The 72,089-nt window shown below is 39.5% G+C and overlaps 2 protein-coding genes across 4 annotated transcripts in view; both read left to right on the top strand.

Moving 5' to 3' along the window:
* The first annotated feature begins 28,891 nt into the window (after positions 1-28,891).
* LOC111861284 (protein SCAI) lies at positions 28,892-50,780 on the top strand. Of its 2 annotated transcripts, none has more exons than XM_023845719.2 (15): positions 28,892-28,990; positions 30,602-30,697; positions 30,850-30,936; positions 32,631-32,729; positions 34,463-34,559; positions 35,215-35,372; positions 36,754-36,847; positions 37,273-37,392; positions 39,877-40,033; positions 42,588-42,674; positions 42,768-42,858; positions 42,942-43,096; positions 45,649-45,819; positions 47,083-47,183; positions 47,779-50,780. In XM_023845719.2, the coding sequence occupies exons 1-15, from the start codon at positions 28,893-28,895 to the stop codon at positions 47,920-47,922; spliced, it is 1,755 nt and encodes a 584-aa protein (XP_023701487.1). In that variant the 5' UTR covers position 28,892; the 3' UTR covers positions 47,923-50,780. The 2 variants fall into 2 exon arrangements, with proteins under 2 accessions (XP_023701487.1, XP_023701486.1); XM_023845718.2 differs by having other exon boundaries at positions 39,853-40,033.
* A 5,226-nt stretch (positions 50,781-56,006) lies between these two features.
* The window catches only part of LOC111861285, a 22,960-nt gene continuing 6,877 nt past the window's right edge, over positions 56,007-72,089 (top strand). Inside the window, exons 1-2 of one of the 2 annotated variants that reach the window (XM_023845721.2) lie at positions 56,007-56,243; positions 59,981-60,119. In XM_023845721.2, coding sequence (XP_023701489.1) covers positions 56,222-56,243; positions 59,981-60,119 — 161 coding nt within the window. In that variant the 5' untranslated portion in view covers positions 56,007-56,221. Of the gene's footprint in view, positions 56,244-59,980; positions 60,120-63,166; positions 63,489-72,089 lie in introns of those variants that run through there. The other variant, XM_023845720.2, reaches the window with a different exon arrangement.

Below are 72,089 nucleotides of genomic sequence, written 5' to 3'. Positions count from 1 at the left end.
TCTGGCTCCTACCTCTTGACCTGCCCGGCATGGGTGGCCCTACCAGTAGCTACGCTACCGCCGGCATAGCTCTCAGGGTCTCAGGAGCTCTCAAACCCCACCACCACGATAAGGCGGAGATACCATTGGTGGGGATATATGCATATATATAATTATATAACAGCCATTTCGTTATTAACATTTGTACCCTACATCTCTCTTACCTTATTTTTGGAGCGTTCGCAACGAAAATTTGCAAAACTATAACAGACTTTCTGCATAAAAAGTTTCACTAAAATATCAAAGGTCATTACTCAAATGTAAAGTTACGTTAGGCCCTTAAGTACATTTTCCCCTACAATTAGTTAAAGTGAATGAAACTCTTATAAATACTCGTAAAATAGAAATACGGCCGTGCCATAGCTCAGGCGGTTAACTTCCCGGGTTCGAGCCCAGGTCAAGTCATGTGGGATTTGTGATGTAAAACACAAGTTTTCTCCGAGTACTTCGGTTTCCCCTACCAATTCTCATTCCGCCGACCGCTGCACACTCATCATCTATCATCCGGGGCTGATAAAATATGCCAGTTATGGGCCAACGTACCAAGTGGACTCAGTCTCACCCCACTTCAAGAAATTAAAAAAAAAGGATAGAAATACAGTTATCTGCCCCCATCAAGTTCTATAAAATGTGTCAAAATATTCATGTCATGCGTGTAGATATTCAATTTGTTGCTTAATTAAATGAACTGAAGTCAATGAACCTCGTACATGATAATATTCGTATGTGTTACGAATCACGTTTTGTCAAAAATATGTCAAAGGACGCATAAAATACAATATATGATATAGGTTCCTAGAAGCCCTTCAGTGAAGTGGTTGTCAAGATGATCCAAACTGAACCAGACTGAAAGGGTGTCGATAACACTTGGTGTAAGCTGTCGGCAATGCTGAGTCTGACCTATATTGGATAAATCATTCGGATACTGTCACACGAAGATCAAATGGATAGAAGGAAGGTCATAAAAAAACAATAAACTCCGTGGCTTAAGTCCGCAAGCGAACTATATCGACCGAGCGACTGACGCTTGTCGGCGAAGTTAGTGCCAACTTTTGAGGATAGAGGGTGTCACGTGGTTAGCGCAACGGATTCCCAGGGCAGTTAATTTCTGTTTTCTAGACCGAAGCCGCTATTTCCTTGAAATAGCTCCTCAGTTATTCTTACGAGGCTGAGTGGACCCCGTTCCATACCCACTAATTCTCAGAAAATCTTGTAGCGTCGGGAATCGAACCCGGACCTCTGGATCTGTAAGCAGGAACTCCGTTCATATTGACACAAAGAGGCGGGGTTCGTTTTTTTCGATACATACCAAATAAACTACACAAAACTGAAATATTATAATGCAAATTAATTCCTTCGTGATATTTCATAATGGTTACTGCACAAAGTCAACAATGTGTAACTGGAAGAAGGGGAGTTTCTAAGTTAATGATTATGATATTTAAATGAAGCAAATATAATTTGAGTGGCGCCCTACAATAATCACCGACACCATCAGCTGTCAGTAAGCCTTGTTTCCATGACGTGGAAAAGAGCAGCATGGAACAACATTTAAATACGTGATATATTTCCTCATTGTGGGGAGAGAGATCACGAGGCAAGGCTATAAAAACCCCCTTTTCCTACCCACCCCAATGAAAAGAAAAGGCGCCACCCGCGAAGAACAGGGAGGGTGGGAAAGAAGACAAATATGAATGGATGAAATGGAGGATGGAGAAAAAGAAAAGAAGGAAAGAAGAATATATTTGAATTCGGAGGTCCAAGGCTTGGCTGTTAGCTAGCTGGTCTCGCTTCCGGTTCTGAGTACTGCACAAAGCGACTTCCGGGCCCTGGGTTGCTGCTGCTACTACTGATGATGATGATGATGATGATGACTGTGAGGACGAACGACTAAACTGCCAGCAGGCGTATTCGCATTGTCCCTATCATATTCAGCAGCATCCACCGTGATGGCTCGAGCCCAGGTCGAGGGAAAAGGCAAGACAGCTTCACAACATGTCACATCCTCCGCGCTAACAAAACATTGGCGTCTGAACCTTCCGACCTTTGTGAACGGTGCCTACTGATTCCCAAGGCACAATTAAAGAAACTGCACTTGTTTGAATATGACTGAGTGATTAACTAGTCTTCTTCTGCCTTCCACGTATTAGACTAAAGCTTGTTCCAGCTTCACAGAAACAATCTGACTGGCTTCCTTGTATCGGTGTATCTGCTTTCTATGGAGCATTGGTTTTGAAATTCTGCCACTATAAATTCTTTTCTAGTGACTTACCTATTTCTGTTATTGTCTATTCCACTGATTATTCTGTATAGTAAATTAATAGTTAATTCTTTCAGTATTTTTTCGTTTTAAATTTTGTTTAATTTGGTGCACCCCCTGACACTTATTGAAATTTTTCAGTCAGCTTCTTACACTTTACCGACGTTTTTGTTGTTCTTAACCCAAACCTCACTTCCGCACAACTGAAATCGCTTTATGCCATTCAGATTCACTGGTTACTTAGCGAAACTGATTCAACTGCATAGGCTACATACCGTCAGAAGAGATGAGAATGCAATGTTGGTGTAGGTAGGGATTTAGAAGGAAAGGCAGAGGCCTCTCTGACGATTCTTTTGCCGATGTTCACCTGGAGAGTATAAAAGACACAAGAAACCTCACTGAAAATATTCGGTGTTTCCGTATCTTTCACAGAAATTATGTTGTTCGCTATCGTAAATAAAAATTTACGTATGCTTTTATATGTTAACGCATAATTGGGAAGCTGTACCGTCCATCCTTCTGTCTACCTGCAAAATTCCGAAATTACTGACCGGGGTTCAACTAAAATTTAATGATGGGGGTTCACATTTGAAGTTCCGGAACTCATTAATTTTAGTTCGTGATGGCGAAATATAAGTTCCAATTTATATGCAACTCCGCTAGATCTTTTTGAAGCTGCTTATCGTACAGGAAACTTGTGACTGCAATTAATCGTCTAATCAAATCTACGACTGTCAGTGCAAGCAGTTTTAAAATGGCGAATGTTTAATATAACGCAACAACAAAAAAATAATTTGTGCTCTATGACAGCTTTGCGACAAAACTGAATTGTGTTCCACCACTATTTTCGTTCCTTATCTCTCCATATTTGAAGAACCTTAATTGTAACTTGATGCAGCTTCTACTTCAATGATGTTGCAAGAAGTGTTACCACCTTTGTAGAAAAACCGATTTGTTTTAATATATTTTGTTAGCAATAAACGAACATGGGATTCTGTGATGTGTGCATATTCCCAATGAAAAATAACTCCTAACTGTGCATAATATAAATAGCTGATTTCCTAGTTCCATCTTTGACTTTATTCATAATCTTTCCAAAATTCATGTTTAATATTCGCTAGCTACAAATCCAGTGCCTCATAATTCATTTTAATTTTGCTGTATGAGTCTGAAACAGATGTTTCTTTATATGCAGCAAGGTCAGCATTGGATAAACATCAAAGCCAATAGGTACACTTTGAAAACACATGGAAGCATATTCAAATCTGAATAGCATATTAAAAAACACGTGGTATAGAGAAGCTTACGCTAAAAATTATTGCATTTAATTCTTTACAGCCAGGATAATTTTAAATTATCATGTTTCAGTCGACTTAGACAATCTATTGAATGCTTAAGTGCTATGATATTTCTTGTGATCAAACATTTCCAACAAAGTTTATAACAAAAAAATTAAGTCAAGATTCCCGAGAATCTCTCTCTTCATATGAAGATGGCCAGAAACAAATGACAGTAACAGAAGGGCTTTACCATAGAAGCAAACGCAGATCTGGAGACAAGTCTCGCAAACTGGGATACTGTGACGTCTTGTCAGCGAACTAACTTCGTATTCAGAAGGAACTTCACAGTGGGCTTACACTGAGCTTCGATAAAGACTTGGAGCCAGTCTTAACAAAAGCTGTTAAATCCTTAGTGCAAGAGAAAGATAACCGAACAGCAGTATCTACCAGGCCTATACGTCAAAATGAGCGAGTTCTAAGTAGGAAGTCTTTGTGTGGAATAGACGTTTCGTATCGATATCTCGAACAGCTTTTGTGACTAAACCACAGCCTCCTGCAATGTAATGTAAACTCGACTATCAAATATCAGTCGGCGATGCGAGACGGATAGAACGGGCACAATAACTAGATGTCAGGTCCGACAGCAAATCAATTCGTAAGTAAGATGAATTCATAATGACTACAGTTCCTCGGTAGCTATTCGACATGCCAGACTCGTCCCAATAATTCTGAATTAAACTTTAAAATTGTTAAGTTAAATAATTACACGACGGTGTATGAGAACAAATTGCTGAGGACATTTGAGTCATTAAAAGTGAACAGGTAAAAAAAAGGTAAAGCTATCCTTGTAACAGGCCATGGATGCCCATAGAGTTGTGAGACAATCGGCTCATAGATGGCGGTAAAGCGCCGGCTGCCCTTTACCTCCGAGGAAGATTCCTAGTACTCATCTCTGTTAGAGGCTAAGTCGACTTCAGGGCCATAGTGCGGCTGGAAGGATTAGGTCAACTGAAAAAATTCCACCTCATTGAGAACTGAACCCGCGACCTTCCGGCTTGTAGCACAGTAATTTATCCAACTACGTCACCACGTGCCCCCAAAAATGAAAAGGAAGGAGAAGGAAAATGGGCACTGAGGAGCTTCGTAATTTCTACTCTTTATTCTGAGTTAGTTAATTAGTTATAGTAATCTAATTAATGTGGATGAGATCGACGGCATAATTAACATGCAAACCCGACACATGAAACGTGTACACAGTATGGTCGGTAAACTCCATAGCAGAGACCACTTCGGGAACCTACTCGCAGACAGGAAGGGTAGTACTGAAATTAAACTGACTCGTGGTAGGAGCCAGTGTTGAGTTTTCATGAATAATCAATTAGACTTCGGGTTCCATAACATCGAGGAATTAACAGACCATAGATAACTTTCTACTTTCCATGAAATACCTAAGATCATGATGTCAGGTGATGTTAACCCTGGTGACTGGATCCACACTCGACGGCCCATTAGCATGATGCCTGTGTAACGTCTCGTTGTTGCTCATAATTACCTGCAGAAGAAGAAGAAGCAGTTTAAGCGCCTTAATTTAAGGAAAACCTCAAAACGCTGTGCGAAAGTCATTATCTTAGGATAAGTACCTCTCAATACATAAGTTAAGGTATAATTTGAAGACGGATATGCTCTAATTAAGAAAATAATGAATGCCTAAGCACCCAAATTACGTCTGTGATTTTAAATTCTGCAGTGTAAAGCACAATTTCCGGAAAGGTTTGTCAGTAATCAGTTCAAACACTTGGTCCAGTTCTTTGCTTCCCAGAACACTAGAGATTCATACACACTGTACAGACTGTATGTGGTAAGTCAGCTGTTTTTATCGGCGTTGAATCCATGGCGCTTCTTCTGAGGGAAGGACATAAATTACATATTGTCACGTGATGGAATATGACTATAGACAGGGTTTGATCTGGTAATTGGATTCATTGAACCCTTACAGAACGTAACTACAAGTAACTATAGCGCTATCGCTAATTCACACACTCTGCAGTTCACTACAGCACGTACTGAGATTTTTGTCTGCTTTGCCTTCATCAGTCGTTGTCTGGTAATGGCTTCCAAAGCTGTAGAGCCCTCAACTTCCGTGTTCACATCTTTACTTCTCCTGCTTTAACACCGCGGCAAGGACCGTACAGAAAACAAACGTTCTACTGTTGCGTCACGCAGCTGTCGCATGGACCGTGTAGAGAAAACTGTTTCCCAGTTAGTCCATTGGTGCGTGTTAAGAACCCGTTGCCTAGCAACGGGAGTTCTTTACAGACCCATTACTTAGCAACGGGTCTACATGTTACAATTTGTTAGAAAACTAAGCGCTCACAGAAATATTCTGTCCTTCAAAATAGGCCTATGACATGATCAATTACGATATTTCAGAACGAGAAATTGCATCATCTATGTGTCCACTAGTCGCCTAGTTTCGTTAAGAGCATGGTATTTAGAAGGCACAGATGTGATGAACATTCACCTAGAAAGCGGGAGAAAGAAATACATACCATAATTCTGATATGAGATCTTCTAGAAACCAACTATTTGATGGCGAAGAGGAAGACGGGAGAATTAATTTAAATTAGTATATTAGGGAGATAGGTTGTCAGAATGGGATGTAGATGAAACTGGCTCAGGATATCCTCCAACTGAGGACTTCAGTATCAGCGGCATTGAATCACATAGCTGTGCTACCAGACAGTCGGTTTAAGTAACTTGTGTAGTAAAAGAAACCATTCGCCGCTAACTGAATGCTGCGCTGTCTATTCTGGGGTTCGTGACCAGAGATTCATTAATCAATGTGTCACAAGGCACAACAAATAACCCCAACGCATCTATTGAAATCACTATGTTTTATGTTTACCGAAATTACAACGATTTAACCATCAATTGTGGCAAATAAGATATGCTTTCTTCAATTTTATGGGAGTTTTCCTGGTGAAACAATTTCTGGTCATATATATACGTAGTACTGCTCTTTAATGTATCTTATTTTCAAAATTACACTCTGTTAGCTTCAGATAAAAAAATGCTCAATAATCAGCACCCATTTTTGTGAATTTAAACCTCCTCATATATTTACATGTATACTTAATTTAAGTAACAATTCATCATATTAATAAAATCCAGACAGCTCAGTGAGTAACGTGACTGGATTCTGGTTGCATGGCCGGGTTTCGATGCCACCAGTTCGCCACTGACTCTGGGGTTCACCCAGCCTACTATCCAATGCATATCCGGGTCCCTTTCCACGATTGGAGGGTGAGGTTGATAATTTACCTCCATCTAATGTTAAGATTAAGAATGCATGGAGCTTTAACCCACATTCTATAAACACCTTCATGGTACAGTGCTTCAGCAAAGGATTAACATCGTCTTTGCCTTCATAACTTTAGAGGAATATTGGTTATTGCAATTCACGTTAGACACTTAGCGGGTCTCAGTTTCAAAGCAGTGGTCGGTTATTCCCACAGTATTTTCATAATTCTCATTAGGACTTCCTGGAAAAGACTGGGGTTAACAATATTCAATAGGCCATGGCATCAATTTACAATTATTCGATCATTCGTCAATACAAAACTTAATAGATCTATAAGAAACACAGCGTATTTAAACAAAGCCAGGATTTGCCCTCTACGAATCACAAGTAAAGAGAAACGGCGAATGCTTGTACACTGACAAGCAACTTTAGATTAGGAAAATTCTCAACGTGAACAGCAGTGGGAGTAGCAGCGGTGGGAGTAGCAGCGGTGGGAGTAGCAGCAGTGGGAGTAGCAGCGGTGGGAATAGCAGCAGTGGGAGTAGCAGCGATTGGAATAGCAGCAATGGGAGTAGCAGCAATGGGAGTAGCAGCGGTGGGAGTAGCAGCGGTGGGAGTAGCCGTCGCAAAGTTAACGCTGCTCCCATTTTAGTTCCTGTCAACTCTCACCTGCGATTACTGCCTACTCTTTATCCTCTTAATGTGAAATTTTATTCTCATTATTTATGAACGGTACGTGCAACATCAAACGAAGCAAAACACTAAAATAAAACATTAACTATTATTTTATATCAACTGTTTCGTGATTTAATTAATACGGACTGTAAGTCTCCCCTCGAACCATAAATCACTGGGATCAGTTGCTAATGGCCGGCCGATCGATATCTGACATCATAGTAGTCCTTTTATTATTATCAGTCTAATATTCATTTTAAAAACATGAACTCGTTATAAACGAAGCGTCTCTGGGCGTTTGCTTTCATTAATGGCTGTTGCCTATAGCAAAGTATCGTCAGACATAAAAACAGTTTATATTTGGGAGGCACCAATCGGACCTCCGTCATGGCACAGAAAATCCTTCGGTATTCCTTTCTGTTTGAAAGGGCCTAACGGTCTCCCTCCCTCCACTTCCTGCTGCACATTACGTCATTGTTTTCTCACATCGGACTCAAACAACTTCTGCAGTTCATACAATGTCTTCAAATAACTAAACATTACGCCAAAACAAATTTATTATCACTTTATCCCTTGGACAATATTAAAATGGATCTTCGAGATCGGATAGGATGGTATGGATTGGATTGATCTGGCTCAGGACAGGGACCGTGGAGAGCTCTTGTGAACATGGTAATGAACCTTCGGTTTCCATAAAATTCTTGGAAGTTCTTGAGTAGCTGCACAATTGGCTGCTTCTCAAGAAGGGATCAGCTCCACGAGTGAGTGACTGATCACTTTACCCCTGGTAGATTCTGCAGTTAAAATAACCGTACGTCTGATCCGTTCAGGGTCGGGTCGCAACTATTTGCGTCTCAGCACGGAATTTCTCAAGGGTCAAAATGGAAAAGATATTTCCGTGAAAATTCAAACATTCATCCACCGTTCAATGCACCAAAGTTTTATAAATGAAAATAGTGCGACCTTAATTGCACAAAGCAGTTTCTTTTGGTGGCGCTATCTGTGTCCGATAATGAAGACTTCAACTTAAACCCAGTAGTCCGATCTGTATAAAAATGTAAATTTTCTGTCACATTTCCGTTTCGTATCATTAAAATCTCTAACATGATGCATCACACGTTAAAGAAAAGCAACAACGTGCAACCAATATAACCAAACTAACTAGGAGGAAAGAGAACCGCACTGTAGTGAGCAAAAGAATACTTAACCACAGCAACCTATACACCTGAAGATGGCCAGTTAGGCCGAAACATATAGCAAAATAGTGTCCAATAAGGGAACAGTGAACGACGTTGCACTTAGACGGCGCAACAACTCTTAGTCAGATCTAGTACAGAACACCCGACGACAATACGAAATTTACTCCATTTACACCAATATGTAGAGTAGCTAAGGCTGTTATATTATGCATACTCCTGTGAGTACTTTCGACATGATCCGAATAGTCGTTCCAAAATTTCCCATAATTCCACTGGTATACTTAGTTTCTTAATTTCAGTGTTATTGTTTATTTGAAATTGTGTCTACTATATTTTGTAATACTGCCAAGGAAAGCAGCCATATCCCGGATGCAGGTTCTGCTTCTGTTGGAATCCATTGCTGTAATGACCTCTGCGGCACGCACCTTCAGGACAGGCGTGCATACCGTAACGCAAAACACAACCGACTTTCGAAAGCAACAAATGAGGCACCCAACAGCCATCTCCCGACTGATTTTATCCGCGGTTTCACGTCGGAATCTTCTGAGTCATGACCTCGGTAGTATGGTACATGATTGGTTGGTATCCTTCTTCATGGTGTCAAGGTACCCGGAAGACTACATTATGAATTTTACCTCCGTAAAATACTCTAATCTCATACCCATCGTGACATTTCGTACCAAAACTATTTTTAACGGCGAGGAGTTGTTAGCCCCACGCCCAACCCCTAACCTGGAGAACCATACCTTGTCGGCTGTTCGAGACTGCTTATTCAACACATTCGCAGTTACCTCTATATCTGGAGGCCGTCTCCTCCATCCGCAGCCCCCGGACGCGTCATGCCGTGGTGACAGGAACCCACATAACATGGTTTCTCTAGAAGCTAAAAACTATAATTCCACTGGCCTACTGACAATGCAGAAGGTTTTAAAATTTGGGTTCGCGTGAATGACAAGCACTGGGAAGTGCGTTCAGGAGTTCGAATCCCTCCCAAACTAAAACAGGTTCGAATCCCTGAGACACGAAACACGACGATTATACTGGATAGGTCTGTTTTCTTATCTTTCGCTGGCATTTCCCTGTGTGCAACACGCTATCCTCACGGTGGTTCTATAACCTCTGAAATACCGGATTCCCACCGCCCAGATGTTTTGCAGTGATGTGTTACGACGTCCATTTTTAAATAACCTATTAGGGGAGACCGTGGTTTATGGGGGGTGCGTGCTGCGAAGTGCATGTCGTGTTGACCGTCCACTTCAATAATACACAGAACTCATTTACACCTGCCTACACTAGACTGCTGGTGTGTCAGACGGCGAACCCCAGTGGTACTTAATCTTGCAACACGTCATAACGAGGTAGGCTGAATGCATTGATTTGCTTGCAGTACAGATCTGGGCATCTCGTTCTACTCTTCGCATTGTCAGCTTGAAGTGAACCGCGCAAACTCACACAAGGCCCTCATTCGATTCCCGGCCGTGATTCTGATATTTCCCTTCCTGAATGGCTTTTGAATTAACACAGTTTCCCCAGGAGACAATGACAGCCGGAACGTCAAGCTGACCGATGATCTCCACCGAATGTCCGAGGTGACAAATAAATGGATATTTACCTTCAAGCCGTCTATACTCCTCCATAGTATGGCACCTACGCTCACATATCTCAACTTTGTATATGTCTACGGTGGGCCGGATGCAGCTGCTTTCGAATTATAGGAACTATCCAGTGGCAAAACAGCCATTTTTGAGCCACAGCCTTCCTTAGAACATTCTGCCAGATTACATCCGGGTTTCACTTCTTTGGATTTCGCAACAATATTTATCCCACAGAACAAGGCCGTCAGCCTTGCGTCCAACCTCCAACCTGGAGGACCAGGTCTCTGTATTTACGGTCCCCAGGGACAGGGTAGCGCAGTTATACCCCCAGGCATTGGGTTCCCTTTTCGTCGCCTCCTACGACTCGCAGGGCTACGATTATTCATATACGAGTACCTTGTATAAACTGCGAAAGTTCCAGCAAAACCGAAAATTAAACAAACCGTGTTCCCATTACAGACTTATTTCTGAAAGGTAAAATCATTCGGCTGGTGCTAATTCAGATATCTTACATTTTTAACGAATGTTCTGATTTTCGTTCAACTCCATGTGAACGTTAATTTAATTGAAACTCATCTCGATGTCATACTTTATAATCCTACTTATATTATGCTAACATGGCGGCCACGCCAATATTTGAGTAGGTAGTAGCACACAAAATATAACACCGAAGCGTTGTACTGCATCAAACTGAAATAAGCAGCTGCTGTTATGGCTTCTTTATCGGCTTACATTTAACAAATAAAACAGTTTGGTTTGGCTGTAAGAGCTGAGGTTTTCACGGCGGTGACTATGAAGAATGCCGTCTTGTGGGATGTGGCGCCGTGTAAATATTTTATTAACCGACGTTCCTCCGAAACGTGGGTTAACAAAATATCTACACGGCGCCATATCCCAGAAGAAGGCATTCTTTTTTGGTATAGCTGTTTGTTAACTCTCCATATTGTATTCGGGAGGAGGTCTCTACCGGGACACCGAGTATTTTGTGGTATTACTCAGTCCATCCAGGCAAATGCCGGGATAGTATCTAGAATTGACGACTACTCCTTCCTTCCAAATCATTTGCAATTCATTACTCAACAATTATCCTACACTTTGTCGCTATGTAGCATGAGGCAGTGTCGCAAAACAAACCTCTATCATCATCATCATCAGTAATCTGTCAGACGACAGGTCCACAGTCTCTTCCAAAACAATTCCTCCACTTAATGCGATCTAGAGCTTTCTCCTTCAAATGACAGTATCCTCTTCTGTCCCCAAGGTCATCCAGCATCTTCTTACGTCTTCTTGTCACTTCTATCCGTCCCTCTATCTTTCCTTCAATAACTTCTTTTAGAAGGCAGTTTCTGCGTAAAACATGACCAATCCAATTAGCCTTCCGTTTTCTTATTTCGTGTAGGATATTCCTCTGCTCACTGACTCTAATTAACACTTCTTCATTTCTCACATAATCGGTCCAACTGATCTTCTCCATCCTTCTCCAACACCACATTTCGAAACTTTCCAGATGTTTCTGATCTACTGCCCTAAGTGTCCATGTTTCAGCCCCATACAGAGCTATGCTCCAAATGTAGCATTTCACTAGTTTCTTCCTCAAATTTAAGTCCAATTTGCTGGTAAAAAGATTCTTCTTCTTGCTAAATGCAGCTTTTGCCATGGCAATCCTGGATTTAATTTCACAAGTACACCTTCCATCATCTGTTAACAAGCTACCCAAATATTTAAAACATTTCACATTCTCCAGTTGTTTTTGGTCTATCTTTATTGTGACTGGGGTTGGTTGTCTCGAAATTTTCATTACTTTTGTTTTCTCCACATTCATTTCCATGCCATAGCACCTTCCAATTTCAATTAGTCTATCAATCATGCCCTGTAGCACAGTTTCTTCCTTAGCCATTAACACAAGGTCATCTGCATATTTCACAGTTTGAATAATTTGCCCTCCTACTTTGAAGTCACCGAGCCCATCCAGAGCTTCCTTGGTAAGGCATTCGCTGTACAAGTTGAACAGAATTGGTGATAAACAGCATCCTTGTCGAACTCCTCTTCCAATCTGCACACTTCCTGTCTCCCCCCTGTCCAGTCGTACTCTAACTTTCTGATCCATGTACAATTTGCTAATCAATCTTCTTTCATGCCAATCGATACCTGTTTCTTTCAGGATCTGCATTAATTTGGTCCAGTTTACCCGGTCAAATGCCTTCTGCCAGTCTATGAAGCAAACACACAGTTCTTCATCTATCTCCAAAGTTCGTTCCGCTATAATTCTCATCATCCCAATTGCATCCCTGGTTCCTTTTCCTCTTCTAAATCCAAACTGATCTTCTCCAAGTACATCCTCTATTTTCCTTTCAATTCTTCTTTTAAGTATCTTTGCTATTATCTTTGCTGTATGTGCAATAAGACTTATTGTGCGATGGTCGCTGCATTTTGTAGCTTTTGTCTTTTTCTTTAAGGCAATCATTGTAACTTCTGTAAAGTCCTTGGGCCACTCTCCACTTTCATATATGGTGTTCATTAGTTTTGTCAGTGTTTTCAAACCACCTTCTCCCAGTAACTTGAGCACATCTCCAGGTACATCATCATCTCCTGTAGCCTTTCCCTTCCTCATTTCGTTGATAGCTTTTTCCACCTCACTTTGCAAAATATATGGTCCTTTCTCGTCTGTATCTACTTCTTCTCCCGGTTCAACTTCTAAGGTTTCTGGCCGATTAGGTGATCATATAGTTCTGTAATATACTTTTCCCAAATTTTCAGCACTTGCCTCTGATCTACTATTCTATTCTTCTGGGAGTCTTCGATACCAATATTTTGAATCCCATGGTTCTCTTTCCATATATGTACGTATATAATAGCATGACAACCGAGCGAAAATATGTCCGAATTCATAAAAATAACCGCTGAGTCAGCGCAGCCAAGCACCTTAAAACCATTATGGTGGGGAAATTATGTAGGCATTTACAGGTTCTGTGGGAGATATTGTTCATATTGAAATGCATCAGCATGTAAACGGCAGGGAAGAATTCGTTCAATGTCTTAAACTAAAAAAAAAAAATACCCGGGTGTGGAGCTGGGACATTTATAACTTAAATTCAAGATTTTCATCAGGAATATGTGAGACAATGTTGACACCTCCATGCCCCTCTCGATTAACCTTTAACAGACGTTAACTTTCACAATTCTCACGTCTCATACATGCGCAAAATTTCAGTTATCTATTCAGACAAATTATAATGCACTCGCATTCACAAAAAGACACATCAAAATACTGCATCAGCTTCATACAAATCGGGGTGCATATATTCAAAATGCATATCTCCGTTGCTGCGTCTATCTGTGCGAATCCGAAACAGTATGTCACATTTCACAAAACTCGACGCAGTAGTTAATGTTTTTTTTTTTTTTTCGAAAATTCTATACCAAAACATTTGCCTATAGATCGTACAGAGATGAGGATAGAAACACAAATACATACAACAGAATTATCTATGATTGAATCAAATGGGCGTGCATATTGGGAGGGAAAGGGGGGGGTTGAGGGAACGAATGAACATCGCGAGAGAAAGGGCCCATCGCAGCAATAAATTCATGCTCTCGTGGTGTACAACACAATACACACGGTGATTTACGAGTGAGGCTGGCGATTGAGAGAGAGAGCATGTCATAATATGCATACATACATGCACGGGGACTCAATTAACTTTGCATGTATATCCATCAGCTTGCAGCGGACAAGCGGATGAAACTGCATGAATACTGTTGCAGCATTACAAGAGGCTCGCTGGCTGGCTGACTGGTATTTCATTGCATTTAGTTAATATAGATACAGATTGCATCACCAGCACGCTTCCCCTGTAAAGGGCTGCATCAACCTCCGCATTATTGTTTTCGATAAAGAAGGAATTGTTTTAATCTTCTGGTTAAATCTGTTTAGGTTTCTATATCCTCAATTATTTCAGCTTTTAACATAAAGACTTCGTTGCAAACTGCATTTTATATTCTCTTAGTAACTATAAATAGTCATACGATCTTCCGAAGCATTTATAAAATTCTGTGGGGAATTTATTCAGTTAAAATTACGTTGGGAGTTATCTATATGAGCCGGGGTAGCTCAGTCGGTATAGCGACTGGCTACGGGCCGGGCGGTTGAAGGGTCGGAGTTCCAGTCCCAGTAGGGTCAGAATTTTCTCTTCTCCATAACGTCCAGACTGGCTCTGGGGCCCACCCAGGCTCCTATACAATGGGTAGCGGGCGCTCTTTCACCGGGGGTAAAGTGGCAGGGACGTGAAGCTGACCACTCACCTCCAACCAGTGCCGAGATCAAGGAAATATGGATCTATACATCCACTCTACCATACGTCTTCATGGCTTACTGCTTAATCAAGCAGGCAACGGGACAACTTTATCTTTACCCTTTAGGGAGTTATCTATGCTGTTAGTGTTAGGACTAGAAAGTTATAATACATACTCTTCACTAAATATTACTAGTCAATCAAATTCAGGAGGATGCGATAGGAGAGACATCTAGCACGTAAGGGAGAAATGAGAAGTGCATGCAACATTTTGGTCTAAAGATCTGCGCAAGTGAGACATCTCGAAAGAATAAATGTGTAAGGGTGGTTAGTATCAAGACGGATGTTAAGGAAAAGAACTGAGAGGGTTCATCCGGTTCAGACAAGAGTTCCCGTTAATATGATAACAAACCTTCGATTTCATATAAGGCAGGGAACTTCTTCATTAACTTAGTGGGTGTCAGTTACTCAAGGAGAGTTCTCTGCATGGAGTTAGGATTACTGCACTGTGTTTAAACATTTTGAAGACACGTCATCATCAAATAGTACAGTAAATCATTGCATCATTGTTATAAATACAGTAGATTCTATTTCGCCGATCACAGTGGCCACGCGGTCTAAGGCATGAGCTGTCTTCGCTCGCTCGAACATTGGGATCGTGGGTTCGAATCCCACTCAAGGTGCCAGATGTCTGTGTTGTTCTGTGGGTAGGTAACGACCTTGCGACGGACCTAAGTTACAGCTGCCAAATCACAAATAAGTTAATTACATTTCAAGAGCCTTAAATTCCCAACAAACAATTTTCTAGAAAGACTAACTGGCATATAGTGGACTAAATACATCTTGTTAGGTTCAGATCCCTCCAACTCACTGTCAAACCAAAATGTCTGTTCTTCTTGTTTTACGCCTGGTTCAGCAAATTCACTATGCTTCAACAGACATCATAAATGTTAAACGTTTAATTAGAACGCAGGATTTGGAATAGGGACCACTGGAGGGCTCTTATGAACACGGTAATGAACCTTCGATTGCCATGAAATGCTGGTAAGTTCTTGAGTAACTGCATGACTGGCGGCTTCCCAAGCAGGGCTCATCTCCATGAGTGAGTGATCTGGACTGCTCTGTACAATAAAGCAGAGATATGAAAAGCAAGGGCAACCATTATACATGAAGGCGTAGATAGGGAGGAGAGGGAAAATGCCACGCATTCTCTATCTCTGCACTACGTACAGACAGATGGTCAGAGTTATCCTCAGTCACCTTTGCCTCCAGAACATACTCTTACTGGATCGGAGGCCATGTAGGTTCCACGAGGAGACGAAGGAAAAGATTAATGTCCTTGCCCGGAATCAAACTCCGGCCTTCTAGCCCGTAGTCAAATGGCTTTACTGACAGATATTCCGTGTAGAAAATCTATTGTCCCACTTAAACAAGAAACATGTGAGGCTCTTGTGTTGAATATCAATCTGTAGTGCTTATTCCAGCAAGGAAGTCCAGCCTGATTTACGTCAGCGCAGTAAGAATCAAGTGACCACTGTGTCCATTGTTCGGACCCTGCCTCCATTTCCTGGCAGGCAGAAAACCTTTGACTTGCCAGTCACTTCATCATGCCTCTACTGAAGGGAGGAAACAATGAATCAAACCAAAGTTTGAAGACTATTTCCTTTGCTACGAACAAACAATTGGTTTCAGGTGGAGGAACTCAAGTCTTGTTTCCACATTGTTCTGTTTCTCTTGGTTTATTGAATGATGCTTTCTCAACTTCATAGGTTATACAGCGTCAAGTAGGTTACTGCAAATGATGAAGGACTTGTACGAAAGTGGCGGTGCCATATCTTAAGATGCCGTCAGGGCATTTGTATGGAGACTGAGAAGTAGGACGAAAAAGTCAAGATAAGCGATATAATTTACAGAAATCTATAGTTAAGTACATTAACCTCTGACTGCTTCGAAATCGGTGTTAGAATCTAAACTCTGCGCCTCACCTTAGATATAAAAGCCAGTTGTTTGTGATTTTCGTGACGACTTTGTTTGATGTGTCAGCAGTGTCTGACAGATGGACGTCGATTGGGTAAACAAAATAGCAAAGACCACATTGGGAAAATTTTTGTACTAAACGTATCCTTTTTTATTAATCTTTCGCATATCTCTTCTTCCTTTCCATTTATTTCTTCATTCATTTCTCTATCCATCATTCCAGATAAATAGCTTTCTTGCTTTCTGCCGTCTATCCATCATACTTTATTCTCTTATTCTTACCCTCGTTTTTCAAACACTGTTTCCTCTCTAATCTATTTTAATAATGTTCGCCGCCTTCCCAACGCGGCGGCTCAGGTTTGATCCCAGGTCATTTCATATGGACAAAATGACACTGGGACAGGTTTTCTCTGAACACTTCTGTTTACCCCGCCAATTTTTATTTCACCGACTCCTCCACACACATCATCTACCATCCGGGGCTGGTACAATAAACCAGTTAGTGGCCGACGTATCAAGTGGACACAGCCTCACCCACCCAAAGAAGTTAAAAAAATACTGGTGGTCCTTTCTCATTTCCTACCGTTCTTCCAATCATTCCATTTTTCCTCTGTCTCTCTCTCTCTTTCTGTTAGGCAACAATGAAGTGACAATATTAAACCGAAGCCCGGAAAAACGCCGAACACACCACCTCTCGACAGCACACTAATGTGCCGTTTCTGTTAAGTCTCCACCCTCTCTATGCTGGGCAAGGAGCTCCCGTAATTAAACACCATATTGTCCCGCGCCGCGCACTATCCTCCCCAAGTTGTTGCGGAAAAAGAAATGCTTCATTACGAAGGAGATAAAATGTCTTTCCTGTGCCAAGCTTTTATGGCTGATTTTAAAGTTTTTCTTTTTTTTTGCAGGGTGATTAGCTGATCCATCGACTAGCTGTTTAATGAGATGCGAGTTTATACCAAGGAGGAATTAATGTTTCCAGCTAATGACTTTTTTAACGTCCACATTAAAAATTTTGAATACAAATAACGCTTTAGCAAGGGTGGTGGCTTGAAAAACACTTTAAATTACAAATGGAAAAGTCCCTGAAATTCAATGGCCCGAGCAAGTTACTTCAAGGGGTAATGCTTCCAATGTGTTCAGAAAGTGTTCAAACCATAGTATTATTTTTAGCCTGAAGATGGAAGCAGCGGGTTCTCCATCTTCCAGAATGTAGCGTGCCATAATCCAGACAACACTGTAGATCTTCACCTTAAATCTCTTATAAACCTTATCGTTTTATCTGTTGTCTTACTCAGTGGGAGCCATCAGCACAGATTAGGAGCGTCTGAGAACAAAGTTTTGAAGGAAATAAAGGAGATAAAGTAACAAATAAAGATTACGAGAAAAGGCCTACTGTTGTTGTGGCAGNAAGAGAATAATTGTAGTGAACTTTAGGAAAGAAATAATAATAATAATAATAATAATTCAATTCGTGTTTATTTATGTGCAAACTTAACAGCACAGTGGCCAATTAATAATAATAATAATAGTAACAACCATTGGCTCTACAGCCAAGTTTGGGCCCTGGCCGCTTCTTTCAGTTTCTTAATTTTATAAACAGACGGTAGGACTCCTTTGACGGGTGACCTGCCAGTCGCAAGGCCGCTACCTAAACACACAACACAAACAGAATAAACGTAGACATCCATTCCTCGAGTGGGATTCAAACCCACGATCCAAGCGTTCGGGTGGGCGAAGACATACCGATTATGATCGCGATGTTACTACGAGTCTTCTCAATAGTTAAAAATGTAGGCCCACTTCCATAATACGTACAATGCAACCAACACTCATGTAACTAACAAATCAGAACCTTACTCATTTACCGAAGAAGAGTCTGTTCCTTGCACTATTATTAACGCCCGTGTGTCACTAATGAGATTAGTTCCTACATTGAGTTTTGTAAAACAAAACCTCAGTTTTTAACGTCATATTTGCAAGAAACTGTGGTGTATATACATCTTGTAGATTCTAAAGGGTTCTGACGATGGTGGATGACATACAGAATTATTGGGGTTTTGAACTTTTTCCATCGTCCGGAATTTTAGGTAATAGGTCACGACGTTTCGGAAACAGATCCAGTTTCCGAAACGTCATGTCCTCTATTACCTAAAATTCCGGACTATGGAAAAAGTCCAAACCCCCAGTACTTCTGTATGCAATATATTTGTCACTATATTCAAAGTTTCAAACCTTCAGTTCGAATTGCTGGTAATTGTAGTATCAAATGTTACTATTCGATTTAGGGGAACAAAATTGCTCGCGCCCGTGACATTCTCTAAGTCATACGTGTCGCCTGGGCAGCGCAAAATGAGCAACAAACGTGGCAAAGCTTCCAAAAAGAAAAGTGCAAACTTCTTCAAGATGCAACAAAGCAAGAACTTGAGTGCTCTCTATTGAGATGCAAGAAGCAAAATGGGTTAAATGATCCCAAATGCAGCCATTGCAACCCAACCAACCAACCAACCAACTATTCAATTTACGATAGATTCTGAAGAGTTCTGAAGATGGTGTACATAACACTCGGAATTACCGAAGCGTTGTGCTCTTTTGGGCTTTTGGAATATCAGGCGATGGACGAAGTCCAAAAGCCAGTAATTCTGAGTCGATGTGAGCATCCTTTGCTGTAATTTCATTCAGATGAGTCGTTAGTATTCTCTACTATAATCGTGGTGTGTTCGTTTTCACAAATTTTGCACATATGAACCTGAATTTCTGCAGAAACACCTAAACAAATATGGATACTAGGAACGGTACAACTGACAGTGACTTCGCTGATGATGGCAAATCGTGGTAAATCTCATTAATGGATCTAATTTATAAAACGAAATCGGAAACTATTTGATAGCTGTCGGTACATTGTTTCAGATGTTTCCTCTTTCAATATATTTATGTGCTGAGGAAGTAACAATATCCAGAACTAGATAGGTTATCACGTCATATGCTCTACACCGCGCTCGCTCGATACTATGTTCCCGTTGAAGAAGGTTGTTGTCACATAAATAAAGAACGTTGAATCGTGTATGTATTACCAGATATTACAATCACGATAATTAAGTGGATTTGTAATTGTTGTGTACATCAGATAGTGCTTGTTGTCTCTTCATTCTCTTGTAAATGTCTCTTTATTTGTTATTCTTTACAGATAATACAGTATAATTACAACACACAGTTCTACAGGCTAACAAAAAGTTGACACACCAACAATATACTCGTAATAAGAATTTCAAAATATTTTGTCACGGGGCCATGACTTTTTGGCGCATGCGTAGGTGTAGTCTCAGCGAAAATAATCTCCCTCATATCTTCACCCATCGCTCACTTTCTGCTTTTCCTTCGTACCTTTCGTACATTTAACTCCTTCCTTTCTTTCTCATCCCTTTAATTTGTCCGCCTTATCGTCGTACATCTTTCTTCCTTCATTCCTTCCTTCCTCCGTCTCCCTTTATCTTCATGTTAAAACGGTTTGGATAAATAACGCTCAAAATGTGTTTCACTCTTTAACAACGTTAGTGTCACGCAGGTACTTTTAGCTTATCTTTGTGCTCGCAGGCTGCTTAAAAATGGACACAAAATTTTTGTAAGACCTATGTTTTTCACTGACACACGAATGCGGATTATTTAGGATTTACATTATAATAGGAAGAGAAAAGAGGTCTGACCCTTGCTCCTCCTCTGCTTTGTAAGGTTATTTGGGGCACTCTTTGCATTTTCGTATTTAGGACAGCTTACGTGTTGACTTTCACTTGTCAGTTTACATCCGACATCGCGCAGTGAACTCGTGCATTTTTTTTTGTGTGATTTTTCAGTGTCTAGTAACCTGAGTAGGATTGGTTATTGAGGGGGCCAAGACTCACCCAGGGCCGTATTTTTGAGTGGTAGATAGATAGATGGGTAGGTATGTAGGTAGGTAGTAACATGAGTGGTTTTTATCATCGACAGGGGCTCATTTAATATCTCACCAAGGCCCAAGTGATCCTACCCGTGATCTGAAAAATCAATCTAGAATTCTAACTTTCAAGTTGAATGGTCGAAATCTTCTAGTAAAATGCACTAAGATGTCTTTGTTCTGCAAGCGTCCAGTGATTGAGATTAGCTCTTTCTAACGGGCACAAATGAGATTTCTTCCTTTCTCACCTGAAGACGGAAACAGATCCAGTTTCCTTAACGTCGTGTCCTCTATTACATAAAATTCCGGACGATGGGAAAAGTCCAAAATCCCAGTAATTCTGTGTATCAAAAATACCGTTTGTCGTTTGTTTCTCATGAAGGCAATGTACTTGTAATTGTAGTGTACTGCAATAAAGTGGACTTTCTCATGGGTGTCCTTGGTCCACAGCAGCATCCAAACGAATGACGTCTTTTTATCAATTCCTCGAAGGTGACTGTTGCTATGTTGCTCCGTAACAGAAATAAATACCCTACAGTTGCATTAGCATATGTCGTTCATGAGAAGGAATCATATAACCTGCACCATCTTGTAGAACATACCCAGTATCATGAGTAAATATCCTAGATATATCTGTGGGGACTTGAAGTGCTTCATTTACATATGGTCTAGTCGAATTGCTGTTTCTTCTATGACCCAGAAAGTCGAGAAGATGAAATTCCTTACTTAAAGAAACGATGACCACTTCGACAAGCGTTGTTTCCGGGATAAAAGATACTGTCAGTCAAACTCTGGTTAACCTAGATAATGCTTTTCTTTCCTCCACTATATATTAGGCGTAGCTTAGTGGGACATATGTAAAGGATATAGATCAAAACGGCAATGGGTTTCTGTATATAAAACAGAAATTTCCGAGGATCAGCGAGGCCAGAATCAAAGACGAGATATTTCTGGGACCCAAAATTATGGGAATCACGAGGGAAGTCCATCGGACGAAACTTCAAGTAACTTCGAGAACGTGCAAAGCTGTGACCACAATGTACGTAAGATTTGAGGTTTTCACGGCGGTGGCTATGACGAATGTCGTCTTCTGGGATGGGACGCCGTGTATATATTGCATAAACCGACATTCCTACGAAACGTCGGTTTATATAATATCTACAGGGCGCTACATCCCAGAACACGGAATTCCTTTGTGACCACAAATTTTCTCGGGAACTTCGAGGTGGAAAATAAAAAGTCACTTTCTGAGGGACCTTCTCATTGCACTAAAATTCATGGGACGCAAAGTTTGTTTTTCTAGCCACATTTGAATTCTTCCAAATGAACTTGGGTGGTGCTAATGTTGAGCATGGGAAACATTTGCAACAGTCAATGAATATCTACGACAGAGAGGCGATACAAGAGCAAATGGAGCGCCAATATGTCGGGTGACTACTGTCGGACATTGATAACCGGTAACATGCAAGTAAGAGACAAGCGTAAACAGTTAGTAGCTCCATTTCAGGTGACTTCAATATGCAATTCTTGCTTTCATGTTGTTACTGTGTCTTTAAATTAGTCGAATTTTCCTTTTCGATTCCATCAAAATTGGTGGGCGGTACAAAAATGTTGGAGTAAATTTCGAACTCAAGATCTCTACAAGTTTGACCAATGTTTGTACATATTACTAAAAGAAAGTCCTTCTTGTCCGCCAGTGTGATCATAGGGGGCGTGAAAGTATGTTACGCACGCTTCACTGAATGATGTGTTGAGGTCAACATCAATGCAAGTTACCGCACGAACTACTAATCAATTATTAAGCTTCAACAAAAAAACAAACTCCGTGGCCTGTAGCCCGCAAGCGAACTATACCGATCGACCGACCGTTGTTTGTCGGCGAAGTTAGTGCCAACTTTAGCGGATAGAGGGTGTCACGGGGTCAGCGCAACGGATCCCCACGGCCGTTAATCTCGGTTTTCTACACCGGAGCCTCTACGTATATCCTTGAAATAGCTCCTCAATTATCCTCACGAGGCTGAGTGGACCACGTTCCATACTCACTACTTCTCAAAAAATCTGGTAGTGCCGGAAATCGAACCTGGGACCTCTGGATCTGTAGACAGGAACTCTGACCACTAGACCCCAGAGGTCAGACGGTCATTTACGCCTTGTTCTGATATTAAAAAAGGAAGATGCAAAAAAACAGATGACACTTAACAATAAAAAAACGTAGCTTAAGCCCCCAACCCCAATGCGCACTTGCCCAAAACAGGTCAATGCTGTACATCCGCGCACCTGTCTGTTTCATGGGAACAACTAATGGACATTTAACTTTGATGACATTCGGGAATCGGCTCCTAACGAGTTGGTAAACATCAGCTGACAGAGGGAACACGCGCCGCTGTTGTAGGCGTGTTCAGAGTAATGGGTTTATGCACCCGTTTATTTATTATTGTTCCTTCATTTATTTCATTACTATCTCACTGGTTTCCGACATAAAGAAGAGAGTTAAAATGTCACCTCAGTATTAACAATAAACGGTATATTACATAAAATGCATTGATTTCATCGACAGCTCTAAATCTCGTGTATCAAATTCTCTCAAAAACGTCCGTCCCAATTAGCAGTTACAATTAAAATTAGATCTAATGTATGCCTGTGTTCTTCATTAAATAGACGTTCATATTGATCTTAAAGAGGGCGTGTGGAGTGGAGTGAATTGAGCTGGATCAGCACAGGATTCAGAGACTTGATTTGTGACCAATGTGATGAACCTTCTGGTTCCACAAAAAACTACAAATTTCCTGACTTAACTCACTAACTGCCGGTCACGGTAGCCGAGCGGTCTAAGGCATGCACTGTCTTCGCTCGCTTGGAAGCCGGGATCGTGGGTTCGAATCCCATTCAGGGCATGGATGCTTAGTGTTTGTGTGTGTGTGTGTGTGTGCGTTTTTCTGCGTTTATGTACATGTAGAGGCTTTGCGACGAGCTGATCACCCGTCCAAATAGTCCTGCCGAATGTCTAAGATCTAGTAAACCGAAGTGAAGCGGAGAGTTTCATGGAGGTAGACCAAGACCCAAATTGGGGATTTAGCGCCAAAGGGGAAAAAACTGAGTAACTATCAGCTTTTCAGAAAGGCCTCTCATGGAATTGTTTAACATTTTCGTAATGGTTTGTCATGCCATATCTGACTACATACATCCACTTGTTCAGGGTCTGAAGCAAGCAAAATACAGGCATGCTTCTGAGTGACTAAAAGAAGAACGCAAGAAGTCTACAAGATAACTGAGAACACTCCGCACGAAGGCAACGAAAATAATGCTCTAAGGTACCACACGTTCAGATCGATAACAATAACATAGTGGCCTACGTGTTTCTCCCTTAAAATTCTTCTAACAGTCGGTCGGTAAGGGGCTCAATGTTGCGCATTTCGGAAGGAATACGAAAGAAGATCATGTTGTGCTGTCATGTTTATTATCAGAACACGACAACCTCCCAAGTTTTCAAGCAACTTAAGTCAATATTGCTTACTTGTTAATATATCTACAAACCTACACTTTCTAATATTTCCGTGAATAGGCCTTATCTTGCAACTTATTCCACTTATATGCAGACCATAATCACTGTTCTTGAACCCTTAGGCCGTTTACTTCGTCGCCTCTGAATGCAAACTGAAACATGTCTTCTATGAACATTATCTGTTATCGCCGTTCTGACGATGTTAATCTTGAAGGAATATGTCACAATAAGATTACTGTCTTCTGAGATGCAACGACATGTACTTAGCAGAGATTTACCGACGTTTCGGAGGAACGTGATGCCTCCGTCTTCGGGGCAGAAGACAAGAGACAGGAAGCCAGTAATCTCCATAGACATTGATGACACTCAAATCTTGTTTTTCAAACTCCGTGGCCTGCAGTCCGCAAGCGAACTATACCGACCGAGCGACAGCCGCTTGTCGGCGAAGTTAGTGCCAACTTCCCTGCGCTATCAGATATTTTGAGAAGGAGTGGGTCTCGAACGGGGTCCACTCAGCCTCGTGAGGATAACTGAGGAGCTATTTCAAGGAAATAGCGGTTCCGGTCTAGAAAACCGAGATTAATGGCCGTGGGGATTCGTTGCGCTGACCACGCGACACTCTGTATCCGCTAAAGTTGGCAAGCTCGTTTTTCATTATAAAATATATAAAATATGCTAATAACGCGTCTAATCATTGACAGTCAACTGCAGGTTTGCGGTCATACTCATTACGTTTCGGTTCTACGATGCCACGTCTCTGGCATTGGCCTAGTGTCATCCTAAATTAGAAGGCTGTTAACACTGATCAGGTTTCCATATTATTTCGATCTATGAACACAATCGTGCGCACGGTCGTGTGTGTTTTTGCAGACGTGATGAGACGTATGTCGTGCCATCATGAAGTCAAATAATTAACGGTACGCCACGGTTCCCACGGCGGTCTGGGTCACTGCGGTGGGTCGTAATGGCTTGTTACGGGAGCGCGCGTGGCAGGGGTGAAGTGCAGTGTGACCGACAGGCCGATGAGTCAACTACCGGTGATAAAACGCGAAGGTAAAATTGTTATCCTCACTACCGTGAAACTGTAGTGAGCATTCTGAACAACGGAGCATTAAGACTACAGTATTCTTCAGTGTGACGCCGTGTAGTTTGGATGATACCACGGTTTCGGATGAACTTGCTGCCTCAGACTTCAGGTCTGAAGACGAAAGCAGCTGGCTCCTCTGAAACGTTGGTCTCTACCAAATTACATTATATCACATCACAAGAAACCGAAATATTAGCATTAACCACTAAGAGAGCCTCAAATTTTTAACGGTGATTTCATCTCCGTGTACAAGTAAGGGAGGAACATAGACTGAGGTTGTTGAGGGGAATATTTGGACCGAAGAGAGATGAAGTGACAGGAGGTTGGAGAAAACTGCACAATGAGGAGCTTCATAACTTGTACTCTTCTCCAACTATAATTAAAATGATCAAGTCAAGGAGTATGAGATGGGCAGGGCATGTAGCACGAATGGGGGATAGGAGAAATACATATAGGATATCGGTGGGAAAGCCGGAAGGAAGGAGAACACTGGAAAAACCAAGGCGTAGGTGGGTGGACAATATTAAAATGGATCTTAGAGAGATAGGATGGGATGGTATGGATTGGATTGGTCTGGCTCAGGATAGGGACCGCTGGAGGGCTCTTGTGAAAACGGTAATGAACCTTCGGGTTCCATAAATGCTGGGAAGTTCTTGAGTAGCTGCACAATTGGCAGCTTCTCAAAAGGGCTCAGCTTCATGAGTGAGCGAGTACCAGTAACACTGACAGACCAACATGGCCTAAAATTTGTCCATAACGTTTATTTAGCAGTTATTTCAATGGCTGCGAAACCTGGTAACTATTTCTGAGGGATGAACATACGACGAGACCGTCTGAATGTATCCTAACAATCCTTCTGCCGGTCGGGCGAGGGGGACATATTCTACTTGCGTCATTTCGCAACGAGCCCTTCCGAACTCCTCACGTAGTCGAGCAGTAGCCTACACACATTACAATAATTTTCCCTCTAATATCACCCAAATAAATCGTTTATCAGCTACTCTGAAACAAACTTATGTATTATGTTCCCATCGACTATAACACCAAGCCCCTGTTTCTGTATTGACACGCAATCAGTTGCGTTACTTCTTATGTCGAAATGTCAAGCAAGAGCTAGGATTATCGAGTAGCTCTCAGACGAGTTCCCTTAGACTGAGGGTGTTAGAAGGCCTACGAAAGAGGAAGTAGCACGGAAATGTGAAGAATTACACAATGAACAGCTTTACTTGATAGGATTTTGTTATGATGTTATCAAGAAGGACGAGAGATATAAACGTAAGAATAACATTAAAAAGGATCTTAGTGAAATAGGTTTTGAATTTTGGATATAGTTCGAACTGTCCCGTGTTTGTATCAAACGATGGATTTTTGTTATAATGTGTTGTGGACATCTGTAATCCAGACAACACAAACTCTCTTTTCCAACAACTTCCTGTTGTTCAAGAAACACCTTGTGCCGTGGAACTGGTTGGTTAGAGTACTTTTCCTACTTACTTTAGGAAAACCGTACAGAACACTACCAGACTCAAATACTTTTAAGTGTAACAGTACTAACCTAACAATAAGATGAAAGTGGGGTAAAACTGTCTTGCTCAGTGACCGGACAAAAAAGTTAAGGATAACAAAATGCATAACTGTGTAGTGCCCAAAAGTGAATCAAAGTCATGTCTACGACAGTATTTCTCGTTCTTGTTACACCACCATCACCTGCAAAACAAAAAATAGTTTGTCAACAGGGTTCGAAAAACGACGTGAGTAATTCGTGAATAAAAACACTCATGGTTACATTTACTCGTAGCAGTAGAGTTTGTCGCAAAGTATGTCTTCAACTATTGTCCTTCTGAGTAAATTCGAAAAATCATATCCGTCTTCCTAGTGGAGAAAGGCAAAGTTACTGCCCCCAAAATAAATTTAGTAGTTCACGAATTTGTTTTAGAATTTTTGTTTTTTATAAATGATTCATTTTATTAATGAAGAATTTCTAAGAATTTACTTTCTCAACCGCCCTGATGGTGGTTTTCCCTAACTTCCTGTAACACTAAACTGAGGGTCGTGAAGGTATCTCGCGTGGGTTCCAAAATTAAAGACATTTTCGCAATATGCTTTAGGCGTCGAAATTGTGTTTTCTATTAGATTCAAAAATCTCTCTATATTACGTTTTATGAAATAAGTTACAATTATTCTTCCAAATTATGACATTTGCTCTGATGTAGATTTGTAAGTAAGTAATCTGATGTAATGTCGACAGTTATGTGGCTGCAAAAATTGCTTAAAGAAGGTCGGAACTGAAGCGAATCTGCTGTTAATAAACTGGGATGATATCACTAACTTTCTATCGAATCTGACTTCTTTCCCAGTGCCTGAAGACGTTATAACTATCTTCCTCAATATCTATACATGTGAGAACGAACTGTAACAAGCGCTTTCATCTTGTGCCGGTTATTGACTTCAGCTCTTCTACTTATCTGAAGCGTCTACTTAGTTCTGAAAAGCCATCCCCACTCCTGCTAAATATGGCTAAACATTCGGAAAGAACTGGAACCAAAAACTCACTTTTTCGTACTCCATGCAGGGCAAAAGTTAAAAATAGCATCACCTGCGAAAGACCACTCTTGAGCAGCTCAGAGAATCCGCAACATGATACAAATTACGTCGTTTCAAGGGTCAACCATTAAAACGATCTCTTCCACTGCTAACACCAAAGAGTTTCGTCTACGATAGGCTCAGACTATATCAGAGAGCACGTATGGAGCCAAGGACTACTTTCTTATACCAACGTCACAAACATTATTTCATTCATTATAACCTCTCGCACATTGGTGGCCTTAGTTGAACTAGGGGATGGGCGTACAAACATGTGGGTTTCGGTTGATCCAAGAAAGGACTTATTAGACTTATTTTAAACATATTTCATTACGTAAACCGAGCATAAAACGTAAAGAAAGTTGTTTGAGAAGAAAAACTAAACCCCCCACCATGAGTACACATAAATTACGCCGTTTTAGAGAATATTTAGATCATGTATCATGTATCCTGTACTTACACTTTTAGACATATCTCGATATCCACCGAGCCGAATTAAACGAGAATTCTGTGTTTTTTATTTTAATGTACATGAACTTCACAATAGAATAATAGCTCCGACAACAAAATTCCAGTAACAATTCGCAAGCATGCTTTAACGCCACCGGTGATACATGTGGGCAACGTGCGCCCAGTAGATGTCAGCGCGTGTTCATCCTACAGCCATCTACTGGCAGTTATTTGTATCATCTGCGCCATCTATTTGGCAATGCTCGTACTATTAGAATATCCTCAGTTCATAACGTCGTCTGCTAAAACCCGCGCGAATGCAACAATCAATCAATACTTGCACATTTCGTCGCAACATATGGGCGTACGCTGTTTGAAGTATATCTGCTAAAGTGTGTATTTATCAAATATATTTCTGCATAGTATGAAATCTCAACACATTCACAATCCAACCTTCTATATTGTCGGCGCCACTGCAAAATTTACCATGCGCATTTGCGCAACGTTGTCAAATCTAACATTAGCTCTAAGCTTATTCTTAATAAATTTAGGCATTTCCGAATTTATTTCGATTTTTAATTGTATAAAAGCAGTTTGTCCACATTCAGGTTATTTATTTTGTGATAAATCATTATAACAATGAAGCCGTATGAATATACGTAGATTTGGCAACAACAGTATTCATTTCCCCTCGTATTCTTCAGGAATCACTACTAGAGAAATGGTCATTATGGCAGGAATGGCTGACCACGAAAGGAAGATAGTGATTGAATTTTGCCATCTGTTAGAGAAATCAAAACAGCTTTTCAATGGCCTTAGGTAAACAAAATAGCCATAGTACACAGTAGCAACGTATAATAGTGTGAATTTCTCACCATACTCATTGCAGACTGGACGATGTTCAGTTGTTCATATTCGTGAACGAATTTCTAAAAATAATTATATGTGTCCCTTTATATGTGTTACGTGTATGTTTGTTAATTATAGATTGGTGCATTAAAGCAAGTAGTCGTGATGTTTATTATAATTCAGGTGGAATCTCTCGTCTCCATGTGAAATCGGTCGCTCGCACGAGCTTATTATCAGGCGTGTGATGAAAATGTTACAAAATTTAATTCAGCCCGCAGTTAAGTGCTTGCGTTTGGAATAAAAGGCTGTGATGTGATTGTTTGTTGGAAGACGCCATTATATTTCAATAAAATTGTCGTGTCACCTTCGACAGATTTGTCACATGCCCCTTCCGCTCCCTTGTATTTTGTATTGTTGAACATGTCAGTGTGTAACCGAAATCCAGATGAAAATCACTGTGCATTTTTTGGCGCGTTCCCAATGAAAAGTTAAAAAAAATATGCCAGTTAGCATCGCCATATCGATCCGTTCCTCGTGTAATAACTCGAGAATCGATAAACAAATTTGATATTTGGGACTTTACCAAAAAGTTGTCAATGAATTGCAATTTTTGTTGCAATCTAATAATAGTGACAGTTACTTTGTATGAAGATCTTTATGTGTTTGTGCGCCCATCCCAACCATAACTCTCTAAATATTTATCAAAGCGAAAAGCGCTTTGAACAATTGTAGAAAAAAGTGAAACTCACAATTTATGTTCTGTACACTTTCTCCATAAGTCTTGCATTTTTGAAGACAGATAAAGAACGGAGATTTTTATATTATCTGGAGTCAGTAACAGAATAAATGTTGAAGGGGTTATTATGAGTTGTATACATTTCCTAACCGATTAACATGTACTTTAGTTCTCAGTTTGTTACTGATGTATTATTATTATTATTATTTTATCGTGGTTCTATACTTTGCTCTTCTGCTTTGGAAATTGTTGGCCTTCGGTTCCCTGTTCGATATATCCGAGACTTTCCTATGTTCAATGTCTGTTCTGTTAGTAAAAATTTCCCCTCTGCTAGATGCACTTCTGCTGCTAATGTTATTTGTAGGGACGTTGATGTCTTTGGACCAAAAACTCTGTTGTTGAAACATAGTTTATCCTGAATTAATTAAACTATTATTATTATAATTATTTTTATGAATTCATTATTAATATTATTATTATTGTTGTTGTATACTGCTCTATTTGAGACTCAAATTGTTCTTTGCTATCACATTGTGGCTTTGTCTGTGTGCCTTTGTTTCCGTATCTTTATTCATGCTCACTTTGTAATTAATATAGACTATCATATTTTGTATTCTGTTTTTTAATTATTTTGTGCATGTCTCTCTGTTCGTTCTAACTTTGTATTTGACCTCTGTGCTGTTAAGTTTGCATGTAAATAAACACAAATTGAATTGAACTGAATTATTAGTGGTGGTAGTATGATTAGAAATAGAAATATTGTGTTCATTATTCCATTACTGATACTAACAATGGAAATATAAATATAAATTAATACTCATATAAGGCCCATATTCATTTTCCAGGGACTTGCCTCAGTATGGGCACAAGCAGTGGCAAGCATATTTTGGAAGAACTTTTGATATTTATACAAAACTATGGAAATTTCAACTGCAGCACAGGTAATTGCATTTGTTTTTTTTTTTTAATGCCAATGTCCCTGAAATAAAACTCTTTGGAGCTTAAATTAATTTATTAGCATGCTTGGAACTTGACATTAAGATGTGATGAATTGGATTTTGAATGGATTGTAATTTTCTGTACTCATTACCAGGCAAGTTTTGGATACAAAATATGGACTGAAGAGGTGGCAGATTGGTGAAATTGCATCCAAAATTGGACAGTTGTATTACCATTACTAGTAAGTGCATTAGACTAATTATGTTCGTGATGTAAACCATTTTGACAGGAATGGAAAATTTAATATGTGAACTTTTTTACTCAACTGCTTAGGAAGTAAATATGTTCACCACTATACCACCATCCCACATTATGAACTTATTGGAAAGGAAACTGATGTATTATGTTACAGCCAGTCTAACATTTAGAGAAACTTTTTACAGTTATGTTAATAGCATATAGGAGGATAATGAAAGTTTCCCAGGTACAGTAGAGCCCACAGATCAAACATATGACCAATATGCAAACAGATTCTGAAGTGGGCCTCTGTAATTTGCATGAAGATATTTAAATAATGACTCAAACTTTATAATTTATTACCATTCTTCAAAACCGTGCAGCCTCTGAACTGGTTAACCAGTGAGCCAATTGCAGGATAAAACTCAGTTCTCCTGCCTTGCTATAAGTAACCCAGTAGTTCAGAGCTATTTCTGATTCACAGTCTGCTAAAACAGCAATGGGTACAATACAGTACAGTACTAATACTTGTAGTGATCTACAAATAAAATTATAAATGTCATGTCTAAAGATGTTTGTTTACAATATAAAAATCAGTGGCTTTCTATGGTAAAAATCAGAGACCTTTTAATACTCTTAATACTGAACATTTACAAATAAAAGTTATGCATGAGGCACATATGAAGTAATGTAAGTTGTCAGGCATTCCCATCTTTCAAGAACCTGGGGTTTATACCATGGCTGTATCTCGCCTTCCTGAAGGTTGTAGTGACCAGTGTCTCACTATCTGGACAGTAAATAATGCAAGATGGGGAGAAGGAAAAATAACAGTAATACTCATAAAAGAAATGAGAAGTGGAAAATGTTGTTAGCTATGGAACAGTAATATTTCCAGCTATGCTATAATGTGTGTGTGCATGCATACATATGTGTGTTCTGTGTGCATGCATGTGACCAGTGTTTGTAGACCAGCAAAAATTAAGCCACAGACTGCTGCCATTTCAGAGAATAAGTGCCTTAACAAGTGGGGAACTGAGGACATCCTTGCTGAAATAGCCCCAGGGCAAGAACAGAGACTAGATGTCATTTGTTGAAAATGGTTAACTTGATTTTCTTTAAAGACAGTTCAGTTAGAAAATTAGTTACATTTTACTAAGTATTCGCTTAGCATAGTAAGACACCTGAAGATAGCCATTTAGGGCCGGAACATGTTGTGTCAAAAACGAAAGTGTAAGAAAGAAGGAACAATTTGTTGCATTGTTGATGGACTGTATAGTACAATAAACAGTATTAGATTCACTTCTTGTTTAGGAGAATTGAGTACTCTGTTGTGGGTCACGGGGCAAGGAACATTGCCATATCACCAGTAGGTATTATGTTTGAGACACTAAAATAGAAAGCAAGATATTGGTTTCAGTACATGGCTGAGGAGAATAATTATAAAGACAACATTTACCTAAATGAAACAAATTAAATTCATAGAATTATTATAATTAACATTTTTCTTGAACCGTATATACCACATTAAAATATATTCCTAGGATCTTATAATTTTGCAAGCTTACTGTATCAATTTGTAAATTGTATAGGTTCCATTCACATCTTTCATTGTCAGCCTGTGTATTATCCACATTTTGAACTTTGTTGTGACAAGTATTTGTCTTAGTTGCTTATGTAGCAAATTTCTTCTTCTTTCAGTCTACGTACCAGTGAAACCAACTACCTAAATGAAGCATTTTCGTTCTATGCTGCCATTCGAGGGAGAGCGTATTACTCTAGGGCATCCAAAGAAGATAGGTAAGAAAAGTCGTTGGTAGAAAGTATAACCATAAATTCAGAAAAGAAATCATGATTCCTGCATATCTCTAAATTGTCTCATCTATATGTTGAGGCTAGCAGTAACTAATATCCTGTGTACTGTAAACTCCCAGCCATCTTGCATCCAGACATTTGCAAAAAGCAAACATATCAACAACAAAAAAATGTCAATATTTATAACGTTACTTCAAATGACATGTATATGTTAATCCATCATGTAGTAGTTCTCCCAGCCACCACTAGCAGTGCTGCCCAGTGTCCTTCCTCATGTCAGTGTTGTGATGGTTGTAATGGTGCATGAATCTCATAGATGCTACTTGAATTTGTGATCGCAATAGAGCATAACTAAAATTTTTTCAACCATCAGTTCTCTCTTGACACCTAAAAAAACTTCCATACAAGAACCAAAGAAAAACATGTGATTTTGAAACAGAATGCAGAATGTAAGAGTTTTTCCCATGGAACCAGCAGATTAATGCAACTGGTACACCCCATATGTGCCAGGTAATGGGAAGTTCCCTCCAATAGTTACATTAGCTCTTAACAATTATATTAACTGATTTATATCAGACACTTCATGAAACAAGATCTTTCTTGAGAAATTGGTGCCACTCAGGTGATCAAGAAATTCCCTGCCTTATGTGAAATCTACAAGTTCACTGCCACATTCACAAAAGCCCACTACTTGTTCCTATTAGTCCAGTCCATACTCTGACACTCTATTTTTTATGGATCCATTTTAATAATGTTCACCCATCAATGCACAGGTCTTGCAAGTGGTCTCATTCGTTCAGATTTTCCAGCTAAACTTCTGTGTGCATTTCTCATATTTCCCATATGTTTACATATCGTGCCCTTCTTATCCTCTTTGTTTTTACCATCATAATAATATGCAGTGAAGAATACAGACATTAAACATCCCATTATATAATTTTCATCGTCACCTCCTGTTACTGCTTCTCTGCTAGTTTGGTTTTGGCTGTGAAGAGTTTTGTCTTCTGGGATGTAAGAATGTGTAGTCTGGTGAAAGTCAGCTGATGTTTAGGAGGAACTTATCACCTCCACATGAGGGCCAAAGAGTAAGCAAAGCTTGAAGCAGGCAGCAAGCAGGGCATTGCTATGTCCCTTTGAAACATGGGTTAACTTTCACCAGTTTGCATGACTTTATTTCCCAGAAGATAAAACTTTTTTGATATTATTATAGTTTTGTTTTTTGTTTCATGTTTTTTAGAAAAGAGATAGGAAGATGAAGGATTCTGAGCACAATGTTAGTAAGAACTCTCCAAATTTAATCTGCTCCAAGCTTCTAACAGAGTTTCTGTGTTTTCCTTTATGATATTTGTATTATTGTGCATTAAATTAACAACATCAGCGTAGACCAGATGCTGATATGTCCCATTCAGTTCAGGTCAGTCATTTTTTTTCCTAATGGCATGTTGTGAAGCAGGTTGAAAAGAAAATGATACTAGAGCCTTTCCTTATTTTAGACCATTCTGAATAGGAAATGCCTCAGACAAATGTAAATTAATATTACAGTTTAATAGTGTGTTTCCTCTGTGACAGTTATCAATTGTTACTGCATTGTTGTTAAAATTCCAACCACTTCTAGATGTGTTAATTATCCTCGTTAAGAGAAATTTATAGTATCGAGTGATTGTTCATGTGCATTATGACATTTTAAATGCTATAATAATATTTTTGCTCATTTTCAGGTCAGACCTGATGGTGAAAAAGCTTCGATATTATGCAAGGTTCATCGTTGTCTGCTTGTTGCTGAAGAAGATGAAACTTGTTAAAGATCTAGTTACAGTATGTAGTATTTGTATTTCTGTTATTATCATGCATTGATTTTGTTAGTTGGTTGAGGCACCATGCTACAAGCCGGAAGGTCGTGGGTTCAAGTCCCGATGAGGTCATTGGATTTTTTCAATTGACCTAATCCTTCCGGCCGCACTATGTCCCTGGGGTCGACTCAGCCTCCAACAGAAATGAGTACCAGGAATTAAATAATTTTCCTGGAGAGTAAAGTGCCACCGGCGCATAAGGCTGACAACCTTACTGCCATCTTTGAGCCAATTGTCAAGATAATGTGGGACCCTCAACGTCTCACAACCCTATGGGCCTTCATGGCCTGTTACAGGGATAGGTTTACTTTTTCTATACCTTTGTACACTGACTCATTGACCTTTGTCTCCCAACTAATTTTAAGTATGTATATGTCAATTTGAAAATATAATTCAGATGTCAGGGTGAAGAAAATTTTGGTGTATAAAGCAATGTCTGGGAATCTCTAGGAGATCTGAGGTGGGACCATAAAAACCTCGGTCAATATGGTCAGTGCCTGATTGAGATTTGAATCAGTTTGTTTTGGTATACAAATCTGATGCATTATGGCCAAGCCAAACCACTCTCAGTTTACCCACTGTTATGTAACATGCTTGCCTTTACTGATTATGGATTGCAGGAATTAGATAAACAAATAGTGGATTACACAAGCACATATGAACCTGATGACCAGCTGGAATGGTCACTTGTCCTTGAAGAGATCAAATCCTTCACTAAGGCTGATGAAATAGTCAGTGTACTTCATCCAGACTCCAATAAAATAGTCTTGTCACACAGGTAAGTTCCCTGATCTCCTTATATCAGCATTAAATCCCCTTCCTTATGCTGAACTAATTAAACACTACACCATGAAGGCCTTTGGGGAAGTGGATGTATAGATCCATATTCTCTTGACCTCGGCACTAGTTGGAGGTGAGTGGTCAACTTCACACCCCAGCCACTTTACCCCCAGGGAAAGAACCCCCAGTATCCATTGGATTGGAGGTTGGGTGGACCCCAGAGCTGGTCTGGACAATTTGGAGAAGAGAAAATCTTGACTCTATCGGGACTCGAATTCCAAGCCCTCGTTCGTCCAGCTATACAGATTACTCTATCCCAGCTTCTTTTAAATCCCCTTTCCTGGGTTAACTATTGACGTCACTGAAGCCTCTGCAAACAAATGAGATACATAAAACACTCATGTAAGTTTACAAAATTTATTGTGACAATGTGGAGAAGAGAAAATGCTTGACCCTACCGAGACTCGAACTCTGACCTCTTGGTCATCCATCCCATAGGTAGTTGTTGTACTGACTATGCTATCCTGGCCCCTCGATATCATAGGATATGAGGATATAATATATGATAAGTAGGTAAGGATTTTGAAGGAGGCAGTTTTCTCTTACAATGTAATATCTCAGCATTTACCTAGAGAGGCTTAGGAAAACTGTAAGAAACTTTAATCAGACTATTGGGGTGGTCAGTAAGCTGGATGAGATTTTAATGGAATATCTCTCAAATGTAAATGTAAATTGTTAGAGATACTCCAACTTGCAGAGTACTCTGGGATACAGGTATACTATGTATCATTTTGGCAACATTGACCCTTCATATACTGTTACACGGCAGTACTACCATTGTGAACTATAACCAGGATTTTAGATCTGAGAGAGATACATGCTAGAAAGACAGTTGGATGTGAAAAGTGTGTGAAGTCCACGAACAGTGAATTCAAGTTATCCGTGATGCCTGGTACAGAAAAATGTCTTATATGTGTATAAAGTGTAGTAAGTCAGACTTTGGTTAATGTAGTTGTTATTGTATTGTATGTTGAATTGACATTTGGCAGATTTGGGGTGTGCAGAATGTGTTGTCATGCATTTAATGACTTAATATACTGCCTACATTTTCAGGGTTGAATAGAAAGCCAAGCAAGCAACAGGCATTCAGCTTGCTTGGTGTACTCAATTCCTAACAACAAAATTACCATTTAACCATGCAACCAACCACTGAAATTTTATTGCACTAAACGAAATTTCAATTTGCCCACTTGAAGAACAACTAAACTTAACTGTGGTCAGCAAAAAATTAAATGATATGATGCATATATGTCTGGTTAATTTTAAAGCAGTGAAACGTAAGTAATGGAAATAATTGCATATGTGACACTTATTTACAGGCTCAGTCCATTGACAACCCCACCAGTAGAAAGATCTCCTATGATGAACCTGACATTACAGGAAATATTGATAGTAGGCAACTGCAATGATCAGGTAATATTTTAAATGGGCATCATATACCACTGATGTGTTCACAAGTCTTATAGTTACAATAATTAAAGTTTGTAGCAACTTTTAGGCAAAACACAAATCTTTTATCAGAGCTGATTCTTCTTAACATATCCTTTCCAGTGGATTCTGTAGAGATATATAAAATCTGTTCTTCATTAAATATGTAACTGTCATATTGAATGGATGAATGAATAAATGAATGAATAGAGGGTAGGCCTTAACTGGTCCTTGTACCATAACCATCAGTGTGAAATTTATTAATTAATTTTGTAGTTCGAAAGGTATAAACCTGCTCTCTGTCATGAAATTGATTTCACCTTATCTGTGGAGTCCTTATAATAATGTTGCTTGTTGCATTCTTAATACTGAGGACATTGATGTAATTGTTGGTTCTTCTACCCAAACAGGTAAAGTTCAGTGAGTTGACAATGGACATGTTCAGAATGCTCCAGACTCTTGAAAGAGAGCCACAGGATGACTTCAACCACATCTATGATGCTTCACCTGCACCAGGTCGAGTGCCTTTGGTGAGTCCTGTCAAGTATTGTTTCACCAGTAGTGGCCAGATAGAAAGGTCTAAATCTGTCTGAAATTCAAATTCAGATCTGTATCATAACAAACCCCTGTTTTATCTCTGACACTTTTAGCCTTCTCAGTGCTTTGTTAATAACTGCTGTGATGGTCCCAAAGTGCTGAATTATTTTGATCATTTATTTCATGTTTGCCACTTGAGGAAGTACTTATATATTTAGACACTATCACAGCCAGCTGATATATGAATCTGTTTCATCAGGAGATTCAAAAGTATCTTCTAGAAGAAGTTGCTTGTGTTTCATGGATGCTAGCAAACACATAAGTGAAAACAAATGTATTGTCGCGTATTGGGCGTATATCGCGACAAATAACTTCACGCCGTATTTTATATAGCGAATTTTATTTCACATTCGCACTTACAATCACCCAAATTACAGATTTACGACTACTGCTATCTTGAGTATCACAAATAGTACACTCCAAATGCCAGAATACAACTGACTGGTTGCTGGCTAACTCGGAACTAACTCGGAGGTAGCTCGAGGACTAACTGTGAATAGCCTTCACTGCTCCTCATGTAGCCTCGATCGGACAATACAGAAAACGGCCACGTAATAAGCACCCTTGTTGCCTGGCGCTGTGTTGCTAGTAACGCTAGCAGTAGTAACCGCTGTTACTACTGTCGTCTCTCGCAATCCTGTTTACCCGCGCTGCCCTTGGTGACATCATCGCTGTAGTTGTCGCGTTGCATAGCGACCAGGATGCTAGGACTCGGCTAACTTCGGCTTCGCTCAGCGCATCACGGCTGGTGGGGGGGGGAGGGGCGTCATCCATAGCTCAACATGTCACAGTATATATGATAAATTGCTACTTCTTTAATGCACTGTGACAAAAATATGATAAAACACACAGTTCAGTCTGTTCCAAATAGATGCAGACATTTATGGATATATTTAAAAAAGTATAAAATAGATTCCACACATTAAGACCTCAGAGTCGGAATCAAGTTTGTTTATCACAGTAAGGAAGAGTCATTTGGACCAAGTGCAGTATATGCATATGAAGTCATGTGCAAAGACACACAAGATGGAAACTGTAGCAGATGCAGCACCTATGCTTCTAATGTATTTCACTAATTTGTTTTACTGAAGTAGTTATTCTGTGGAATGGCAGTGGTGCACAACTGTGGGCTGAGAAATGCTGGGTGAAACACTAAATAACCCCTTTGTCTAAGGAGCTTACTTGAAAGTATGTAGGGCACACTAATATGAAGTTTCACGTTCCTCCGAAATGTCAGTTCACATAAGATCTACATGGTGCCACATCCCAGAAGATGGCATTCTTCATTCTTAATCTTGTTCCTAGAGTGACATGGGTGATCAGCACAATGGTTGGGTTGAAAATTAATTAAGAAACCTATATTTTATAATGTACTTTCATCACCAAATTTGTAAGTCAGTAAGTAAATTACAAATGGATACGGAACTTAAACAAATAAGAGTACTGATTTGAAAAATGCTTTTTTTCTCAACACAATCTCGCTGTACATTAAGGCACTTGTCCTATCATTTCACAAGCCCCTGAAAACCATCAGCATAATAGTCTTTGAGCTGCCGTCGGAACCAGGTGGTGACCGGGATCACAAAAGCATACTGCTCACCGCATTCTAGCCTCAAGGACAAACCGTAAATGCCGACTCCTACTGTAACATCCTCAGGAAACTTCGTAAACCCATTCAACGGAAGAGACCAGGACTCTTCACCAAAGGCGTGTTGCTCTTGCATGACAATGCGCCTCTCCATGCTGCCAACAAGACAAATGAGACACTGCAAAATTTCAAGTGGGAAGTCCTCATGCATCCTCCATATAGTCTCGACCTTGCTCCAAGCAACTTCCATTTTTTTTGGCCCCCCTTAAACATCATCTTTCAGCTGAACATTTTCCTGATAATGAAGCTGTAGGTAGAGAAGTCACCGTCTGGTTCCAACAGCAGCCCAAAAAATTTTATGCTGCTGGTTTTCAGGGGCTTGTGAAACGATGGGACAAGTGCCTCAATGTACAGGGAGATTATGTTGAGAAATAAAAGCATTTTTCAAATCAGTACTCTTATCTGTTTTAATTCTATATCCATTTGTAACTTACTATTGACTTACCCTCATATATTTCTCTTTCAGTGTAACCCCAGACATATCATGAGGGGAAAAACAGTTGAAAAATAAACCCCTAAACACAACTATGAGTAAACATTTTACTAAAATTGTCTATTTATCCTTTGAATACAGCAGGAGGGTCCTAGAGATTGGATTTAAACCCTGGCCATAATATGTGTTGCCCATTACTTTACTGATGACTCAGGTTACAATTATTGGGATTGCCACTGCTGCACTGTGCATAGATATGCTGAATGGTTCAGAAGATTTTGTTTTAATGCTACTGGAGTGCTGTCCGGCCAGGCGTTGACTCCTGGTTGTTTGCAGGATAAGGGTTATTCCTTACCAGGAGGAGCTAAGGGAATGTACCCACTTGTGTCATCATGTCAGGAGAATGGAGATCGTCCCATCAAGAGGGAGAACCCACACAAGTACATGCTTTACAAACCAACTTTCAGTCAAATAATGGTGTTCTTAGCATCAGGTGAGTGATCCTCTTTTCGCACATCTGAACTGCCTCCTTCATCAACACGTTTTTGTTCCCCCAGTACAAGGTGCTGTTGGAAAGTTCTAGATCAAAAATGAAATGCTGGCTTAACTTACTCAATTTTGGCTACCTTCTCCCTCAAAATAGTCCCTTTGCGAATGTATACAGCAATCCCATCGTTTTTTCCTCGCTTCGAAAGCACCGTGGAAGTCATTTTCCTTAATGCCGGCAAGTACCACTTGCGATTCCCTTTGGATGTCAGACGCTGTTTCAAAACGTCCCTTCAGTTTCATTTGGGAAACAAAGCGAAATAACAGGGGATTAAGTCTGGCGAGTAGGGAGGATGGGGAAACATAACCATGTCATTGTTAGCCACAAACTCTGTGGTTGCGCCAAAGTTCCAGTCTTTTTTGTTGCATGTTTTCTGTCAAGTGTCAAAAAATGTCACAGTGAAAGTCAGAGTTGACCGAAGTGTTAGGGGGAAAAAATTCACGGTGAACAATTGCTTTCACATAAAAAAAACAATGAACATGCTCTAACTTTGGATGTGCTGCGCCTTTTTTGCTCTTGGTGATTATGGGTTCTTCCACTGCAATGATTGTTGCTTTGTTTCTGGATCATGACTGTAAATCCAACTTTCATCACTCATTATGATCCTAGATATAAATAGTTGGGTCCTCATTAGCCTTCTCTTGTAGCTCAAGACACGCTTACTCGCTGCTGCTTTTGATCATTTTTTTAGGGTCAGGAAACAAACTACGCGGCAATGCGGGGCATGTTCAGATTTTCTGTTATGATCTCTCGGCAAACTCCATAACTGATCCCAATGGTGTCTGTGAACTCATGAATTGTTCAGTGACAGTCTTCATGGATGAGTTCTCAAATATATTCAATAGTTTCTTCATTTTGTTGGTGCTTGGTCGCCCTGAATGTTCATCTTCTTCAACTGACACTCGACCGCCCTTGAAACGTGAGTGCCATTCAGAAACCAGTGTCTGACTTAAAGAATGTTCTCCAAAAGACTCACGAAGCATTTCATGGGTTTTGGTAGCAAATTTACCAATCTTCACACAAAGTAATAATAATAATAATAATAATAATAATTAATAATAATAATGAAAGAAAAACTTGATGCAGACACATTACTCAATTTTGACATCCATTGCAGACAAAATGAAACACGAAGTCAAAAAAGCACTTGTGTAGAAAACAGTGTGTGTTCACAGCACAGTGTCACATGGCAGACTGATGTAGTAGTCTTGCAGAAGTGTGACTTTGACCTCCCCTCTGATAATCTTTCGCTGAGGCAGTTACAACAGTAACAGTTTGGAAACTTTCCAGTAGCACCTAGATATATTGTGACATGTCTGCATTGTCCATTGCGGGGTAATGGCTTCATAAACACGTTTCTGTGGCAGCAGGTATGAATGCAACAATGGACAGCATTGTTAGATGCAGTGTTTTCTATGCAGTCTGTGCCAGGGTTATATACAGATAACCCTTGGGTGAGACAGAGAAGTTGAAGTGGAGAATAGACAGAGTTGGAGCAATGAGTGAGTTGTGGGACAGTTGCAATGGAAAGTCAGTCATGAGTTGAATGTTCATAGTTGGAGTTAGTTGTGAGACAGTTGCCAGCCAATAAGGGCATTGTTGGGATTTGTTACCAGACAATGGCTAGCAAAAACATAGAAGACTTAGCTTGTAGTGAATTGTGAAGTGTGTAGATTAGTGAGTGAGCTGTAGCCTAGCCTTGGCTATTGAAAACAAGCTGAAAAGTCTTAGTGTGTGCTGTACAGAGAAGTCAAGTGCATGAATTAGCAATAGCATTATAATTACTTGTATTTATATCTGTCCTTCTCTTACTACATGTATGCCTCACAAGTGGTCTCTTCCATTAAGGTCTTCTGACTGATATTTTATATGCATATCTGATATCCACCAGGTGTGCTACATGTCTCATTTATCCAGTTTTCTATATGATTGCCCTGCTGACATTTCATGGAAACTACATACAAAGTATGAATCTTTTCATTATGTGGTTTTCTCCATTCTCTTACTTCCCCACTCTTTGGTCCAAATATTATTCTCAGTGCTTTGTTTGGAAAACCCCTCAATCTCTGGGGAGGATCCCCTTCCTCCTCTTGGGATGAGAGGTCAAGTTTCATTCTTATGTACACAAAACAACAGATGAAAGTATACTGTTGTATATTTTAATCGTTGAAAGTTTGGAATACCTTCAGAAATGCTAGTAGAACATGCAGTTATAGCATACAGCTCTTATGCAAACAATATCCCACTGTAGAGATTAGCCAGCACATTGTTGGTCACACTCTGAACATTGCTTAATTTCATATTTATATTGCAATATAAAGTAAATAATATCATAGATTAGCTGTTGTGAAAAAAACAAGGCAAATTTTGCTCTGATTTAGAGACTGCTATTCAAATATGAGTAAATTGGATTTTTCTTGCATTCTTCTGTATCTGTATTTCTCTTCCATGCTGTCTGAAGAAGTAACATGCCTACTGTTACATTTATATATTGTTGCAGGGTTTAAGGAGATGCCTCCCAGTGGGGCATTAATGATGTACATTTCAGCGGATGGGTGTTTCTCGAGCATGAAGCACTGTGAAGACAGTAAGTGAATCAGTTTTTTTTTCTTCATTTTAGCTAGAAATAAGTTTGTCTTAATTAAGAGAATTTTGAGTGCAATGATTGTGTGTTGAACAGTGGGGTATGACCTGGGTGGTGTTCTGACAAGCAGTAAAAAGGAATTAGACCATCCAAACAAGAAGGCAATCCAGCTGAAGGAAATGCATTGGTAAGCAGAAAATGTGGTCAATATTTGTGAGGGTAACTGACTGTAAAGTTGCAGTGAAATGTACAGTTTTGGTCTTGTTGCAGTTTGTATCCTGGAGATCTGTACCCTTTCACGCGGAAGCCATTTTTCATTATAGTGGATTCAGACAACAGTTTTGTATTTCAGCACATTCCTCACTATTTTGGACAGCCCTTGGTGATTCTCATGTCTCCTCAGGATGTCCCTTCAGCTTTCCAAGGTAGACCCAACACTCTAGTGCTGTTGTATATGTCATGATGATGATCAGTTAGCTTTACGAGTATTGCTTCACTGGCTCATTATACAGGATCTCTCTTGAGCAGCAAGTCAGCTGGTGTATAACCAGAATAGTATCTCTTATTTACCAAGAAGTTCTGCAAATAACTTGTAGTACTTTCCTTTGAATGTTCAGTCTCATATGATAAGAATAGCAGAAACTGAAAATTATTAAACATGTAATTTAATGATGTGGTTCTGTGAATAACCTGTATTTGTATGAACTTATACAATGTTAAATACGTCAGAAATTTTCTCGCAGTTTCATCATCACCATGTTTGGAACTGTGATGGTAGCACTTCAAACTAATTGCTTATCAGAATGTTCAAAAACTACATCCACATGTTGACATCAGGTATAAGCTTTCTACAACTTATCTCCAAACAAAATTTCAATTGCCTTGCTCCAGTGGTTCTCCACATAGTCACATGTTGTTTTACATTGTACGAAAATAAATTGTATACTAGTATCACATCTATATCACAAGTTCACATGGCCACAAGTTAGTGTTATTGTTGACAGAAAAATTAGAAAGCCGAAAGGTTGAAAGATCAGACAAAGTTTCATGACTATCCATGAGATTATTTAAAAGGTATTTGGGAAGGCACACTTGGATGGACAGATACAGCTAATGATCCTGTAAGCCAGTCTTTTGTTATACAGGGTGATTCACGAAGTTTTACCCTGGCTTATGGTACATATTCCTGGGTTATTTTCTGCAAAATATCCTTATAAACTTGTGGTCGATTTTCAGTAGTTATGGAGTAAGCATAGATTTTCGAAATGCATCATTGTGAATGCAGCACTATGCTTCCAGCCTGGGGAACCATGCGTTCCAGTCAGCCGTGTCAGCAGATAAGGCAGACTGGCTGGAATGTTGCGCATAGGTAGGGAGAGCGATCCAGTAGTAAACAGGACGTTGTGTTGGTGACTTTGTGAAGCTAAGATGACGTACACATTTTCCACTGAGGAATACGCTGATATGATGTTTGTTTTGGGTGTATGTGATGGAAATGCGAGAGCCGCTGCTGCCAAATATGACCGGCGTTATCCTAATCGCAGGATTCCGAATCCTAAATCCATTAGCAGTAAATTCAACACATTAAGACAAACTGGTTCTTTCCCCAGCGTTCATATACAATACGAATGAAATCCTCAACATGAATTGTGTGAAGAAGAAAACATTCTCGATGCTGTAGAGCACCGTCCGCGTGCCAGTACAAGACGTCTGGCTTGGCGGTTCGGTGTTTCTCAGTCCATGGCGTGGAGGACTCTTCATGAGATCGGGCTGCATCCTTATCATTTACAGCAAGTACAACACCTACAACCAGGAGACCGTGCTCTTCGTCTGCAGTTCTGCAACTGGTTAAATGGAAATCGGCAGTTGTACCACTTGATAATGTTCTGCAATGAGGAACAATTTACACGGGACTGGGTCAACAACAGTCACAACTTCCATGTTTGGGCAGACAGTAATCCCCATGCCACAATAGAATCGAATTTTCAACACCGATTCAGTGTCAATGTCTGGTGTGGTGTTCTGTATGACCAGCGAATCGGGCCATTCTTTTTTCCTGGCCGCTTAACTGGTGAGATTTACCTCCACTTCTTAGAAGAAGAATTACCACAGTTACTTGAAGATGTTCCTCTGGCAACAAGGTACCGGATGCACTTTCAGCATGATGGGGCGCCTCCTCACTTCTCCCGCGCAGTAGCAGCTAACTTGGATCAGCATTTCCCACAGCAGTGGATTGGTCGCAGAGGCCATAACGCCTGGCATCCCAGGTCGCCAGATCTAACACAGACTATCGTATTTGGGGCTGGATGAAGGACATTGTGTACCAGGTAAAGGTACAAACACATGAAGCGTTGCTTTAATGTATTCTGGACGCGACAATGACAATAAGGAACAATCGTGTGGAACTGTGAAATGCTACGAGCGGGGTTCATACGTGTGCAACACGTGTTGACGTGCATTTTTGAAAATCTTATGTAAATTGGGTCATCTTCTAAAGCACTATAGTTTAAAGGAAACAAATTGATAGAAGGGTATGATATGCAACCATTGGTATGTTTACAGAATGGGATGCTGAAAATAATGTAATTTTGTAACATAAAATTGATTAAAATGTTGCACAATGCAAAATTAAGAAATTGAAAAAAAAATTGGTTTTAGAATGCTTCTTTCCTAAAACATTAATGATTTAAAAAGTGTTTGTATTGTATTTCTAATTTGTTTTGACTGAAATTCGAAGAAAAACGGATTTTTCGCCAGTTTTCAAATTTCTGTATCTCATTAATTATGAGTTGGATACCATTAGTATATTAAATTTTTTTGTTCCAGATTGCCTCAGGAATGCCCTCCCTAAGGGGGGGAAAACATGGTGAATCACCCTGTAGAATAAGGAGGGGACAGTAACAGTTCCCGTGATAAGGGCCATTTAGTAACAAGTGCATCTGACATTGGTCTTATGCAGTATCAGTATCTGTTTCAGATCAGCAGCACAATGGTAGTCTGTTCACACTGTTCCTGCACAGCCCCCTCACAGCATTCTGCTTCATCTGCAATCTTCACAATATTCCCTACCACTTATGGGAGCGATGTCAGTCCTTTATTGACAGATTTGTTACAGAGGCCAGCAGACTATTCACACGGTGCCGGATAGGTGAGTCCAGTGGATGCATTGTTTTTGCAATATGTGGAGTTTATCACCAGTATCAGGGTTTGAAATGTATGGTCACCCTCTCACCTGAGGTGAGCTGATATTACATGCTAACTGGCAGAAATTCACTCTAAAACTGACTGACTGAAAAAAATAAAGACCGAATCATGTAACAAAGAGAAGAAATGTATGCTGTATTTGGCATAGTTGGTTGAGGCACCATGCTACAAGACAGAAGGTTGCAGGTTTGTTTCCTGATGAGGTCATTGGATTTTTCAATTGACCTATCCTTCCAGCTACATTATGACCTGGGGTCGACTCAGCCTCTACCAGAAATAAATACCAGGAATCATCCTGGGGGTAAAGGGGGGACAGTGTGTAAGGCTGACAACCTTACTGCCATCTGTGAGCTGACTGTCTAGAAAATGTGGGAGCCTTGACATCCCACAACCCTATGGGCCGCCACAGCCTGTTACAGGGATATCTTTACGTTTTACATTTTATAAATTCTTTTAGGTTTTAGTTCATGAAATTCAGTGGAGAACCAAAAGTCCTATAAATCTTCACATCTAATGAAATAAAGTACACGGGTGCAGAGAAGGAAAGAAAAATTAATTGCTGTGGCTATGTTTAACTGTGTTGGAAGTTGAAACCTGGCATTTTGAGAGCCACAGTTTATATAGAACGGATAATATCTGCAAGAAATTGTATAGGCAAAATATATATTCCATTCCTTCATGTAAGATGAGACCTGCTACTTCAAGATGACAATGACATTAAAGAACCCTGTGTGAAAACACTGTTGTTTTTTCATTGTGTTTGTATCTTGAAATCTGCTATGTACCTGGAAAGCCTGCATATTCTACTGTTATTTATTGTTGCTAGTGGGGGTGGGACTGACAAGTCCCTTGTACTGCGGCCACTTCTGGCCTATTGTACCAGCCCCAGATGATAGGTGAGGGTGATTTTGGAGCAATTGGTGGAATGCAGATTGGCAGGGGAAACTGAAGTACTCAGAGAAAACCTGCCCAAGTGCCACTTTGTCCACCACAGATCCCACTTGACCAGACCCAGGATCGAACCCGGGCCACTGCAGTGGGAAGCCAGCGACTAACCACTTGAGCTATGGCGCGGCCCCTGCATATTCCACTATGTGTTGCAATATTGTTGCCAGCATCCAAATGTTGAAGAGGCTGTAATTAGTTTACTATAAATGTCCTGGGACCAAAAAGCGAAATGGACTGACATTATGGACTGGTGTTGCAGATACGTCGTATCTTCAGTTTTTCGGAGATGACTTCCTGAGGCTTCTTCTCTTGCGATATGTGTTCTGTGATGTGGTTCTCCACCTCCATCGATCCTTTAAGGTAAGCCATACATTGTCACAAACAACAATGTAGATATTTGCTTTCAGTGTAATAATAAATTTGCAGTGGTTCTTAACATTTGTAAGCTAACCTCTTATTTGCTTACATCTTCATGAATTTGTAAAATTTTCATAGGTGTCATTCAAAGCACAATAGATCATTGAAGGTCGCAGTGTGGGGGCCTGTTTTTGTGGCCCACCCCTTTCATACATAGGTGTCATTCAAATGCACTAAACCTCTTGTAGACAAAAGAAAGAGCTCTGCATTTAGAATCTTTGTTTATATTTGTCCATTGTTTCTTTTTTGATTAAATACTTACATGGTCGAGTCTCTTTAACATGTCTGGGTATTTGTTTTCCCACAAATGAGACATCACATGCTTTTACAGATGATTGTATCTGAAAATTAGGATGCAGATACTGGAAAATTATGGTAAAGAGGGAAATTATATATATAAATATTCTGTACTCCATGATCCTCAATTTTCTGTTATATAAGCTTGTTCAGAAAAACTGAAATCATGAAAATCATCGAAGTGCATTAAAGAAATGTATTTTTTTTCACTGGAAAAGTTTTTGCTGTTACATGGTAACAGGGTCACCAGTTCCGCCCAAGATGCCAGCCCCCACTCCCTGATGGGGACCTGCTGGTCCACCCAGCCCTGCAACGTATGGTGCTGGATCTGGCATCACACCTTGAAGTACGTGGTCACTTCATGGAGACCAATGAGGTGGACTGATCGCCGGCTGCTGGCAGTCGTTCAGCTGCTACCATTTGGAACAGTATCATGTCTCTCACGGAGCCGAGCTCTGTTGATAGCCATGTAAGTGATGATAATATTATTTTCTCTAATGTCACATTATCAGGGAGTTATGAATTTCCTTCAGAGGTGATAGTTTTCTTTTTACAATACTGTGGCACTTTCAAAATACAAATGAAGACAAATTCTGGAGATTTTGAATCTCATGACACTAGGAATATCCATCACAGCAGTGCTTTGAATACATCAGCCTCAAGCCTCAACAGTTCTGAATCCCAAAGGACAGTTGGTATCACTGAGATGCTATCCAGCTATTTCGGATACTGTGATTCTTTCATGTTGAGGATCAGCCAACTGACTTGTACCATTCTTGTGCCGAAACTTCTTGGAGCAGCTCAACTCCTGCTGAATCAAGATGACCACCGTCACCGCCACCGAGAAGTGTGTCAGTTCCTAGTCAGTTAACGTTACCAGACATAGAAGATGCTGGAGTCCATTTCAGCATATTCTCCCTCGATACATGAGCATAAGTTACTTTGTCCTTAATATTCTGAAGTATACATGGATCAGCATTAAGCAATTGTAATATGTTACTGGTTCTGCAGAGCAGCACAGATAGTTCCTCTCTTGTTTCTAAAAATGGCATTTGAAACAAAAGAAGGACAATTAAATCCATCAGGGGTAATGCATAAAGATATTCTTTGCAGGATATCACAGTGTGAATGTAAGAAAAAGGTTTGATATCATAAGGTAGTTCAAAAAATGCCTGAATTGATCGTTTTATAGCTTTAAATATTACATTGTAATCTAAGATTAATTCTGATGGAGAAATGTGTAAGATGGCATTTGCTTTACATGCTGCATGGGGAAGGCTTAGGTGCAATGTGACCGGCATTGTTAAGTAGAAGTTTTGCTAAATGCTTTGCATAGACAACAGCTTTAAACATACTAATTGTTAAGTTATGGATTCCAAAAACCACTGCCAACTCAAGAGGGGCGGGATTGTTCATAGGCTGTGAGGCAAATGGGCCCATGAAAAAATATATATTGCCAACACGAACACCAGCTTGGAATTGGTAAGATGCAAGAAGACAGAATACCTGTCATAGCAATTCATTCTAGGGGCAAAATAAAAGGAAACAGTATTCTTGATTTTTTTTGGGAACAAATTTGTGACCCTGTGTGTGATTTTTTGTGATACTCATCTTCCATGTTAGACTGTTTCATTTCCTTGGTCAGCCCAATATGAGCAGTCCAGACCATGTCATCTCTGTCATTGCACTTCAGGGAAAAGAGAACAAACCATCAATACATGTACATAAGAGTAGGTGAATCTGTATATATTTAGTCTCAACTTCATATGGCAGTATGAATCTTTGCTTCATAAAATGTTACAAGATGAATGATCAACATTTTCACAATCATATCAACACTACACTATATACTCTTATATGTATGAACCACACTCACCATTACAATGTACAGTACTGTTACATTTCAGTACCTTAGTTTCACCTTGTGATATGAAGCTGTGGTAGCACTTGACAGCAGCACCAATATATGTGCTGATTTATTTTTATGCTTGTCTTTTTAATGTTTAATTTTTATAAAAACCATAATTTAGTGCTGTATTACTGATCAGTATTATTCTAGTCATCATATAACGTGATAACAATAATCTCTTTGTTAAACTAGTCATGTTATGTTTACACAATTCTTAGAGTGGTAGGAGAGATGGGATGGGACATATTTCGATCTCATCACTTTCTGAAATGCACAGGCCATTTAAAAATTAATGGCAACACTAATGTAAAATTAAAAATAAATTATTCTTAGTATCACTAATTTCCTGGACTTCTCCCATCATCTGATATTCTAAAAACAGGAATGCAAGATTTCAGGTGCTGGATTTGCTCTCGTCAGATGCAGGTTACATGCTCAATTGGGTCAATTTGGAACCATTGATCCCAGTCACTGGACCTGGCTAGTAATATTAAGTATAATATCCCATTGTCAAGAACCCTTTAGAAAAAAAACTGTCAGAAGCTGACACTTTACAAGCCTTCAGTAAAGGGAAGCCATCTGATGTTAACAGCAGTGTCCCTTACTATATTTCTGATTGCCCACACTACTGTATAACCTCTTCCCTTGTCTTCTGCCTGATGCCTCATAGGGGTTTCATTTTCCAGAACTGTTCATGATTGTATGTTCCAGCATGTTCCAGTGCCTCCCATTTCCACTGTTTGCACAGATCTGCCACATCCTAGCCACATAACTCTGAAAGTGTTTTTGTGCAGCACAATAGGACCTGAGTGTTGACTCAGTGCAAGATGCAAATCGTGCTCCAGGAAGCTTTAGTAATGTGACCTTCATTTTGCCTGACTGCTGTTGAAATTTCTCTTGTATGATGCTCCTTGGTGATGCCATATTCTTGACAAAGTGGATAATTTTCGGTCCAGTGTGACATACAAGTTTACAACACTTCAGTCTTTATTCACCCTACATGTTAAGATTCAAAAGAATCGTCCTCAGAGGCACACCACTACGATCAGGAAACACTGTCACATAAGATGTTTTAACAATATGAACTTAAGCTATGAATAATGCTCACTATATAAATTTTTGTTATTATCACAGTTAGTTTTGATGTTTGCCTTAAGCATTCGCGATGACACTTCTTGAAGTGTAGATTTACGTATAATCCTGCTTCTTTTAAGCGTATTTGCTGGGTATTCTGGTTGGGATTTCCCTCTGCATGTGATATGATGTTCACTTTTCCATATGGTAGCCTCCCAATGTATTTAAAATTGTATTAAAATTTCTTTTGTATGTAAAATTTAGTTATTATGTTAAAATATCGTGAGCCAACATTGGGTCATGTTGTTTTCCTCCTGATGGTGGGAGATGTCGTTTATTTCTCTTGATTGTATGTTCTTATTGTTAGTTGGGTAGTTTACATGTATGTTGTGTTGTTTGTACTGTTTTGAAGAGTGCACTCTTCAAAACTACACGACTAACAGTAAGAACATACAATCAAGAGAAATAAACGACATCTCCCACCATCAGGAGAAAACAGCATGACCCAATGTTGGCTCATGATATTTTAATATAATAACTAATTTTTTACATGCAAAAGAAAATCTTAATACAATTTTAAATACATAGGGAAGAACGGTGAAATTGTGTGCACTGTAAGACTGTTGATACAAGAGCAATACAACGCACGCAGTCACACGGGAAGGACACAACATACACAAGAATATAGGAAGAACACTCCCATAGGAGAGGGTTGACATAAAGTTGAAAAGTTTTAATATATAAACTTTATTATTATACATGACACACATACATTTTAATCATTTTATAAGGGAAACATGATGGCATACAGTGCAGTGGTTTGATGTAAATAAAACCACACCTAAAGATGGCACATTAGTGCCGAAATATATAGAGAAGAGAAAGGTGAAATTGTGTGCACTGTAAGACGGTTGATACAAATACACATCATGGACATACGGAAGCTATTGTATGGAAAAGTGAACATCATATTGCGTGCAGTGGGAAATCCCAATCAGAATACCCAGCAAATACACTTAAAAGAAACAGCATCATACGTAAATCTACACTTCAAGAAGCGTCATCGTGAATGCTTAAGGCAAACATCAAAACTAACTGTGATAATAACAAAAATTTATATGGTGAGCATTATTCATAGCTTAAGTGCATATTGTTAAAACATCTTATGTGACAGTGTTTCCTGCTTGTAGTGGTGTACCTCTGAGGATGATTCTTTTGAATCGAAACATGTAAGGTGAAAAAGACTGAAGTGTGGACTGAAAATTATCCACTTTGTAATTAATAGTGTGACAGACCAGAATGAGACAAACCATATTCTTGATTCTCTCTTCAATTCTGGTTGATACATATTTCATCCATCGTTACAGTCTAACGAAGAAAAGCTCCATCTTTTCATGCATAATCATCCAAAAACAGTGTTGCAGATTTCAGACATTGTCACATCTGAAACTCTGGCAGATTGTGCACACATTTTCTGAATTTTCAGCTTTTCATTAATATTGCATACATTGTACATGATGCATATCAACCTCACGTAGAGGTGTAATGTGTGTCTATTATTGGCCTATAGCCAACAAAGCCTGTACAGTCACAACATATCTTTCATCCATTACTGTGACCACCCAGCTGGCTTGTGGTTTGTGTCCATTTCCTCTTCCACTTTGAAAACCCATCTTGCCATTGTGTGGTATGGTATGACAGCTTCTTGTCCACAGGATTATTGCAATCCTCTGTGATACTGACTTGCATTTCCCTCTTATGCAACTTGGATTATGATGAAGGAAAGTTCTTTGTGTTTAATCAACATTTTTATGACAGTTTTGCAGATCACCTAGTGCTTCATACCACTGTACAACACTTGAAACAGATCATGTACTAGCAAAATCAGATTGACACATGCAATATGATTCAGTCTCTCGCATAAAAAGCTGTTGCCAGCAGATGTCAACATGGAGTGCTGTATCATTGCAGTATTGCCAGTAATTTTTGAATGGTCTGTAATATTTACTGGTATGTGCTGCTTCAATATTGTAACTTTGTAGAATATTTTATATTTAGTCATACCTTAATTTTTGTGTAATTATTGATAACTTTTAAAATATATATTTGAGAGTTCTTATTTTAATATCCACCGAAAAATAATTTAAAAATAATTTTAGAAGGGCGAGGAACAAAAACATAACATTAGATACATAGTGTGAGTTTGAAGATGGAAACACTAAAAATTCAAAATAACTCAACATTGTGCTTTCAGTCAGAATGGACAATGTGATTTTTTAAAACCGCATTAGAGAACAACACCAGTGCATGCCTGAGTTTATTGATTATGGCTGTAAATGATTTTGGTTTTGATCATTTTAGACATCACAAAGAAATCTAACTTTTCATTAATGCATAAAATTATTTTTCACATAATGAATGCAAGAATTGGGTAGATTTTGTTAATTTTATTACTGTTAGTGAAATAATTAGATATCTTATTTGAATGTGTCTCCAATCACAGAACTGGTATTAACTTTGTTTACAACAACAAAAAAATGTACAAAGCATTAACTATTGTGCAGAAAACATAGCTTATTACTCACAGAAGTTAAAAGAAAATGAGATATTAAATTAATATCACAATACAATAAACTAAACTGTGACATTATTGTTACCATTGCTTGCCTGTATTCTTTCTGTGTTTTTAGGATTTCTCTTATATCTTTTCCACAACCATATTCTCCATGGTTCTTGTCAGTCCCTCCAACAGAGTCTTATATTACACCACAACTAACACTGCAGTGCCAGAAGCAGGGTATCAGCAGTACTAATACCAGTGTCTTCCACTGGACATCGTTCCCAGTCAGTTTCATCTGTCTCCCATCCTCACAACCTATCTCCCTAAGATCCATCTCAATCTCTCAAGTGCACACTTTTGAAAAGGTTTCCTCACCAAAATTCTCTGTATGTTCCTTGTCTCCTCCATCCTAACCACATGCTCAGACCATTGTTACCTCCTAGACTTCACAACACTAACAACATTAGCTAACCTGTATAAGTTTGGCACCATGTGAGGTTCTGAATTGTCCACTTCTTACTTCATAAACCCAATGATTTTCTTGCGCACTTTCTTTTCAGACGATAATAATTTTTATTCCTTACTCAGAGACCATATTTTACACCCATGTAGAATTATTATGTTATAATCTCTATTTTCAGCATTTTGAAAAACAAGCAGGATGGCAGGAGTTTTTAAACTGAATAACAATACACATTTACAAAAGTTATTCTTCTCTTTGTGTCATGAAACTCATTTATATTTGTTAGTGTTGTTCCCAGGTTCTTCAGTTTTTAAACATTTTCCAGTTTTTACTATATGTAGTTACATAAACTGGTACCTAAATGGACCATGACTCATTCAAAAATACCAGTTAAATATGTTTTTATACCGTATGTTTATACATTGTTTACACTTATTTCAGTTATGTAGGTATTTTTTAAATGATAAATTGATAGACATTGATCTTTTAATCCTTGTTCATCACTACTTGCCCCTTTTAATTTTTCTACACAAATTAAGCACATGTACATTTATAATGTCCAGATTATCAGTCCCCTTCAAGTTCCTGGCCAGCATTCATAAAAGTTCTGTTCTGTTCCAGTCCAGGATTCAGTCTTACCTTCCTAACAATCTCAGAATCACAAAGAATAAACTGAAAGTGACCCCATTCGTTTGCCATTTTTCAATTAAATGTTTAACTCATTATGTTCCATTCCAATGTCAGACTGAATTCTAATTCAAAATAAATTTAATTTCTGGGAGCATATTTACATGTGTATGTGTGTGCATGCAGTAAGCTCTCATTCTGCTGCAGAATTGGATGTGCTGTGGTTTTTGTCTAGTCCCCCAGTACCATTACCATTACCCCATGAAATATCCCAGATAAGACTGTAGTGCAACATTCTTTCTTGTAGTATGCAGGTACAGAGAGTGAAGTCCATGGTTCACTATGGAAAGGCTGTATGTACCTGTTGTCTCTAACCATGGGATTATTTTGTTCAAAGAGTGAAATTTAATGAGCACCCCTTTTATCTGCTTGACCACAGATGGTCAGAAACCCTGCTGATGGTAAGTATTTTTGTCACTGCATAAATACCATATAAATAACAACAATGGTCTACTTGTGCGCATGTTTTATTTTTTTTTTTTTTGGGGGGGGGGGGGGTAGGATTAGTAACATTGTACTGCAAGAGCAAATACATATCTCTGCATTGTTTGTTCTTTTTCAGACCTGGAAGCAATTTGTTATGGCTTCATTTGCTTGACTTTTCCAATCTTTATTGGTACTAGAATCCAATCAATATTAAGCAGATATTCCAACAGGCATATATAATTTCTCTTGAATATGACGATAGATAAAAATGGAGCTAACACAGCAGACTCTAGTTTATACATAGTATGTACTGCCTTTATTAACTGTTTTGAGAGATGGAATCCAATTAGAGTGTCAGTTAGTTCCTCTTTATCTTTTCATAATCAACAGCAGCCACATAGGTAAGTTACTAGTGAATATGTTTACACCTAAAATAGATGTATGATTGAAATTCATGATATTATATACTGGCAAGTAAGTTTTGTGACGTATCGGCCACCAACTGTTGTCATGCTTATGAAATCTTGGACATTATGATGAGCTGCTCGTGTAGCAAGGATGGGGGAGACAGGATTTTGGTGGGAAAACTTCTTGGAAATATAAGACCAAAGATATGGGAGGATCATCACTGTCTTCATCATTTCATCAGTCTCTTCTTTTTCTTCTGTAAGAAGGGTTGACTTAGGAAGTCCCATTCTGAAGCTAAGTATTTCCTCTTCTGTTATATTCATATTGTTAGTGCACCAAAGCGGTTTATCATATATTAATGATTGATAGAATACAGTATACCTGAATGCTGCCTGTAAACTTTAAAACAATTGCAGAATTGATAAATAATAAATAGTTATTCTGTTATGAGACCATCATCACTAAAGCACCGTCCTCTCACTGATACATAGATCTCATAAGCAGTATTCTCATTGGCTTTTCCAACCAAAATTATGTATGAACTTTTTATTTTCTGATCATTCCACTTCTCTGAACCTTCTTCATGTAATCACTGTTAATTATATCAATTGGGCTTTACAAATTGTGAAGTACTTCTTATGACACTGCAAAATTTAATGTAGAAAAGTAAATGTTTCAAGTTGTGCTCTGATGTCTGTACTGTGTTGTTCTGAAATGCAGCAATGAGCTGCAGACTGGAATCATGCCAGCAAGCTAGACATGTATTGCTTCCAACCTATATATGAAATGAGGTCATTACTTTGGCAACTCTTCAGGGTACATTCTGGTTCCAAAAACATGGCACATCAATGGTGTTAGACAACATCAGTTATATAACTCTGTTGGTTCTCAGTTTGCCTTTGGTACTGAATATTCCTGTAAGTGTCTAAAATGGAACTGGTCACTTCTCCAGTCAGTTTTATTCATCAGTGTTTTGATTTCAGTGGAGTTCTAGGTAGAAATACTAGTTTGTGTGGGTGAGTGATGTCTCTGTAGGTCAGCAGGTGATTCCTGAAATAATCTGCTAGTTTTTTCTTGGACACAGCTTTTACCAAGAGTATCATATCAGGATATGGTGGTCTTCTTAGTAGCTGACAGTGGCACTGGATGCACGGATCATGGAGGATAAAACCCCTCCAGGTGAGCATGACAATTGACAATTGAATCTGTCCTAGTTCATTCAGCCACCTAGCTGTTCATGGATGGAGCGTTTATTTTTAATCATGCACAAGGACTGGTGTTTTGCTTAGGAGCCAGATATTGCATTCACCAACCACACTTTCAGATGTTATTAATGTGGATAGGCTGTTAACCATTTAGCATGGGTAGTGGCTATAATGTTTTATAATGTTTCTGTTACAAGACAGAAGAACAAGGTGTGGAGAGTACATAAAAATTTCTTTGACTTTACAATAAGATTTGGTGCACATTATAATGTGACATTTTGGAATTTAGTTTTAGTGTAAATATGGTTAGTCATTATGTTATATACTTTTGTTAGAACAGCCTTCTAAGATGTCACTAATTTCTCAGCTGTATTGTATCACCCTTGTGCCTCATTGTATTTCCTTACTCAGACCAAGCAGGGGCACTGCAACAAAGAGACTTCTCTGAACTCAGTTCACACTGTTCTAGTGGACAGATTTTGAAACACTGTATACCTGTCCTTCCTTCAGAACACATCCCCAGATGACTGAATATAACCACTTGCTTTATTTGGGATCAGTGCCAAATGAGTTGTATAAAACTTTGTGCCAATTAGTATTAACCTCAGCTTCCAGGTTATTACTCCCTACATACATGCATAAGAAGTTCTGTGAGGAACAAAAAATTTCTTTCTTTTAAATCCCTCTCCTTGAGTACAGAAGCCAGTCATATGAAATTTAATGAATGTGTAAGGTAAAAAAAGGTAAATTTGTCCTTGTGCAATTAAACACTATACCATGAAGACATATGGTGAGGGGATATATAGATCCACATTTTCTTGACCTCAGCACTAGCTAGAGGTGAGTGGTCAGCTTCACGCCCCAGCCGCTTTACTCCTGGGGAAAGAGCCCCTGGTACCCATTGGATAAGAGGTTGGGTGGGCCCCAGAGCCAGTTTGGATGATTCTTGACCCTACTGGGACTTGAACTCTGACCCCTCAGTTGTGCAGCCTGTAGCTAGTTGCTATACCGACTGCACTATCCTGGCCCCTCAATGAATGTGTGAGAAGTTTTTTTTTAAAGATCTTGCTGGCATTTATGCAGCCTATTTTACAATTAGTTTTAACCATATATATGTTACTTTTTACACCAATCGTTTGGTCAGACCATTATACAGTTTGTCAAGTGTTTAATTTTATTCTGTTAAGTACTGGGATTTTTTTGGGGGGTGGGGGGAGAGGTTAATAAAGTTTACTTCTGTCAAGGTACAAAGTAGCTATGGCCGCTTGCATGGCTTTAAACCCACTCACCCACTGTAACTCAGTATGGAATTCTAGTAACTGAAAGTATGCAAACATAACATCCAAAGTTTGTGGTTTTATGTCTTTGTGTTCCACCATAGGCATGGGAAACAGGTTCATATGAAGTGTGTGCATACATTAACAAATTCTGACCTTATTAAATTTCACAGATCAAACAACAGCAGTTCATTACTTATTGCCAAGTAATCTACGAGTAAACCTGATTACTGTGTTGACACTATTTTCTTTCTAACATAACTTTTTGTCTTGGGCAGTTGTTGGGATACATCTGCCTTCCCCCACCCCCCCAAGCTTTTTAGGCATGTCTGATTGCATAGCAGCCAGTGCCAGGAAGAAACAAGATATGTGCATTTCTAATTCAGTGCAATAATGCATTTTCATTTTCTCCATAAGGGAAAGAACCTGAAATTCACCGGATGCTTCAATTACATGCATGGGGAATCTTGCAGTTTTCAGTGCTGTAATCAATCAAATTATTCAGAGAAGTGCCAGTATGTGGAGAATGAAGCTTACCATAGCATGAATTGACAAGGTCATATTGAGAAACAAGAATATCTGCAGTTGTATGTGAAGTAATGTTAGTGTTTGTGGTGTTGACAGACACATACACCAAAACAATCTGAGATCCAGTAAACCCACCCCAAGCTGTTGTTATTAGAGAAAATAGCAATGTGTGTTCAAATTTCAGTGGTTGTGAATTAATGACATCGGAGAAAAGGGGTTGTCTTTAAAATCATATCTTACACTTTTATGATAATGGGTTCATCATTTTACTCCCAAAAGCAAACTATCTGGAATAGAGTGGAGACACAAATTTAACACTAAAAAGAAAATCAAGACTGTAGTTTCAGCAAACAAGGTGATGGCCACTGTGCTTTGGGATGATAATGCATTATTATCTGGAACTTCTGGAAGAAGCCATATAATTAATGCTGGTCACTACTAAAAGTAAAGTTGTCCCTGTGCTTAACTTATTAAGCACTACGTCATGAGCTGTATGGTGGAGTTGATATATAGAGCCACACTTTTCTTAATCTTGGTCTAACTGAAGGTGAGTGGTCAGCTTCAAGCCCCTGCCACTCCTATCCTTCTATCCAATGGGTACCGGGGGCTCTTTCCCTGGGGATAAAGTGGCCGGGTCATGAAGCTGACCACTCACTTCCAACTAGTATCGGGGTCAAGAAAACATGGATCTATACATCCACTCCCCATATGTCTTCATGGCGTAATGCTTACTTAGTTAAGTACGGGTACAACTTTACTTTTACATATTCCCTAAATTGAAGAATATTTGGCATTCAGTGAGTCTGATATTAACTTTCTATGTGCACAGAACTTTCTGTGTTCTAGGATGTAAGAGTCATGGCAGCGGTTACCTATGAAAGTTAACTTCCTTCAAGATAAAGCCGTAAATTTCTGATAACAGTTTCTAGGTCTCTGGGAGATGAACTGTGGAATGGCAGAAATCAGATAACAAGAAATTTATTGTCTCATGGTAATTAAATCAAGGTCAAATGTAGGAGATAAGAATTACTATTCTCTTGGGCTAGCAAAGGAATGTAGCCACTCGTAATATTGATATGAAGAAAACAAGACACTGTTAAACTGAATCTAACAAAACAAGTTATGGTGTTGTAGATTATATTAAGCTGCCTCAGAATACGGTTCCAGGCAGAGATTTTTCTCCTTTGGGTAGTAAACCTTCAAGCTCTTTTATACTAGAGAATGTCAAGGTTTGCTTGCTGGATGGCAGCTGAGATAGCGGAAGAACATTCTGCAATATTATCGAATTACAAGAGAAACTGCTGCATTTACTGTTCATATTCGTACAATCTGCAGTCGCATACTTTTGCTACCAGGTTTGTAGAGAAAATAAAATATTAACTCAGAAGAAAACTAACATAACAATTTCCGTTCCTCATAATATAATTTAGCATTCTACAAGTCACTTTATTTTCCACTGTGGTGGCGTATGCTGTCTGCACATCCATCAATGATCTGGCCAGTTTTCATGAAATTAAGCATGAGTGTCAAGTGACTCACGTTTGTATTTGCTGTCCACAGTAACAAAGTGGCTGTGGACGTTCAGAGGTGGCAGCAACAATGTTTCTTCTAGATCATGGCGACCGCGCAACATCTATAGTTAGCTTTAATTTTAACAACGACAGCTAAGGAACCACTGAAACTTTGTACAGAGAAACACATCTACGAATTTTGTAAAACATATTTCAGGATAGGGACCAGTGGAAGGCTCTTGTGAACACGGTACTGAACCTTCGGGTTCCATAAAATGCTGGGAAATTCTTGAGTGCCTGCGGAATTGGCAGCTCCATGAGTAGGTAAGTATATTTTTTAATTAGAAGTTACAAAGCTGAAGACTGCGAAAATTTGATACCTTGTACAATTCCAGCCATCATGCATCTACCACCTCCCGTCCCCATAAAGACGTACCGCTGGGAGGATCTACGACGAGCCCGAATTCGAGGTGGCTATCCATGGACTCACCTAGACAAGCCTCCTCTAGATAGCTCCGCGTGGAAAGATATGAGGTATGTTCTTACATATGATCCCCAAAGTCTTAAACGTAGAATCGCAGGGTGGAATAATTTACGAAAAAGAAGCAAGATAGACAAAAACTGGAGAGAGTGACGAATGGGTGGATAGGAGTGTGAGACTGAAGAGGTAGAGAAGGAAAGAAGGAGAGATAAAAATAAAGTCATTAACCTCCCCGCTAAGTGAGATTACCCACCTCTTATCGTTAATTTTACAATGAAAAGCGAAGGATTTGAGGCTCTCACAGCGGTGGTGATGAAGAGTTCCATCTTCTGGGATATAATGCCGTGTGTTCCGTTGAAAATCAACCAACATTTCGGAGGAACAAACTCTGCTTGCTACATACTGGTATATTCCTTGGCTTATTCTTCGACACTGAAAATGGAGGCGATATATTCCGCCGAAACGTTGGTTGTGAGGCATCAAGGCTCCCACGTTTTCTAGACAATCGGCTGACAGATGGCGGTGAGGTTCGTGTGGCTTAATTATGAAAATAAAATTTGGGCGAAGCACCAAGAAAATAAACGTAAAAATCCATTTAGGCCCTTAGATAAAATTGCCTTTAAAATTAATCAAAGCAAACCATAATCAAGCATGACTTGACAAAACTTAGTACAAGGATCTACAGTACAAAGTATGAAGAAAGTGATGTAGTCAGGCGCTGTTATTTTTGGAGAGACGAGTATACCGCTTAGAGTAAAGGTGAAGTTCTTGTGCTTAATTACTTCCCGTACCATAGAGACGTAAGGGACAGTGGAGATATACCTTCATGCATTCTTAACCTTGGTGCTAGATCGAGGTAAGTGGTCAGCTTCACATCCCAGTCGCTTTACTCCCTGGAAAAAGGAATTTCGGTGTCCATTGAATAGGAGAATCGATGGGCATTAAATCCGGTTTGAATGTTGTGAAGAAGAGAGAAATCCCTCACCTGTGCCAGGATTTGAACCTCAAATCCTCGGATATCCAGTCTCTAAACCGACAGATGTATGATGTTCGAAATGCATCTAAAACGAAACTAACTTTACATAACGTAATCTAAATTTATTGGAATTTTCTCCACGTATACCTGATCCAAACGCTAAGAGTTTACTTCGTGGAAAATGTTGTGCACCACGAGACGAAAAGGTGATGTTGGCATTAAGAGATGCATGTCACCCCTCGACCCCCGGTTCACTCTCCTCAATCCAACGTCTCCACGACGGGCGATAGCGTATTTGTGGAAACAATGGAGCCGCGCCAGCGGGAACCACAGAAAACTTCGTCCAAACTATCGACCTGGCGACTTCAAGTATTCATCCCAGGAAACAATCAAAATGTAACAGCGAGATCAGTCGGCACTGGGATCGGGAGTTTAGATCCCATATAACTTATTTCTGTGCTTTTCTGTGTAGGTAGATAGATCGGTTCAGCAAGAAACATTCTAATGTTCGTGATTTTAATGTACTCTTTACGTATTTCATTACGTACCTGCAGACTTAATACTACGTTTTTCATATGCGTCAACCAATATTTACGCTGCTATTACGATAACTGTACAAAGTAGTAATAGTTTCCCTTGCGCCTAAGTATCACGCCAGGAAGTCATATAGGAGACTGCAGCGCATTTTTAACCTATATACTAGGTGTAGGTGGTCAGATTCACACTGTAGCAGCTTTATCCCGGAGAAAGCGCTCGCGACACCCACTGGACAGAAAGCTGAGTAGATTCTTCAGCTAATCTGAACACGGTGATACGATAAAAAATGTTTTATTCCTGCCCGGAACTGGTCTTTCAGCCTGTATTGATCACACCTAGGAAGGTACTATAATGAAACGCACAGTAACAATAACAATTTGGTGTTAGTAAAGAGTTCTATAGCAAATGTGTCTCATAAGAGACCAGAGAGCATAGGACCGAAGACATACTAACATTAACAAACAAGAAGATCTACGATGTCTGTTTTCCTTTAAACTCTTCCGCCGTATAGAGGTCAATGAACTTACTAATTCTGTCATAAACAAACAAAACACAATACACAAAACACAACAATAAGGACATCCTACCACAGTGAATACAAACCAAATACGATTAACAACTACAACAATTACAGAGAAATACAAACAACTGCAACAAATACAACAACAACAACAACAACAAGGACATCCTACCACAATGAATATGCTTACACGTCGCGTAAAAATAATAAAATAAGACACCTGTGAACCGAAAATGCCCTTCTTCACTTGGAACAGAACAGAAAGTCAGCTCTACAGATATGACATAGGGAGCTGCAACGACTGCAGAAACCTCCACCCTTTTACCTTATAACATTTTCCGTGTTATATAAGAAATGTCTTGCTTAGAAGCAACAGTTGGATGTATATTTCGTGTATGAGAAGATCACTGAAATAACATGCCACGCCATCTCTTGACAGTTCAGGCCAAATAATCATGTTTTTCAAGAGTAAAAGTAAAAAGTAAAGCTATCCCTGTACCAGGCCCTGAAGGCCCATAGGGTTGTGAGACGTTGAGGGTCCCACATTATCTAGACAATCGGCTCACAGATGGCGGTAAGGTTGTTAGCCTTACGCGCCGGCCGCGCTTTACTCCTCAGGAAAATTATTTTATTAATTCCTGATACTCATCTCTGTTAGAGACTGAGTAAACCCCAGGGCCTAGTGTGGCTGGAAGGATTAAGTCAACTGAAAAAATCCAATGACCTCATCGGGACTTGAACCAGCGACCTTCCGGCTTGTAGCATAGCCCCTCAACCAACTACGTTACCGCGTGCCCCCCTAGAACAGAAATTAAACGTTCTGATTGAGATAGGATGCTAACCAAAGTGAATTTCTATAAATACAGAGCAGCATGACAATGGTTAACATTCACACGAACGGAGACAAATATTGCGATCGCGCCTATCAACACAAACACAAACTGTTTAGCTTTAAAATAAGCCGAGAGGCAGAACGCATGCGTTTAATTAAAGCAATAAAACAGTTTCTTAAAGAAAAAATATGGCAATAAATAGATTAGAGTCGGTCGCTTTCGCCTGTTTTCGCTAGTGTGACAATACGACTGGTGGCGGGTCACTAGAGTGTCAGGTGCAAGCAGACGGTCACTAACATCATGAGCTAGGTGGTCGCAGCATGCAGCAGAACACGCGGGGCCGATCTGAGGAGCGCAGGCCGCGGTCGCAATCTCAGTCCCAGCTGCCCAGGAGGGCCGCCTCCCGCGACTCATCTGTGTCCAGTAGCAGCCGGGAGGTGCGCTGTGGCTGCCAGTTCTATCAGTCCGACAGCTTGCTCCCCGAGAGGGTGAACCCGGTCGGCAGGCCGGCCAGTCGCAACAGTGGCACCATGGCTTCGTCCTCGCCACAAATCGGGTGAGTTCAGGGGCTTGGTGACGTCTTAATCCCCACTAAGTGACGAAGGATTGTTACCGACATTTGATCTTAACCCCTTCTGTATTACAAATGCAATATTTATTTATAGTCTTTTAACAAAGCGGCCAGTAACTTGGACTATACAGCGTCGACTGGTAGGGTGTATAGTGAATGCTGAATTAGAAAGAATGTGGAGGGAAGAGGTCGTGACCAAATTTGAAGTGCTATCTGGAATTTTCTTGGAGGTGCTGAGCGAAATCTCACTGTGTAACCGGTCTCTGAGCCAATATTTGAACCCGGATCTTCCGAATATGAAGCAGAAGTGCTACTCACTCAGCTGAGACGGTACAAACGAGTATCGTCGTTCAAAAAGTGGGTGTGACGATATGGATAAAAGAAAGTGATAAGCTATTGCAAACTGCTGTGCAACAGTTAGAACAGATGAAAAGGGCAGGCATGTTATAATAATTCAACATAGGAAGGCTTGATTCTCTTCTATGAAGTGTTCAGCACTGTGGATATAACCAGGACACGCCAGGGATCGTGAAGTGCCGGGTGGGTTTATTGTACCGATATTTTAGCTGCACGTATGCTTAATCTCCGAAATAATTCAATGGCCTGCCTTGAAATTTAATATTTTGGGTCTATAGGCGAATTTAATTTCGGTGTATTATAAACCTGATTCAATCTCAAATTGAGAATTTAATATTTTTTCCTTCAAAACCTGTTCATCGTACAAAACACAGGTGCATAACACAAGTTACACAGATATCTTCAATATTTTCGGCTTTTTCTTGAAACATTTTATGTGATATTTAATTAAACAAGAATGAAAATAATTCATTGGTCTAATATCCGTACCATGTTTAGTTCTTCAACAGTAGATGTTTATCAGCAGCAAGTAACCATAAACATCAAAAGTGTATGCAAAGTCGTAAAGAACTCATTCGGAAAATATGTCTAGCCGCGTTTTCTTGTAACTGATTATTCCGGTCATTTTATTTAAGCAGTGTCCAAACTGTGAGATCCAGGCGGTTTAAGTAAACACAGTTGGTAACAAGTAACTCGCATTTTATAACCCGAAACCAGCTTCGGTCTCTCCAGTGGGATATAATACTGTCTGTCTTAGAAAGTTCTGTCTACACGTGTTTTAACGTGAAGAAGAAATAGAATTAAAAACAGAAAATGTTACAACTCTATTTTTACATCCACAGTCCGATTTCAGGAACACTGTCCTGTACAGAAAAAACACGATACTCTGTCAGTTATTCATATTCTATTTTTGTACTTGTTTACTTCATAAAATAATTTAAATTACACGAAACACATATATTGTCCTATCTTTTGTATGAATGTAAATACTCCTTTCGATCTGAGAAACAAATTTAAAGTATGGAATTAAGTTACTAAGGGAAAAATTGAAGCGTAAAATGAAGTAAACGATAAATGTTAAAAAAATAAAATTACATAGTTGGTTGCGGCACTATGCAATAAGCCTGAAGGTCGCGGATTCAATTCCCGATGAGGTCACGGGATCTTTTAATTGACCTAATCCTGCCAGCCGCACTATAGCCCTAGGGTAGACTCAACCTTTAACAGAAATGAGTACCAGAAATCTTCCTGGGGGGTAAAGGGCGGCCGGGGTTTAAGGCTGACAAACTCACTGCCATCTGTGAGTCGATTATCTAGGAAATATGGAAGCTTCGACGTCCCACAACCCTATGGGCCTCCACGGCCTGTTACAGGGATAGCTTTACTTGACATAAAGAGAACTCCGTGGGGGGCCTTTTATAAGGTTGCTGTAGAAAACACCCAAGAAATAAGAACCATGTAGGCCCCCTGAAGTTTGATGAATAAGTCTTTTGGGAAAAGGGCGAGTTAGATGTAGTATAATGAAATAAATATAACTTCTTTATTAAGACCGTCACTTACATATTATAACACAACAGGATGCATGAAAGGAAAATAATGAAATAAAGTTGCTCGGGACCTGATTTTCGTGCTAGCAGTGCTGAATCTGTCGGCTAATGAGGTGTGCTTTGTCCGGGGGATGTGTATTTCTCTGCGATGGGCGCATACCGGCGTGAAGCCTAGATGAGTACAGCTACACTTTACTCACAGAGCAATTAGTTCGTGGATGTGGATATGGTCCAGAAAGTGACGCAGAGAGACGAAGAGGGGTAGACCCTTAACATTGGTTTGGGCATGATAATAACAAGCCATAACTATTTTGCCATGGAACTGTTACATTAAGAGGTCATGTAATAGGACATCCTGAAAATAGAACGTCACTATAAAGGCACATTTCTAGTAAAGGGCGGCTTTGATTTATTTTGAAGACACATCTTCGAAGGTTCTATCTTTGTCACGTTGGTAATTTTCGACACAAAATCAGTTCATACAAAAGTTGTCTATTAATACCGCTGTAACAGTAGAACCCGAAGGTTCAATACCGCTAATACTGAAATTTGCCAGTAAGAACCATCCTTGGCCAGGTTAATGTACCTCCTATCCTCACAACCTAATTCCCCAAAATCAACCTTAATATCATGACATCTCGGTTTTCCGAGTGGGCGTTTCCCAAGAGATTTCCCCGTCAAAATGGAATGTCTGTGTACGTCAGTAATGTTCCACATCCTCTCTTCAAACATTTTAATAAAAGTATCCAAGTACACAACTCGCCGTGTTAGTAGGGCAACTTCTCCAGCACAGGAGTGATGCGGGAAGTCTACATACTGCCTTATATGACTTAGCCTACATTCAATTGATTGGGCACTGTAATTGGGAGGCGGTGCTGAGTGTCTCGGGTTATTTACGTCTGAATTTCGGACGACCCTCGAGATTAATCATGTGATCAAGATGATTTGTTATTCACGACAGTTTCTTTCTGAAATGTATTTCTTCGAATGCAGGGGACGCTAAAACATTAAACACAACATTCAATGGAACAAAGCCCTTCTTTGCAAGATGTTAGTCGCTTAACCGGTCAAAAAATTCCCCGTCTTTTATTGGAAACAGTGGATTCACGACCGTGCTCAGAAGAGCCCATTACTGGAACCTGCCTCAACCAGCTGAATCCAATCCGCACTTTCACGTCCATTTCTATGTTCTCCTGACACATAGGCTTCCATAACAAATAATTTAACCGGAATTTAAAAACACAAGACATGTATTTCAAAAAAACTGTAGACGTAATTTTTATAGAAATATGACACAGGATGAACCCCCAGAAACTTTAACTCATTATGAATTACTGTTCTGAAGGGAAAAAAGTGGATCGCAGCAGAAAACGATTTAATTAGTTCGCGACAAAATCTTTAAAAATTTACGATACACTTATCGTCTGCGGAATAAATTAAATAAGTGGACTCAATACAGCTTCGCTTTTCGCGGACAATTTTTTTTGTTAACTCCGGGAAACAGGTGATGCTAGATATACGTTATAGAGGTCACTCGATATGTTATGAAATACTGCGATTTAAGCAGGTTCGTCACGTCCGTGTCTCGGCCTGCTCCGCTGACTGCTGCGTTTATATTTGTCTCGGTATTTTCCTCCCAGCCGGCGCTATTTATAGAGCAAGCAACAGGGAGGATACTGTGGCTTGGCAGGGCCCATCTCTTGAATTACTGGGCAGGCCAGTTTAACTTCGAACCCTTACATTACACTTCAGATATTGTGTAAACCACCAAACAATTAACTCAGTAGCTTAGAGCATTTTATATACCCTCTATGCATCGAAGTGCCTTGATTTTCAGATTTTTTTAAAATGCCAGGCACACCATTTCTGAGGGGTTACTTTATGGTAGAATAACCTGAAAGTTCACCACCATACTGTAAAATCCATGACCCTGAAGCAGTTCCATTATTTTGCTAAGATCCGGTTTAACATTAATCTTCCCACCTCTTTCTTTGGCTTCCAAGTGCCTCCTCTCCAAAAGGCAGCTCCATCAAAGTTCTGTATTTCTTGTTTTCCCCAGCACAATACACAAATCTAGGTTCTCCTGTTCTTGATTTAGCTATCCAAACATTATGCGAACAGTAAAAACTGCAAAAATCCTCGTTACATAACATCCATCATTCCACTTACTTGAGCTTTTATTTATGCATGGGCGGCAAGCTAGCCACATGTGACCCGCCAGCTGCTGCTGTGTTGCTGGCAACAGCAGCCTTCCACTCCCCAATGCGTGTTTTAATGCTTTTCCTCCACTAAAACAGGCGGGAAATCTTGTCAAAAGAAAAAAACTTTACAAAAATGACTTACTAAATATTCTGTGTAGGTTTTCTGGCTATTTCACATGACACCTGACAAATACAAACAGAAAACAACTTTGTCCAGTGTGACTATTTAGGTTTTTACTACTTGAGAACTTAGCACCCTTACATGTTTCCGTCCTTACGGACCATCTTCAGAGGGTACATCGATACTTCTTTGGAAACTACTATCATAATAGTTGTTCTGAGTGCTAAAATACATACACACACAACGCCTTCAATGCACAATATACACAAAATCCAACTTTTCCACAATCACAGCAGCTTTCCTGGTATAATATTAAAGTTTTTAAAACTTTGTTGTTTAAGTTAAAATTTATAAACCAAGTAGGTTCATGTCCCTTCTCCTATCGTCTTTCTTGATGGGGGCTGAACTTGTGCCGCCTGTCTATCTTGAGGAGATTCTTGGTATCGTCCTGTGTTTGTTCGTGGTGTGCTGTGTTGTTTTCAGAACACCCATTGTGATAGTATTTTCCAAATAACTATCGATGTACCCTCTGAATATGGTCCGTAAGGACCAAAACATGTAAGGGTGCTAAGTTTTCAAGTAGTAAAAACTTAAATAGTCACACTGGATGAAGTTTTTGTCTTTGTAATTGTTAGTGTGATGGACCAGAATGAAACAAATCAAAAACCTAACAAATAACTTAGAAGAGTATGGAATCAGTACGATTCTAGGATCATATGTAATTTTGATACCATCAGTAGCTGCTTTTCAAGCACCATCGACCTACAAACACTGTCTGACTGCCTGATTCAACAATGAAATAAGGGGTAACATGTCATCAGGGATAGAAAAAGCTATTTCAAGTTCTACTTGTCAATCAGAAAAATCATTCACCATCACAGAACCCTTAAGGTTTAAACCTTTTAACAATAAGAAAAATAAGGATACGTCAATACAGTGTTATTGAGATGTCTGAGAAATTAATTTTCCACCACTACAAAATAAATATACCATGTCATTTGTATATTTAAAAGTATTGTCATCTATGCAAGCTTTATATCTTCTTTACTTTCCTTTATCTGGCCACACTTTGGTCAATATAAGAAAGCTGGACACATAATGTCAACACATTAGTAACAGTAACAAAGCCAGTCCATATAAGGGACTATTGCGAATTTCTGTGTCTAATTCAGGTAAACAGGCCCTAAGTAATCATGTACACCATTTCAAGTTTCCTTTTATAGGGCAGTATACAACTCCATTCCTCCATGTCATATTTCATCTTCAAGCTTCAACTACTTGAACATGATGACAGCACAAACTTTTGAAATATGAGTCACTCAGTGTTATGTTCCTGAAAGCTCATGGGTTTATTTGACAATGTCACATCTCCTACACATTTATTTTAGTATTAAATCACAATAAATGGAGAAAAGGAAGCCACCAATATACTAATCCAGCATCTATCTCAAAGGACCCAGGAAACCCACAATAAACCACAAGAGCCAGTGCCTGGTCTGAGATTCAAATCGGGTATGTCACAAATAGCAATCAGACATGCTACTACCTAGCTCACCACTCAATGTATCCTGAAAAGCTGTGTAATAAATCTTTAACATGTAAGTTCTGTTCCAATCAGTTTTGTCTGAACACTATCTCTTCATCATCACCATGGCTTTGAGGCCCATCCAGCCTCTTACCTAGTGGGTACCTGGAATTCTTTCCCTACAATTCTACCAGGATCTGAACCCCCGCCATCCAATCCATTCCTGCATTGATTTGTGGCTCTACTGAACAATTTAAATATGCACCATACATATTTTGAAATTCCAAATACAGATATACAAGAGCAGCCACTTACCTCACCAACCAGACAGAAATTTCAATAGGGAGGTAACTAATTTAAAAAAAAAACTCCACCACTGTAAAGTACCCCAGACAATGGTGTATGACCCGTACGTTGCTAATAATATATATATAGAGTTCCCTTAAGTTTTGAGCAACAGGTAATATTGGAGTTTTCACATGACTGTTACAAGATACACACAATATCTCCAACATTCATGCCAATGCAAAGTCACAATTGTTTTTGCCAGTCCATGAGAACACCGTGAATTGTTCTGATCTCACTGCATGCAGTGATAATTAGCTCCTCAAGATGGTAATGCCTATGGTTCCATACTTATGGGACATCTTGTAGTGCAGACTGTATCTACCATCACCTGCACAGCGTTATTCTGGTAAAGATCACAAGCATGTCACCTGAAACTGCTGTACATCACCAAAACCAAAAGATAAAACATGGTTCTCTTCACTGAATACCATGAAGGGGACTGTCTACTTCATATGCGAGATAATTCCCAGGTCAGTTATGTCCCACCAGCACCCAACAGTATGACAGTAAATTCTGTACTCATCCTCCAGCTGACACCTCAGGCCTCTGAGTAGAGGAGTTCCAAAGTTATAAATCTATTAGGCTGATGTCCACTGATCACAGAAGCCCAGCCACAGAGGATTCAAGACCACAACAGGATAACCTAATCATGGATGCTGTCAGGGAGGAAGAAGCCAGGCATCTGGCACACCAATCCCTGGATTTTTTTAGAAAATCGAAATTTAAATGAGAGAAATTTACCAAAAATTAAAATATTTCTGTTAAATGTGGTCTCATCTACATTTCAATATAATTGTCTTCAACTCTGGGGCAATCTGTAAAAAATATTTTTAAATGACTTGAATGTAAGTTTCTTAATTAGATTCTTTGGCCCCTTTTTCAAAAGATCCTGGCAGCACTCATGCCTACAGTGCCTTATGCAACATGATGATTCAGTACTATCGTGTAACAACCATGTATCTTCGGCTTTCATGGCAACTAAATGGGTGATCAGCATGTTCAATATTATTGCAACCCATCACTTCTTGATGATGAAAACAAATATGGATCTCTAAATCTTCAGACTTCTACTTTGTATGGACACAGCTTATCACATCAACAACAATTCCTTACATGTAATCACCAATTTTCATCTTTCTGCTCCGGCCTTTTAACTCCAAAAAATGAGACTGTTATAACTCCACTATGAAGCATTTTTAGGCTACTGTCCTTTCTTAAGGAAACAAAATGAAATGTATGAGAGAAACATGCTCCTGCTCCCTGTCCCTCTCCCCCCAACTTTTTTTTTTTGGGGGGGGGGGAGGTAGTCCTCTTTCAACTTTTTTGTCAGTCGACTTATTTCCAGTAAGTTTGGGACAAACATTTGGTGTTGTGAGGCCACACCAATTGCACATATCCTACAGTCATTAATTATAACGTGGCAGACAAAATTGTAAGATCCAACACTAGCAAACACTTCATGTAGGCTCCTGATACTATACAGTGTGATACTTTGAGATTTATCTGATAAATTTAATGCAGTCAAGGTCTGTGGTCAAGTAATAAATTCATCCTAAAAATATGATGATGACAACAGCAATAATGCTTTGTAACAATTTTACAACAGCAACCAATAGAACATACTGACTGGAGGACAATTCAGTCCTACGATAATTTGTGCAGGAACTAAGCACAATAACCCTTCACAGTTAAGCCGCATTTAATTGTTGGAATATGAATTTATATAACCTAAGTATAATGTTAACACCATACGATTTGTATAATTGGACGTCTTTACAACAAGACAGTAGGCTTTATAACTTTTGCCTGAAACTGTTTTTTGATGCACAATGACCAGGGCTTCCATCATGCACCTTATTTACTCCATGTGAAGCAGCTGATATAAAGACAACCCACGAAACTTGCCAAGCAAATATATCCTCAAATCTTCTCTCTCATTGTTTGTATCATCATACAAAACATAACAAAACCACTTTCCTTCATGACTGGTCTAATGTGTTATCACACAGCATGGATTCTGATCACTTTCTGTTCTACTTTGCTTATTCTATATGAACAGATATTCTTACGACACCATCATGTTTGTGTCTGTTCATCACCGTATTTGTCCTCACTTAATAACTTCCAAACTAATTCGCAGATTTCCTATAGTTACTAACATCAATATGGCGGTTGTGAAAACCTGTGAGGTGGAATGATACTAGCACCACCTAACGAAGGGATGTGAAATTCTGTGTGGTAACAGATCTTAAAAACATATGCAACTTTTGTCATGGTAATTTTATCTTGAATGCAAAATATGGTAACAACATGAAATCTAGTATATTTACTCGTAGTTTCTGTTGTGACATTATGCCACTATGGACCTAGGCATGTAGAATTTTGAACGGAGATAGATCATAAAAATACCTCTGAAGCATTTATCATATGTTAACAATTACACATGGAGCAACATTGCAAAACTCTGATATCATATCTAGCAAACAG

Source organism: Cryptotermes secundus, unplaced genomic scaffold, assembly GCF_002891405.2.
Source record: "Cryptotermes secundus unplaced genomic scaffold, Csec_1.0 scaffold113, whole genome shotgun sequence".
Classification (NCBI taxonomy): domain Eukaryota; kingdom Metazoa; phylum Arthropoda; class Insecta; order Blattodea; family Kalotermitidae; genus Cryptotermes; species Cryptotermes secundus.
This window is presented reverse-complemented; position numbering and strand designations above follow the sequence as displayed.

Excerpts from the sequence above, each read along its gene's own strand:
- LOC111861284 (XM_023845718.2), top strand. The coding sequence starts at position 28,893 with ATGGTCATTATGGCAGGAATGGCTGACCACGAAAGGAAGATAGTGATT. Across the intron at positions 30,937-32,630 it reads CAGTTGTATTACCATTACTA|TCTACGTACCAGTGAAACCA; the intron begins GTAAGTGCATTA and ends TTCTTCTTTCAG. Across the intron at positions 42,675-42,767 it reads CATGAAGCACTGTGAAGACA|TGGGGTATGACCTGGGTGGT; the intron begins GTAAGTGAATCA and ends TGTGTTGAACAG.